General features: G+C 44.8%; 2 protein-coding genes across 2 annotated transcripts; one reads left to right on the forward strand and one right to left on the reverse strand.

Moving 5' to 3' along the window:
- Positions 1 to 4,265: 4,265 nt before the first annotated feature.
- Positions 4,266 to 12,721, reverse strand: LOC124652325 (ABC transporter G family member 53-like). The gene is given in 25 exon segments (XM_047191348.1): positions 4,266 to 4,772; positions 4,907 to 5,161; positions 5,410 to 5,581; positions 5,696 to 5,923; positions 6,206 to 6,339; positions 6,435 to 6,518; positions 6,632 to 6,922; positions 7,066 to 7,398; positions 7,504 to 7,646; positions 7,801 to 7,926; positions 8,029 to 8,185; positions 8,270 to 8,373; positions 8,527 to 8,687; positions 8,765 to 9,081; positions 9,192 to 9,355; positions 9,358 to 9,472; positions 9,689 to 9,990; positions 10,079 to 10,169; positions 10,341 to 10,394; positions 10,504 to 10,580; positions 10,669 to 10,828; positions 10,945 to 11,029; positions 11,108 to 11,196; positions 12,044 to 12,164; positions 12,262 to 12,721. Coding segments are annotated over 25 exon segments (4,347 nt in total). The 5' UTR covers positions 12,585 to 12,721; the 3' UTR covers positions 4,266 to 4,511.
- Positions 12,722 to 70,278: 57,557 nt separating this feature from the next.
- LOC124653355 (transcription factor WRKY19-like) lies at positions 70,279 to 71,781 on the forward strand. The gene is made up of 3 exons (XM_047192419.1): positions 70,279 to 70,574; positions 70,789 to 70,908; positions 71,177 to 71,781. Exons 1-3 carry the CDS (start codon positions 70,285 to 70,287, stop codon positions 71,721 to 71,723), a joined length of 957 nt encoding a protein of 318 aa, XP_047048375.1. The 5' UTR covers positions 70,279 to 70,284; the 3' UTR covers positions 71,724 to 71,781.
- Positions 71,782 to 72,089: the final 308 nt, after the last annotated feature.

Raw genomic sequence — 72,089 nt, forward strand, 5'->3', positions numbered from 1 at the left:
CTTGACGTTCCTCAACCGGTGTGTCATCATCCTTCCCTTTTGTTGAAGTGCCGAGTATCCCCAAGCCCTTCCTTTTGTGGATCTTTTGTCGCTTCCGCGACAAAATCAACAAGAGGAAGGGTGTTAACTTTTGGTGGCGGATCCTCGGCACTTGCTTTTGGTGGAGGGTTTGGTTTTTGTACAACCAACTCCATCATCATCGCCTTCATTTGGGCAACGATGGATGACTCCAATTTCTTGAGGTCATCCAATGTAGCCGTCGTGGAATCGATGGGCGATGATGGAGCGGGTGGCACAAGGGAAGGTGACCCATTCTTATCCGCCTCTTGTTCGTCCATTTCTTAGGCGGTAAAGCCCGAGCAAGAAAACCTTGCTCTGATACCACTTGAATGGATCGTAGTGAACAAGAGGGGGGGGTGAATGGCGCTACGGCAAGTTTTAGTCTTTTTCAAGTTTTATGCAATGGAAGGTAAATGTGTGACTTTTAGCAATAGGGGTGATCCTACAATGAATATCGGACGAGTGCAACAAGTAAAGGAATCAACAAGATAATGAGAGTAAGGAGCGAGACAACTGGGGGGCGCGAGGCGAGTCGAGGTTTGTTTCCCGCAGTTCCTTCCACTAAAGGAAGTACGTCTGCGTTGAGAAGGTGCTAGTCTCACACAAGAGACTAGGCGGCCACACCACGAAGGAAGGCCTCACCCTCTTCCTCGAGAGAGCTCCACGGAGGTGCTCTCCCTCTTCCACTAAGGCACCGGTCGAGGCGGTGATTCCTTCACAAGGTTGGGGCGAGCTCCACACACAAGGATGCTCCCAACACCCTATGGATCTAGTACATCACCAAGCTAGACTCCATAGCTGCACATCTCCAATGCTCCACCATAGGAACCCATCACCAATGCTCCACCAAAGGAACTCTCCAATGCTCCACCAAAGGAACTCTTCTCCAAGATCCACTAAAGGAACCCTACCACCAAGATCCACTAAGGAATAGCTAGTATTGGTGAAATCTCTCTTGGTAGAACTATAGATCGGGGTCTCCTCCACCTATCCTCAAAGTTTGGGAAAGATTGGTTGGATGGGGAAGGAGATCCTCAAGGATTAAGCTCAGCAACAATGGAGGAGAGAGAGGGGGAAGAGATAAAATCGTGTTGGGGAAGAAGGGGCCCTTAAATAGGCTCCTCCAAATCCAACCGTTATGTCCAGATTTGGCCTAAGCGGTACTACCGCTTTGGGGTAAGCGGTACTACCGCTCTGAGTTCGAATTCCTTCCAGATCTGGTCAAAGGACGCAGAGCGGTACTACCGCACGAGGTACCGCTCGAGGTACCGCAACAGGGTCCAAACCTTACTGGACTCGAAGCGGTACCAGGGCGGTACCAGGGCGGTACGATCGTAACTCGGTTACGGTACCTAAGCGGTACCTTGAGCGGTACTACCGCTCGTGAGTGGTACTACCGCTCCAGGTACTGCAGGGGTACCGCAGCGTGTTTCTGGAGGACGAATCAGCGCAGACTCAGAGCGGTACCGACGGCGGTACCTATAGGGGTAGCGGTACTACCGCTACAGGTACCGGTAGTACCGGCCTGGCTAAATCTGGTTTTCTTCCCTTTTTCTCTCCAACCTTGTTACCTCACTAAACACACACAAAACCAGAAAACCTATCAACTACGCTTCAGTCTTCCGATCTTGACGCGTCCAGCGAGGTCACCGTGCTCTTGCAAATCTAACAATGATACTCAAGGCACACGGTGAGATTACTCAAGTGTTGTCATCAAACACACAAAACTTGGGGTGTGAATTTTGCTCTTACAAACACGTTATTCATGACCAACCACGAGCCATATGAGGTGAGTATCTAAGATGTCATGGTTCACCTTCATGTGTATTTTCTTACTTATTCCGGTGAAATATCAATTTCAGATACAAGTTGCAACTTTTTGTGGTGGCGCGGCACCAACAGCGACATCACAGGGCGCGAGTAGCATGTGGTGGTGCGGCGTGAGCAACGGCTACTCTACGAGCGACGGGATCTTCCTCCTGGCGACCGGATCAGTCTCATGTGACACGATCCACGATGTTATCTGCCTCCCATAATCCAGGTATTCAACCATACCAAAAGTGATTGATTCTCTGCAGTAAGATGTTAAGACAATTTGGACTGGGAGCATTGTGGTCTTCTCCAACTGAAGCATCAGCCACTCAGTTGGTAGATGCAATTCCCATGTGTTTTTTTCTAAATTATTGCATGGTTATGGGCTGAGGCTGAGTGAAAGCTTGCTGTCAACGGGGCTGCGTGGAGACCGCACCAGGGTGTACGTTCCTCGGAGTTGGAGGGTTGCGCCATGTCCTCGCGAGCCACATGATCAGTAATAGGGATGGTCAATTGGTAGCTCTGGGTTCCCATAGAAACTTCGATTGTTCTAGGGGAAAAATTGCACAAGACATTCATGAATGCAAAAATACACTTTCAAGGTGACTGAAAATATGCGCCAGGCCATTTCTATAAATTATAATTTGGATCAATAAATTTTTGCTGTTATTTTCTGGTATTGACAAAACTTTAGAGCTCACAAGGACTGTGAGCATGCATCCTAAATTCTCCTATGTGGCAGAGTTAAGTATATTTTGACATCATAGTTTTTCTGTCTTTGCCTTACAATTTCCCCGCATGGAATCAGATATTTACAACAACTCATCTTCGGGGGTAAAACTAATTCGAATGTCGAAATGATCCTGATGTGAGCAAACAATCCAATAGGGTAAATAGAAATAAATGAATAATAAACTTCTGGGCTAATATAGCAAGCTCTAAACAATCCATCAAAATAGTGGATACATATATATTATGGTCTTCTACTGAAATACTTTGGTCAGTCACACATGCTATTTGATCCTGATGGCATGAATCTCCTTTATGGGATTGTCAAGATATATAAGTTTTTTTTTACATTCTTATATTCTATAAAAAATAAACTTCTTCCCTAAACATAAATGTTTTTATGCACTCCTATTTTTATCACTACATGTATCATATGTGTCTCAACTTTTGGTAGAACAGCTTTTGGAATTACATGATTCTTTGCTTTGAAGAATAATTAATTTATGTTTTCTATGAAAATATTTGAATTTACATTTTCTATGACAAATATTTGAATTTACGTTTTCTATGACAAATATTTGAAAAGAAGCAGTGATTTTTGGAAACTTATTTGAAGAAGGATGTAGAAAAACAATCAAAGATTGTACTGACATTCCACTTCTTTTTTCTCTAAGCGAATTTATTATCAGCGTTGTAACAATAGAATTTGGGACTTACTTGTTGTTACGGCGGAATTTGTCAATACGCAAGCTCTCTTTTGTCAAAGCTCATTTTGCTGATGCCAAGATTACAGTTTGGTGTGTTGGTGCAAAATCAGAGAAACTCCGATACCTGAAGTGGTACTAATAACTGATTAACATAAGCTGAGATGGAAGTAGTCAAGCTGAGAAATGATGTTAGGAACTATGACAAAAGTTTTATAGGTGATGTAGTATTTTTTGGTTCAATTTTTTTTTGTAATTCTTTATTATCTGAAAATGCTACTCATGTTACTCCATTAATAGTAAAGATATGTGAAATGAGATTGATGTATGTTATATGTTATTGAAAATTTGATTTTTTTTTTTTTGCTTCAGTGATTCCAAAGGAACCTTTTGTAAGTCTAAGTTTCTTAAAAATTTATGTTCTGTAGCAACGTAAGGGCATTCAATTAGTAGTACTTGTATGTGGCCCTAATTCTACCCGTCCGGTCGGTCATTATATGGCCCAAACACCGGTCTCTGGGAGTATTCGCGAAATGTCCTTTTCCTTTTCTCCTGGGCATTTCATCGAGCACCACTGGGGCACCAATCTCGTCACCGCCGGGGCTCCATGGCGTCCGCCAATCGCCTCCTGATGCTGGTGAGTTGCCCGCTCTACTAATCCCCTGTTCTGTGCTGCCGCATACCTCTTCGCGACGTCCTGCCACGCTTATGTCCTTGATGCTTCCGTCGTATGAAATGGTGGGAGCGATTTTGCGCTTTGTAGATCGAGTTCTTGTCTACTCCGTTGATGGAGTAGTTAATCTGGTATCCACATTTTAGTTGAATCGGTTAAACAAAACTCATTAGTTTCGTATCGTATTCTTATATGGTTTTCCCGTGCAATTTGTGACATCTTGTGCAAAGTTCTGTATCTGTATCAGTTCAATTGGTTAAATTTCGAGTACATAGAGCGCTTCAAAGTTTGTTGAGAAAATTATCAGAGTGGAAAACTCACTTGATTTATATACAACTTACAAAACTGAACTTCAGAGGCATAGTGCACAATGTGCACTGTCACTGTACATTTAGTTTAGGCATTGTGTTCTCATAGATTAATGCTATGCTAGTATTCACATATATGCAATACAACTACAAGGACCTATCCCTCTATTGTAACGTCTCTGCTAGCAGGCTTTGACCAACCTTGGATATGTCTTCCTTGGTCACTTATCTCTTCTGGAAGTTGAATAGCTTTATCGATAGCCCGAAGAGGAAAGCAAAGAGAACTGCAAATGAGACGACCACCACAGCGACTACCCACAGGAAGTCATGGTGGAACCCAAAATAGCTCTCTACAAACTCGGACACCTGCACGCCGTTACTTTCGAACTTTGCTGTTACATCTCCAAACTGTGAAGTGACCAGACCGTTGAGTGTCCATGCAATAGGGCTGAGCCAGTAGTACCATCTCCACCATATCGGAATTCTCTGTTGAGAAAAGTAGCCAGTTTACAGAATATTAGGAAAAGATGGAAAAAAAGTTTGGTACTGGTTTTAGTTTTTTTTCTCTATAGAAGTAGAAGTATATGAAGTTAGACACTGAAAACAAATGGTATACTTACAGTTCTTGGTGTAATAAATCCCGAGAACAGGTTCCAAAGAGCATAGAATGCCGTGGAAACAACGGAGGCAACGTTGTAGTTCGGAGTCAGGCCCACCGACATCATTCCGTAAAATGTGAAGTAAGCTAGAGTGAAGTACATGAAGAACAGGTACCAAAAGAACTTGGCAGCTGTCCACTCGAAGCCAATCATAGCATATACTATCACGCCATATATCAATGATTGAACAAAGATGTATGGAAGTTCAATTGCAACCTGAAAGGGAAACTAGATGTTAGTGGTCATATAGTTTTACGATTGCTTTCCACTTACTTGGGTAATTGGTTTAACTATCAGTAGTGTCTGTAAAAGTTATCTTAAATCTTTTTATCAAGCCTCATATGTACATACTTGCACCTATTTAGGATGCTTTAGCTGAAAATGCCATGCCTTTTGATCGTTGGACTCGTTAGTCTTGTTTATAGTAATACCTAAAGATGAAAATTAATGCAATGAAAATCTACCTGTCCCAATGCATATGGCAGAGGTGAGTACATGTGGGCCGCTCTTTCCCTGTAAAAGACTGTGCGCTCAACAGCCACAACTGGCTGAACTGAGGCCGAGTTCTGCACCCCCATGAACAAAACTGAGGCATACATGGAACCCATGGCATTGAACAAGTCTTGTTGACTGTGCCTGCAAGAGTAAAATGTTTCTGGTGAATTAGAAAGGTGACAACCGTAGGTAGTCTCCTTAACAAATATCACATATACAATTTTGTATGCTTTCTTTTATTATATATTATATTACCTTTTTCTTCCAATGCCCCAGAACATTGTTCCAAACAATAGCGCAATTAGTGTAGTATAGAAGAATTTGACTGCAGTATATGGAGGATTTCTCCAGTATGACAGACTTTGCTTCCACAGGCAAGCAGAACATTGTGTGAGGAAGGTTTGTGAGTACTCCGTTGGGAAGGATAAGTCGTTTGAACCTTCAGGAGGTGTACTTAGCTCCTTTATTAAACTTTTATTCCTCCTGAAATGCAACAAAAACAACAATATTCGTGCACATTTTAGATATTTGAAACTTCAATTGCGGAAGAACAAATTGACATACTAGTATTATCACATGCTTTTACAATGGGCCACCTATAATGCATATTTGCTGTTCTTCTGTAGTTTAGAGATCTGCCCTCTTAATTAATAGTTTAAACATACTGAAGAAAATACTGATTGTGAAGTTGCATATGTTAATAGTTCTTCACCATTTCATTGGATTTTGTTATTAAACTATGAAGTAATGCAACCAGAAACCTACCGATATAGTTCAGAATTCCTGTATACTTGACTGAAGCTAATCCCAGTTATCTGTTCTTGCGCTGCACTAGTCACCTCCAGCATCCATGTTGAAGGATTATAGCCATCTTTAATCTTTCTGACATCTTCAATAGCCTGTTTAGAAACAACGCAAAGCAGTTCAGTAACATTTCAGAACATTACGAGACTACATATGGAAACATACAGTGATTTATGCTATCTTTCATCACCTCAAAATAACTGATCAATTCACATGAGTGCCGGCCTAGTGGACCCACATAAATCTCTTCACCTCCTCGTTTCATCAGGAAGAGCTGCATAGACACGCATGACCATCAGGTATTAGAAGGGTACATAAACAGTATGAACTGCCCATGTGTCACTGTACTTTTTTCTTCTTTAATATATGTAGGCGCTATATTAGTACCTCATCAAAAGATTCAAATATGTCAATGCTTGGTTGGTGAATGGTGCAAACAACTGTCCTTCCTGTATCTACGGTATTCCTTATTGCCCTCATGACAATGGCTGCTGCTCGTGCATCAAGTCCAGATGTCGGTTCATCCATGAAAATGATAGAAGGGTTAGCGACCAGCTCCACTGCTATTGTCAGTCTTTTCCTCTGCTCAGTTGACAATCCACTAACACCAGGTAATCCAACCAATGCATCTTTTAAGGGGAAAAGTTCTACTAGCTCCATGACCTCATCAATGAACATCTGCACGCCAGGTTTCATGTGTTAAAGTAGTCAGTAGATATGGTTTTTTCATTTAATCATGTTTAATATACTTTTATGATATATATGCTTGTATACTATGAAAATATATATCTAAAAAATAAATTTGTCTGTTCCTTGCAAACCTTTCTTGTTGAAGAATCAACGTTGGCAGGTAACCGGAGCCATGCAGAGAATGCAAGAGACTCGTACACGGTCACATTTGGTGAATGGATGTCATTCTGCTCGCAGTATCCTGACACACGAGCAAAAGTTTCGTGCTTCTTTGGATAGCCAGAGATTGTAATGTTGCCCTCTATGTATCCACTGGTCTTCCGTCCAGCCAACACATCCATCAGTGTTGTCTTACCAGCACCACTGACACCCATAAGAGCTGTAAGTACTCCTGGCCTAAATGAACCGCTGATACCCTTTAGTAGTTCCAGCCGGCTCTCTGCCACACCTTGTGCTTTGATTTCCTACAGTTTTTGTAGGATAAAGGAATTATGCATGATGTTTCCACTCATATATGCTCTACATATTGGGCATATCTGTATTTCTAATAATTTCCACAAAGAAAATACCTGTGGCATGTCTACACTGTATTTTATATCTTCGAATGTGATGGATAGAGGTACAAACGGGAGAATCATTCCTTTTTTGCCTGGACTAGAATTCACTGTTGCATTGTTGGAAGTTGATTCTTCATTGCTCCAGTCAGCAGTATCTGTTGAACATATGCAAGGGTTAATTTTAAATTATACCTTAACTATCAGGCTGGGAGGTCATACCATTGCTCTTTGCCACTTGGCATTATCTTATATCTTTCCCAGATATCAATATATCTTTCTCAGATTTATCAATATAGAATCAGCAAGTACCTGTAGATGCTATAGTATTGTTCTTAACCCGTCCTCTCGATGATGCTTCTAAGACTTCACCAGTGAGATTAGCTTGTTTTATCTTCATTGTTTCCTCAGATATTGTTGGCTGGTTGCTGTCAAATGCTGCGGATCGGAGAATATAAGATTATAATGTACAGCTTTCTTTACAAAATTGCAGGATTAGCTATCCATTGGCATATAAAATAAAAGTTATTTCCGACTCACGGTCGAGGAAGGTGAGGCACACGGTATAGAGGATATTGAATAGCAGCACATATCCAAGCAATGCACCAACGCCAATCCAGTACCACTTGGCTTCAGGAAAAATCGCACGAGATTCTAGAACTAGAGTTCCAAGTGGTTTATTGGTACCGGGGATTGTCTGTAGTATAGCAGTAAAAATATGCTTTAGCCACACATACTCAGAAAGATGATTGTTTATACTGTTTCATAAATGTCTCTTTACCTTATTCCAGCTGTTACTTAGGAACTCATTGACCGATAGAGCATTTTGTGCATACATAAGGGGAGATATCCAGTACCCCCATATCCACCATTTCTTCACATTCTCTGTTAAATCAAAAGAATGGTTAAAATTATGATGCATAAATACCACATCCAATGTGGAAAAAGCAACTGAACTTAGGCAATTTAGTCCAGGTGTTCTTAGCTGCAAACTTTAAACATAGTGTGTGGGACATCAGCTTAGCTACTTTTGCATACCTCTTGCCAGGATGAATCCACCCGTGAGCATAAAAATAAGTATGCTGAAGGAGCCGATGGTGCTTGCAACAACCTGATTCCTTGCAAGGCCAGCGATGAAGCGGAAGAGTCCAGATGATGCCTCATTCATTAATAAGAGCAGCAGGAACTGTCTAAAAAATCTGCAGCATTGCATTGTTTTCGTTAGCTTCCCCGATATGTTGAAAATATTAGTGTATGTTAAAATTTACCCCCTTACCTCTGTATGTTGGGATCAAATCCAATGACATAGTATGTTATGCCGACCCAAATCGTTACGTTGAGTAAGGACAGGGGGGTCTTAATGAGCCATGACGGCAAGCTGTATGTCCATGCTGGAAAGAAGAGAAGATCTCTTTGCTTGAAGAAAACAGGGAGCTTTACAATGGTTAGACCTACTTCTGCTAAACCATTGAACATGATCATCAAGATCCCAAAGAAGAGAGCACCCATGTATATCCCTCCATCTGTTACTGAGTCATGATGCATATTGATGCGCAGAAAGACGGTCATTGCTATGATTGCCATGATTGTCAACTGAAGAATAAAGAGAAATAATAAGATATCATATGGTAACTTTATACTTTTGAATAACAATGAAATAAATTAGAGTGGAACTTCTGTTGATTTTGTTTTAGAATCATCACCTGAGTTGCCTTGAATATGTACACAAAGGAGTTTCTTTTCATGAGCAGTATCTCTCTGTTGATGTTAGCTTTGAGTAGTTCCTTCATGCTGGCACCATATTTTGATGTTTTCAGGGCTGCAGGATGACTCCTGCTCTTGTCAAATGGGACTGCTAACTCACTTTTATAGCCTGACCAACGTGGAAAGATTGAAATGCCTCCGCAAACTCCTTAACCGGAACATATCGGTATGTCTCGTCACTGTTTATCCAGTATTGTCCCTGATCTTTCCTTGATGTAACCTATCAAAATTTCAATTATAGTCAGTTGCAATTCAACACTGTAGGAAATTATGATCCTGGTATTAAGAAAAAAGCAACTTAGTATGACAGAGTTTTCTACAACCATCAGTTTTGCAGCTTGCCATATTTTTGCTCAAGATGCAAACATTAATTAATGCATTTTTAAATAAATCTATAATTGGAGAAAGCTTGAGACAAAAATTTGATGAAACTCACTTCTTGCAAGAAGTCAGCTACGCCTTTTCGCTCAGGACATTTGAATCCCATTGATTCAAAGAACTCGAGCACATGTTCTCGAGGGCCATTGTAGACAACCTGACCATCTGAGAGGAGAATTATATCATCAAACAATTCATATGTCTCTGGTGCAGGTTGTAGCAACGCGATGACTGCTGTTCCACCAATAATGTGAATTGTTTGCCGGATGGAGTTCACAATCTGGAAGGTTGTCGAGCTGTCTAGTCCAGTTGATATCTCGTCCATGAAAAGGGCTCTTCCTGGTGTTACAAGCATCTCAGCTGCAAAACCATGTCGCATGAACAAAATGCAATTTAGTTCCATAAGACGTGGCATCTGGTATGTTTGTTACTCTCATACTATATTTACCTGTTGTTACTCTCTTCTTTTGCCCTCCGGATATACCTCTCAACATATTGTTGCCTACGATTGTGTCGGCACAGATATCCAACCCCAAGATCTTCAATAATTCAAATGGAAATTTAAAAAATCAGTAATGTATAACTTTTCATCTTTTAGAATTCTTGGCAAACTTAGGAAAGAAACTTGATACGAGTAGTATTCTTGTTATAACTGTATGATTCAATGTAATTAGAACAGAGCTATAAATAAGTGGCAGATTCGCATGCACCTTTAGTATGTGATTTGTGACCACCTCGGCTTTCTGCTCTCCTGTTGCAGCAGCCTACATAAGAAAAACGAGATATTAATGTGCGTCTGACTTTTTATTGAAACTTCCACTGAAACACTGAATAAAGAGAACTACTCTATGAAATGTAACAACTGCACTGCACCTTCAAGTAGATATCTATTTCTGGATCCGGTTTGATATTTTCTTCCTTTTCTCTCCTTGATAGCTCCATTAGCAGGTCTGATCATGTTGTAGAAAATTAAAGTTATGTAATGAAATATGATACTGTGATGAGTTTTGAACTCTCCATTTTTTTCCCAGTTCTTACCAAAGCGGTGACCAATTCCTTGACATTTCGCAGAGAAATTGACTGTCTCGCGGACAGTCAGTTCGCCCATATGCAGATCATGTTGGCTAACATAAGCTGCTGATCTCCGCGGCACAAACTCGTCCATGGTATGCCCGTTGTAAATTATTTCCCCTGACATCTTTTGTCATTGCAAGGTTTCCTCATGTTAGTTCTAGCAAGTTTTAATCACGGCGTACCGAAGAACAGAACAAGTACCTTCATGAAAAAGAGAACAACTGGGAAAAAAAGGTTTACCTTAAGACTCGAAGGCAGAGTTCCAGCCAAGGCCAAAAGCAGCGAGGTTTTTCCGGCACCAGGGGGACCCAAAAGCAAGGTCATCCTAATAAAAAGAATAGAATGGATAAGGTAGAATTCAAAGAATAGGATTTTGAGAGGTGACATTATGTGTAGAGCTTACCTGTGAGGCTTAATGATTCCACTGACATTGTGAAGGATTGATATTTTCTGCTTCCTGTTTGGTGTTAGGTGAAGAGTATTTGCCAGGCCCTGTTTGAAGACGATTACCACTATGTCAGTACTCATATTGTGCGGTGATAAAGAGTAAAGGTAAATTTGACTGCAATGGAACTCCGTGCAGATTATATATAAATCCTAATGCTTAAGCTGGATAGACCAGTTGGGCAGATTATTTCTTTGTTGTATGGTCTGCTGGATTTGCAGTGATCCTAATGTTTGAAGCTTCAATCAGGAAGCTTTATGTTCTCGTCGTACTCTGTTTGCACTTAGGAGCATTGTTTCTGATTAAGTATCTATAAGTTGTCGGTACCAGGTAGCACCGCAAAAGAGAATAAAATACCATCAAAGTGTGTCGATGACATGTTTGTGATGTTCGCCAGAGGGCTAAACTAAATAGAAGGAAAGAGCGACTTTGGGTAGTCAAATCAGCCAATCCTCTTTGGGAAGGAGTCAACTTCAATCAGTTATGTCAGCACCCATATTATGCAGACAGAAAGGAAAGCCGGATGACTGCAATTCGAAAGGATTAATGCTGAAGCTGCATATACCAGTGGGCAGATTATTTATTTTCTCATATGTTTTTGTTGGATTTGCAGTGGCCATAATATTCGAAGCTCTTCTCAAGCTTCCTACTAGTCTGGATTGTCAGTACTGAGTACCGTTGGAAAGATGAATAAACAAGTGTGTGGGTGACATGTTTATGATGTTGGCCAGAGTAGTAGTAGGAGTAATAACAATAACAAATATAGAAGAGAAGAACGACTTTGGGTGGTCAAATCGGCCAATCGTCGTTCGAAAGGAGTCAGCGTCAATCAGTTATGTCATCAGTCATCTCCAGCAACAGATAGGCAGGGTAGCAGCCAGCAGGGCGACATACCTCCAGTACGTTGGCGTAGGTGTTGAGGATGGTGGGCAGGCCCCTGCTGCCAACGTACGCCTCCGCCTCCACGTTCAGGTTCTGGTACCTCACCTCGATCGTCGGCAGCTCGACACCGACTCTGACGAACATCACAGGTGAAGGAATATCGATCAGTCGAGATCTCAGTACATGGTATCCTATCCTCTCAGGGTAAGGATTGAACTAAAGGTCCTTACCTGTCGACGCGGTCCTTGAACTTGGAGAGGAAGCGCTCGTGCTCGTCGCCGACCCAGGCGACACGCTGCATGAGCGCGTGCCTCTCCTGCGCGCCCAGCTTCTGCACGTTCACCTCCTTGAGCTCGCCCTCCGGCATGGCCAGCACCGCCGTCCTGGCGCGGTCGTAGGTGGGCAGCTTCTCCAGCGCCGCCCATCGCAGCGCCTCCTCGTCGTCCTCGTCCCGCGACGACCGCGAGAACATGTCGTCGCCGCCGCGCGACCATACCGTGCTCTCCTGCCGCAGGCTGCGCCCGAAGGCGTGTATCTCGCCGGCGTCGTCCATCTATCCAACTATCTGTCTAACGCGGCGCCACCGCCGGCAACTCGGAGAAAGAGGGTCGACCCCGACAAGGAGGAGTGGGACGCTGAGGCTGTTGCTATCCCCCTCGTGTGCGGGGCTGCTTTCTTGGCGCTACAGATGAGATGCCACGGGTTGGAGAAGGAGGAGAAAGAGATTGACACTTATATACAGTGGTGGAGCCGACGACGATGGAGGAGGAGGCCGCTAGCTGACGTACCCCGTGACGACGGCGGGTCGACGGAAGTTGTACACGAGGGTTTTGAAACGAAATTCGTTTCGGCGTTCCGACGCGGCGAACTCGCGCCTTGTATTAGACGGCTTGGGTCTAGCTGCGCGGGTTAAATATGGAGATAAGTTAAGTTAGATTCATGTGCTGTTACGATACATAAGCTGGTACAAACCCTTCTAGAAACAAATTAGTATACAGTATTAGACGGGATGTACATACATGGTCCGGATTGGAAATTCGATTAGATTCCAAATTAAACAGAGACTCTTGCTTCATATGAACATAAAAAAAAAGGTAAGCAGGCCGGATGAGCTGTATTGCCAACATAAAACCAGGCATCCCCTAAAAAAACATAAAACCAGGCATAAACCTGGAAAACCGGACAGAACAAAAAAAATCAGGCGGAATAACAGAAATAAACCTTACAGAAAAGTTAACCCGAAAATATACAGGCCTGGCACAAAAGGTAGAGAAGGTTGTGCGGCGCCATACCAGCACGTGGCCTATAGGAGCCCCCGGCACACGGATGCCGGTACGCGTGCCATGTTGAAACAGATGGACAGGCTCCACTTTTCAGCGACTCAAGTCGTTTCACCATCGCCCTCTCTCCTGCAACTTCGCCGCCACACCACCCTCGCTTCGGCGTCGTCCAGTCTGGCAACCGCTGCCTAGAAATACCACATAGCCACCGTCGATTTGCCTCACCCATCCCGCCGCAGTAGGAAGCCAGCCCATCTGCCACAGCCACCTCCACCGCCATTTGCATTCCGTGATGGCCCCTCGCACCTAGAACAGCCTATGTATCTCAGGGTCTTGGCAAGGTGAAGCTCTCTGACCAGTCGGCGTACAATGGTGCCTCGTCCCTACTCACGGCCTCTCGCCATGACTTGGTCGTCGAGTGTTTAGGTAAAGACGAAGGCAATGTTGGGACTATATTTCCTTTTTTCGATGGAGCGTTCGTTTATTTATTTGCTTCATTGTTTGATCTCAATAGACAATGAATCTGAACGATGAGAAGTTAATGTATCAGCCAATGCAAGATGAAGCCAATGCTATCGCCGATGAAGAAGAGAAGTTGGTGATCATAACATGTCTTCTTTGTTTACGAATGAAGATTAGTGCCCCACCTCGGCATTTGGTTGAATTGTTGTTTGAAAATATGAATTGTGTTGTGATCGGAATTGTTGATTTATTTTTTGCAAATAGCAAATGTTTTGCATTTGGACGGGCCATTTGGGCCATTTGGATGCTGTTCTGGGAAGCCTGCCCCAAAACTGCGGTCGCTTATGTTGGAGCCCTAGAAATGCAAGTGTTGGCGCTCTTAACGGATGGAGTTAGAGCATTCCCACCGGCGCGCCCCATAGCATCCCCAATAGCGATTTGGGGGCTTGGCGCTATTTTTGGGCCACATCAGCGCGCCCCAAAAGTAGCCGGACAGTTTTGGAGGCCAATACATTCGCTGGCAACCCCGTGGCGCCCCTACGCGGAAGGACAGAGTTGGGGTCACCGGAACTCCCGTCCACAAAGGATTTCACCCTCGCGGTATCCTCTTGGCAGCAAAACCCTCCCATTCTCCACACGCTCTGCCCCCACCCGGCCCACCTCCCACCCCTCTGAATCGACTTCGCCGCCATCGCCGCCTCGTCCCCCGTGCCTGACCTTTGCCTACCCACCCATCGTCCACAAGGTGTTTGGTGGATTGCCGCGATGGATAACAACGACGAGATGAAGACGCAGTTGTTCATGCAAGAGGAATCCAATGCCATTGTCGTGCCGTAACAACACCTCCTGATGTTAGCCAACTTTCTCAGCCTTTCCCAGCACCTACTCGCCATTAGCGTGCATCATCGTGGCGGTTCGAGGGTTGGGAAGGTTCCGAACAAGCACCGGCATCGGCAAGCCAGCGCACTGCTGCTTGACTCCGATTACTTCGCTGACAAAGCAACACATACGCCAAAGGATTTCCGGTGCCGATTTAGGATGAACAAGGAGTTGTTCATGAATATTGTGTTCGGCGTTAGGGAGTATGCCACATGCATCATGTGCAAGAAAGCCAGCACCGGCTTGTGGGTGTTCTCGTCAGTTCAGAAGTGCAAGGTTGCTATGTGTTGTCTTGCATACAGAGCTCCCCCAGATGCAGCCGGTTACTATCTGTACATGATCGAGTCAACATGCTTCCAGACTGTCTATAGGTTTTGCAGGGCAGTGGTTCCAGTGTTTGGGTCAGACTATTCTAGGGCACCAAATGAAGAAGATACAACTCATATCCTGAAACAAAATACAGAAAGAGATTTTCTTGGAATGCTGGGGAGTATGTACTGCATGGATTGGGTTGGAAGAATTGCACATTTGCTTAGAAAGGGTTGTACTAAGGGCACACCGGAGAGTACAGTGTCATGCTTGAGCCAGTGGCTGACTATCACCCCTTTATTTGGCACACTTTCTTTAGCATGGCATGAACTCACAACGATATCAACATGCTGCAGCACTCTCCGGTGTTTGCAAGTCTATCTGAGGGACATGCTCCGCCAGTCAACTTTGAGATCAAAGGTCACGCATACAACAAGGGGTACTATCTAGCTGATGGTATCTATCCACAGTATGCTACAACTGTGAAGACAATTCCAGATCCTACATCAGAGAAGGAATCTTATTTTGTGACATGACAGAAATCTTGTCACAAGGATGTAGAGCAGGCATTTCGCGTGCTCCGGCATCATTTTACCATTGTTGGGTATCCTGCTCTCGCCTGGTCGGAGTCTCAGATGTGGGAGCTGATAAACGCTTGTGTAATCATGCACAACATGGTTATTGAGAGTGAGCGTCATGCACCATCGGATGATGACCATCCTTTTGATTTCCAGGGACCTCTTGCTGAGGTTGAGCAAATACCGGCACAGTTTGCAGCTTCCTCCAGATGCATGAAGAAATCTAAGATGCTGGTGTCCATACTCAACTATAGAATGATCTAAATATCTAATTAAGCATTTGTAGGTGCGAGAGGAAACACCACGTGAATCATTGCAATTTATTTTTTGTTCTTGTATGAATAATTTTTTTTGAGAAGTCTTGTATGAATAATTTAATTTATTTTTTTAAACTATTTGTGTGAAATAATTTATGTGTGTTTAACAATGTAGAAGTATTTTTTGAATTATTAAAGCTATGCAAAATGTTGTAATTTGGTCCAAAAAAAATTGGGAACCGGCGTGTAGGTACGTTGGTGTGGAATGACCTTCCCTAGACTAAGAACCTCATGCCATCATGTTCTATACGATGTTTATTTAGGATAGGCCGGTGGAGATGCTCTTGAAGGGCCATGGCAGCCATGCTCTCGTACTTCTATGGCATCTGGGGTTGGTGGTGTTCCATAGCAGTACTTTTTTATTCTCATACTTGTATGGCATCTGCTATTAGGATCAATATTATTCTCACGTGTTTGCTTTTTAGGATCAAAATTAATAACCAGAATGGCGTTGCTGGTTATTCTCTTTGCTATAGTACTGCACAAAGAATAAGATGGAACAATTATTGGAGCCAGCGATTTGACGCATGCTCGCCATGTTGCAAGGAGCACTGTCGGCTGTCCAATGGCCCCGCAGCACCTTCCTCACTGGATAAGGCCAAAACAAGCAGATTTTTCCTGGTGCTGCTCTTTTGCTGGCATGGCTGCTATTTGGGCAGTGCCGAGAAGGCAGTTCGTTGGCCATGACCCATGAACATCACGTGAAGACGCCACGTAGTTTCCACTTTTTGCGCCTCCAAAGATACCACAGTGTGTTGCCAGTGGGACTCTAAAAAATTATATGTGGCCGTCGTTTTCACGCACCGCGGTTGCATGGTCCTATCATCTTTTTATTATCTCCTCTTTTTTCTTTGAGTATATATATACAATCCTGAGTGTTGGTTAGGAGGGGTGACAACCCTAATTCACCAGGGATCAGTTTCTAGATTTAACACTTTGGTATCTTATTAAAAGTTGAAATATTTATTCGGTAGGAGACTGAGTATCATGAAGATGCTCATAGGGTAGAGTTTATGTTTGTTCATAGAGAGAGTGTTCAGAAGATGAGGATTCAAAAGTTCCGGACAAGCGAGCTAGGACATGGAGCTATAGCCGAAGGGAAACATGTATGGTTTAGCTTGGACTAACCAATCAATCCAAACTTAAATGTGATAGTATTTCTTGTACAATACTTAAATGGCCTTTTCTCCAACGGAAAAGTTTTGTTGCATGTCACGCTCTTGGTGATCTTGCACTTCGATATGGCCCAAGAAAATAGGAGACTCTCCAACGAGGATATGATGCTTAGGCCCCGGCTAAAAAGAAAAGTGATTGCTTTCTCGGTGGTTGAAAGGGCTAGGAAGAAGCAAAGTGCCCGTATTGCAAATTTGAAGGAGGGTGATGCAAACACGAAAATTTTCCATCTTAGAGTTAACGCGAGACGGAGGAAGAATTACATCCATAGACTAAAGCACAATCATGGGTGGGTCACCGAACATGTGGTAAAAGAGGAGGTCATCCATAACCATTTCAAGTCGGCCATAGGGAGAGGGGAGCCAAGAATTCATGACTTCAATTGGGATACTTTACACTTCGAAGACCTGGACTTGCATAGTCTTGGGGAGCCTTTCACCGAGGAGGAGGTGCGGAACGCCATCAATCAAATGCCCGGGGATAAGGCGCCGGGACCGGACGGGTTCACGGGCCTCTTCTTTAAGAAGTGTTGAGAGATTATTAAGATCGACCTCGTGAATGGTATCCACCTTTTTGGGAGCCTCCACGCCGAGAATTTCCATTGGCTCAACTCCGCCAACATTGCCTTGTTGCCTAAGAAGGATGGGGCGGAGCAAATAACCGACTTTAGGCCAATAAGTTTGATTCATGTCGTTGCCAAGATTATCTCCAAGATGCTTGTGCTCCGGCTTGGGTCTCTTATGGATGAGCTAGTCTCCAATGCGCAAAGTGCGTTCATAAAGAGGAGGAGCATACATGATAATTTCCTCTATGTCAAGAACCTTGCTACAAGATTCCATAAAAACAAAACCCCGGCATTGCTCTTCAAGCTTAATATTAGGAAGGCCTTCGACTTCGTCCAGTGGGAATATCTTATTGACTTGCTTCAAAAAAGGGGCTTCCCTAGCCGTTTCCACAATTGGATTGTGGCGCTCCTCAAAACTTCTACTTCTAGGGTCCTTCTCAATGGGGTTGCCGGCACTCCCTTTGTTCATGGTCGTGGGTTGTGCCAAGGTGACCCGCTCTCACCGCTTCGTTATTGCCATTGACCCGCTCACGCAAATCTTGGAGCATGCCACCACACTCGGCCTCATTCACAAGCTCCGAGGTCGCGGGAACATCCTTAGGACATCGTTATATGCGGACGATGCGGCGGTTTTTGTGGCGCCCATCAAGGAGGACATCCAAAACTTAGCAAATATTCTTGATGGCTTTGGTAATGTGAACGGTTTATGCACCAACTTCCAAAAAAGCTCGTTGGTTCCTATTCGGTGCGTCCAAGTTGATCTCGATGAGGTCCTTTCGGGCATACCGGCGTCGCGTGCTTGCTTCCCTTTAAAGTATTTGGGGCTCCCACTATCGGTGTGGTCCCTCAAGAGGGTGGACTTCCAACACCTTGAAGACAAGTGTGTCGGGAAGCTCCCAACATGGTGTGGGAAGCTTGTTGCTACCGCCGGGTGCGCGACTTTGGTCAAATCCATCATTGCCTCACAAGCTACCTATTACATGACACCTCTTATGCTTCCCCCGGGCACTCTAAAGTTCATCAACAAAATTGAAATGGCTTATCTTTGGTCCGCCAAGGACACCACGATGGGGGCTAAATGCAAGGTCAATTGGGAGAAGGTGTGCCACCCCAAGAAGCTTGGAGGGCTTGGGATTCTACATATGGAAAAATTTGCAAGGGCCGTTAGGCTCCGATGGCCATGGCTCAAGTGGAAAGACCCCGACTAAATTTGGGTAGGCTCCGGGAACCCTTGCTCTATGGAGGACATGGAGGTGTTCTATGCATCAACTTCTATCACTATTGGCAATGGGCATAAGGCCCCGTTTTGGCACTCTCCATGGTTACACAATAGGAAACCAATTAATATTGCCCCTCTAATCTTCGAAATCTCAAAGCGGAAGAATTGGAAAGTCCACCTTGCCTTGAGTAACAATAATTGGGTGAAGAAGATTGATTTGGAGAAAATCAACAACATGGAGCAACTCAAGCAATTTGTGGAACTTTGGGTCCTTATTGACAACTTTCAACTTCGGGGAGGGGACGTGGAGGATGACATAATTTGGAGGCTTACGGTGAATGGCGAATACTTCTCCAAGTCCGCGCATGAGGTTCGATTCCTTGGCTCCATTGCCTCCAACATGAACAAGATGGTGTGGAAGGCTTGGGCGCCCCCGAAAGTCAAGTTCTTTGGACGGCGGACCGTTTGCAAGCTAGAGGTTGGCCAAATTGCGACTGTTACCCCCTTTGCAACCAAACTTTGAGACCATTGACCACCTCTTCATCAAGTGCCAGTACACCATTCGGATTTGGGTTGCCATCAAGGAATGGATTGGCATTCCATCCATTCATCCAACGCAATGGGTCGGCCTCTCCATCGAGCATTGGTGGAACATGATGGCGGGGGGCACCACTCCTAGTAGGAAGGCTATTTTCTCGCTCACGCTTCTTGTCACATGAGAAATTTGGAATGAGCGCAACGCGAGGGTCTTCCGCAACAAGCATACACCCTCTCAAGTTTCTATTGAGAAAATTAAAGCCGAGTCTCGTTTGTGGGTTAGGGCGGGTGCCAAGCATTTGGGCAACATCATGCCGGGAGAGTGATCCCTTGTAATATCTTTGGTTACTTTTGTAAAACTCTTCTTAATTAATAGATTAGGGCAAAGCTTTTGCCCTCGTTTAAAAAAATTACTTTTTGTACAATAAACTCATTTACAGAATCTCTGGGCATGAGATACACACAATCATTTATTCTTGAACTTACAGTAAAGTATTCTATGCCCTGGCTGCTAAGAGCCTATTATATACTAATTGTGTGGCCATGTAAGGTCAGCCCAGATATTTTCCGTTAGCTAATTGCACATCATATCGCTTAGCGAGCAACATACGCTAGTGGCGTTATGCTGCCATCATGGTGCTATGCATTATGGCATCTCTCTTTTTCAACAACCGTTGTGTGGGTACCGAACCCACAAAGCTTCCAATACATGTCGCCGTCTCACCACTGTCCCTGTCTTGGACGCATCCAAAACTCTAGGGAGCCACTGATGTGCAGGTGAGAAACAGTGTACATGTTGTACAGGTAAACAAAGTTATATGACATCTGGTTGCTTAACTTTGCGTGTTCTTGTGCCGGTATCGAATTTGCTTTTGTGGTTGACCAAATAGATGATGAAGCGTCATGCAAGAATGTTAGCATGTGCAACTGTGTTGAGCCCGGCAGTTCGCTCGGTTGCTGACTTGCTGTATCTATGCATACGTACGTGATAGGTCACCACTTACATAGATTGGGCTTTCAATGCCTCACCATCAATCAATACAAAGAAAAGGAATAAAGGATTTGTCCCCTTACCCGAAGGCATTTTCAGATCCAATTAGGAAAACAATTACTTCATCAGTCCCAGTGGCGGACGCAGAAAAAAATTAAAGGATGGGCGCACTTCAAAAAAAATTGCACTACATCATATGCAATAAAAAATGCCAAAACAAATATTCCCTTCATTTCAAAAATTTCACAAATAAAAATTTAGAACAGAGGAACTTGCAATAGTATTGAAAACAATTCCGCCTCATCTATTCTTTTTATAATTTAATGAACTTTTTTTTAATCTTGTGATAAATAATTTCTAGATGACAATCTACCAGAAATAAATTGAAAAGTATTGGTTGATTTTCTTTTTTGGAGAATTGGTTTAGCTAAGGAAGGATAACACCTTTATTTAATAAATATCAAAGAAACAGCATGTGTTTTGTCCGACAAACTTCGATCCCATGTGTTTATCCGGGAAAAACTCAATTCTAGAAACTAACACAAAGTCTAGAGGTGGTATTTTAACACAAAAACATCAACAATCATTTCTAGACACAAACTTTGTCTTGCTTTTCCTCATTGTGTCGAGAGAGTCGAAGCGAACGCTTGCCCCGTCGGCCGCCTCCTCACACATGTATGACTGAAAAATGCGAAGAACCTAGGAGAAAAATCCAAACAAGCCATACCTTGGTGAAGGTCTGGGCACTTTATCCGCGTGCCACACGCGGGGACGGTGGTTTTTCATTGAGTTGTAATTTGGTTTTTAGTGTACTCGGATTTATTTTTTTCTTTTGTAGTTCGATTACTTGCTAATTTGCTATACAGTTTTTTTTTAAAGAGCTACTTATCTACAGCTAACTCGATGCGTCGATGCGTCTTCTTAAACGCGCTAGCGACTGGCGCCGCTGCGTCACTTCGGCAGTCTGCGCCACATTAATGGCGATGCCTCGGTTGCGCGGAGCTGCCGCAGCCCACCTCCGCCAACCACGTTAATGGCGACGCCACGCGTCCCGCGGCCACCGCATGCCTCCGGCCTATATAAGGGGGGCGCGCGTTCTTCTTCCTCATCCACTCCTCCAAAGAAACCCTAGCCGCCACAAAGCTCGACTGTAGCGTCGCCTAGGCGTTCCTGCGACGCAACCAGGCCCGCGAGGAAGTCCATGTCCGGTCCTGGTGGCCGGCGAGGCGGTCGAGGCCGCGGCCCTGGGCGCCCGCGGGGCCGGGGAAGGGGCCGCCGTGGTGGAGCAGCTACGGCCCCACGCTCGCCGTCGCCTACGTCCTCCTCGTCTTCGCAGGTATGGGAGGCCAGCTGTTGCAACTTCTGCCGCTGGACCGTGGAGGTCATGTTCGACGGGCAGGGCAAGATGTACCTGCACACGGGGTGGGACAAGTTCTCCCGTGACCTCGCGCTCGAGCCCGGCTGCCAGCTCACCTTCCTCTACGAGGGGGACGGCGAGATGATCGTCAAGGTGTTCGATGACACAGCCTATCACAGGCACTACCACACCGGCGAATCCGGCTCGGACACCGATAGTTAGAACTTAGAGTGTTATTTCTTTGCAGCGAATCTGGCTATGGGTCAGACGAAGCCACTAGTGGAGGTCTCTGTCTGTTCTTCCTCGGTAGAACCAACAAGGGCACCATTTCCTCCCGCTGGATTTTCCAGTTTGGGTGATTGGGTGTGCACTCGAATGTTTTTTCTTGTCAGCGAACATACGGAAATCAACATAATCGGTTTCTTTTTAAAAAAATGTTATATTTGTGTCAACCATGGTTCAAACTATGTGTTAGTTTGTGTAAACCATGTTCCAAACTATGTTTTAGTTTGTGTAAAATCATGTTTCAATATGTAATATTTGGAACTATGTTTAAATGGAGAAGAGGAAAAAAACAAGAAAAAAAATGTGTCGCCCCGCTGGAGCCAACCCCACACGCAAACGGACGCGCGGACAAAAACGATCATTTTAGCGTCCGCGGCTCGACGCAAACGAACGGACGCGGACAATAAAATGTGTCGGGCCGCTCGAGATGCCCTAATGTTTGAAGCTGCTTCTTTTTCCAAATTTTACTGCTTCGAGAACGTTATGGAGAAAGTAGCAGTGCGAAATCAAAAAAGAACGAAAGTCAGTGTAGTATTAACTCTTAAGAACGAAACCTTCAAACTTTTGAAACAATCTGCTGATTGCTCTGAAGAAGCTGCCATTCAAACTTTCATTTCAGGAAAGTACCAATGCGAAAAAACGAAGTACGAAAGTCACAGTAATTTTCTTATGAAGAACATAGTTGGCCGAATGGGCCTGAAGAAAGACAGATTTTCATTTAAGCAAACTTTGCATAGTGAAAAATCAGAGTACTAGTGCCATAAGATTATCCATTTAATTCATTTGCTGCCTTGCACATAGATAAAACTTTGTTGATTTTGGAGTCTCATGGCAAAAAATATCACCACTCCATTTCCCTTGTATCTTTACCATGCATGCTGATTCACTATCAACTAGCATTGCATCCATGCTGAACGGATATCCATGCTGAACGAATATCAACTATGAAAATTCCTATTACATGAACGAATTTCACCTATGAACGGTTTCATCCATTAACAATTTTCATCTTTGAACAAAATAAAAAATGTACGAAGTCCCACGTTGAACATTTTTGAAAAAACGATAAGGATTACCAGCTCGAACAATTCCTAACTTAAACAAATTCTAAAAAAGAATGAACTTTTTCCCAATGTTGGTTATGAATGGATATCGATGATGAACAAAATTGCAAAAAACATGAACGGTTTCCTTCTTTAAAAAATTTCGAGGATGAACAGATTTTCGAGGAAGAAAGTACTTAAAATGTACGAAAGTCCCACATTGAACATTTTTCAACCTTGAGCATTCCTGTTACATGAACGAATTTCAACTACGAACGGTTTTCTCCTTGAACATTCCTATTTGCATGAACGAATTTCACCTATTAACGGTTTCCATTTTGGAACAATTTTGAAAATAAACGCACTACCACCTTGGATTTTTTTTTTGAAAAATGAACGGATTACCACGTTGAACATTTTCCAACTCAAACAATTTTGAAAAACATGAACCAATTTTCCAGAAAAGACATGAACAGATTTCCATGATGAACGGTTTTCTTCTTTAAACAATTTTCAACAATTGAACGGATTTCAAAGGTTTGGTTACATGAACGGATATATATTCTTCACCAAAAAATGCAAAAAGCATGAACGGTTTCCTTCTTTAAACAATTTTCGATGATGAACGGATTTGAAAATGTACGAAGTCTCATGTTGAACATTTTTGAACCTTGAACATTCCTATTACATGAACGAATTTCAACCACGAACGGTTTTCTCCTTGAACATTCCTATTACATGAACGAAATTCACCTATGAATGGTTTCCGTTTTGGAACAATTTTGAAAAATGAACGCACTCCCACCTTGATTTTTTTTTTTTTTGAAAAATGAACGGATTACCACGTTGAAATGGGCCGGCACAGAAATGACTGCCCCTGTGCGGAGCGTCGTATGCCTCCGGCTATAAGAAGAGAATAGGAATTTTCGCGCGAAAAAAGAACCTAACGTTGGGTCGCGGGGAGTCAGGGATTTCGGCCGCGCGGGTTGTGGACTGGGAGGAGGAAGCCGGCATGATTTGGCCCGCACCGCCGCATGGAATGGATGGCCGCACGACTCCAAAGCAGGCCGGATTGCGCGTGTTGTTTTGTTCCCCATTGGAAAGAAGCAGCGGGCTGCATGGTCAGGTACTTCTATTTCACGTCTTAAGCGCGAGATAATCGGTCTGGCATGATCTTTAAACTAGGCTAGGCCCATTTATCCGTCGCTGGCTTTTCCATGTGGTTGACTCGTGTGTGGTTGTCTGTAGCTTCGTTTTCCAAATATCTAAACAGAAATTAAATCGAACAAAAATCAAAACAGAACAAAGCATTCAAAACTGAAAAGTGTTCAAAAGTAAAAAATGTTCAAAATACGAAAAAGTTTACATTTGAAAAAGTTAAAAATTAAAAATGTTCGAAGTTTGAAAAAGTTCAACAAACATTAAATATAAGAAGTTCAAAATCTAGAAAATAAAAATGGACCTGGCCCAACACATATCGCTTCAGGTGGGAGCGATCCTAACGCCCGCATTAAGCGGTGAATAGGATTTGCCATGCTTCAGTCATCGTGAGTTTGCATTGACGCAGACAATAAAGTCGTTTTGGGCCACAACCCACTATCGACGCCATGCATCGGCTCTTCGTCGCTCCGTTACGTTGATTCCCTTTCAAGGTTTTTTTTCTTCGAACGCTAAAAAAGATCATTAAGATTTGAAACAATACATCCATATTTATAAAAAAATCAAAATAAAGAATGGTCACATTAAAAAATATTTAGATTTAAACTAAGTCTAGATTAAAAAATACATAAACTGTTCAGGTTTGAAAATCTTCCATATAAAATAGTTTGAATCTGAAAAATGTTCACATATAAAAAAAATCAGATTTGAAAAATAAAATTAAAATGTTCAAATTTGAAAAAAAAATTAGATTTAAATTTTTCATAATTTAAAAAATGTTCAGTATTTGAAAAAAATGTTGAAATTTTTTGAATGTTAGTTTGAAAACAATAACTGAAAGAACCAGAGAAACTCAATCGAAAACTAGAAAACTTGGAGAGACCAAACCGAAAATTTCTAGATGTTTTCCAAAAGTTGAAAAAAAAACACAACACTTAGGGATCTTTTTTTTTTTTTTTGAAATGAACACTTAGCCACTTAGGAATCTAGCTGGGAGGGTACGTGTCAACTCGATTCTCTTTGCGCGAAGCGTCAAGTAGAATCACCGGTGGATAGCGCAATCCCTATTCCCCGCTCAGTTTGGCCGCCGCACAGGGCGAGGTTCCTTGGCCGGCCCATTAGCGGATTTTTGGTTTATTGTGTATGTTGTTTTTTCTCTGTTTCCACCAGTTTCTTCAGGTTTCTTCCCATTTTCTCTGGTTTAGGCTGGTTTACACAAATTTCGAAATTAGTCAAACTTTGAGTTTTCTCAAAATTTATTTTTGTTCAAATTTCAAATTTGATCAGATTTCGAATTTGTTCAGTTAGATTTGACTTTTTTATAATTGTTCAAATTTTGAATTTGTTCAAAAAACAACAGATTTTGAAATTGTTCAAATTTGAAATTTGATCAGAATTCAAAAACATTCGGCTTAAAAAATGTTTCAGAGTTCGATTTTTTTAGTTGTTCAAATTTCAAATTTGTTCAAAAAATGTTGAGATTTTGAAATTGTTTGAATTTCAAAATTGTTCATATTTTAAATATGTTCAAATTTAGAATTTGTTCACTTAAAAAGGTTCAGATATCGACTTTGTTCAGACGAAATCGGAATAGAAACTCGAGTAGTGGCTCGCGAGTCACGTGGGAGTGAGACTTGGGACGTGTTTGGTAGGCTGCATGCCCCTTGGCTCGCATCGGGCCAGCAATTTTCTGCCCGTTTGGTTGCCTGGACCGACTCGTGTTGTTGCACGAACCGGTTCTCAAAGCACCATCGGGCCAGGCCCTGGAAGAACGCCCGGTTCGGCAGTTTCCACCGGTGCAAGAAAATCTTCACGGCGGCTGATGCAAAAGGGAATCATCGGCGCACGCGCGGAGACGAGAATGGAGATGGCGGGTGCTGTGGCGCGCATCGGGGAAAAGCGAAAAGGGGGGTGGGAAGGATTCCGTCACCTCCCGCCGCGCCCCATGGCCTATTTGTACCCCTCCTCCACTCTCCCCTCAAATTTCGAGCTTCTCCTCCCGTCGGCAAGCAGGTAAGAGGCGCACGCATCTCTGGTCGGCAACGGTTGCAGCGGTAGCGGCGGCGAGTACATCTGAGCTGCTTCATCTACTTCCTGGTGCATCGCATCTTCACCTCCGGCGATGACTGTAAGGCATCCCTTATCCCGGTACCGCAGCAATGTTTAGATCTAGGTTAGGAGTTGTCAGATCTTGTCTAGGGTTTGGACTTGTAACAGGCGTTAGTTCGGATTGTGGTGAGCTATCATGATCTTGCTAGGGTTTGACATTTCCGGTTGCTTGTTTGTCCCAAATGTGCTCACCTACCACAATCTTGCAAGGGTTTGTGCTATTAACAGTTTCAATGAACTGCTTTGTCTGATTTAGGATGATTGCTGATATGGTTTGTGCTATTCACATGTCTTTGCTTCCAAGTAGATTCACGTTATATGTACTACGATGTGTGTAGGACTCCTTGTGTGATGACTTTAGCAAGGCACTTGTCAGCGTTGGGGACTTTTAGATCCCTTCGCAAGTTCCCGATTCACAGCCTGCCTATGACACCAAGGTGGCGGTCACCCCTCTGCCTGTGTCTGACCTAGTGGCGCAGGTAGCGGGAGAGGTCACCGCTAGGTTGGCCACCACAAAGAAGAACAAGAACCGCAGGGAAGCGGACAGGGCCTTGAAGTCCGGGCAGAAAGGGACTGGCACCATGAAATGGCTTCCATTCATGTCCAGCTTCGTGTTGGAGAAGATGTGCGGCTTGATCAAGACCCAAGTGAGAACTGATAAAGGATTCAAGGAAGTCCATCTGACTGATGTGGCGAAGGGCCTGTTTGACCACCGTCGTATCTCCGTGTGCTCCACTCATGTGTACAACCACCTGAGGAAGTGGAGGCAGAGGTGGCTCACCATTAGCAGGCTCCGCGATCTAAGCGGGGCTCATTGGTGCGAGGATACCAAATGCATCATCCTTGAAGGTGAGCACTACTGCGGGCACGTCGCGGTGAGCACGCTCAGTCCACCTCACAAACTCTTTTGATCAGCCACTAGCAGAACTAATAGCATTGTCTCTTCGTATCGTAGGTTCACCCAAAGGACACGAAGTTCCTGAATGTGCCCATTGCCAAGTACGAGGAGATGCATACCATCTTCTGTTTCGGCCTTGCCACCGGCAAGTACGCCATGGGATCCAGTGAGCCCCTAGGCTCGGCTGCAGCAATTCCTTCACCTGAGGATGTTGAAAGCCAGGAATCTGACATGGTCAACCTCGATGGGCCACCTGAGAAGGCTGGCGACGCACCTGAGAAGGTGACCGCCGACAAGAGGAAGAGAGGCGCCTTCGGCGCCGACGAGTTGGTGGCCTTCACCAACATGATTGTTGTTGTGAAGTACATTGCACAGGCCATCAGGGAGAACAAGCCCACGGGCATGCACCCTGACCTGTACAATGCAGTCATGGACATGCTTGGCTTCGTTGAGGATGATATCATGGCCGTCCTGAGCCACCTCGTCGACCACAAGGCCAAGGGTTCCATCTTCGTGGGCATGATTGAGCCACACCGCGTCCTTTGGCTAAGGAACTACCATGACATGTACCACTCAAAGGTGTAGTGGTGCCCTTGAAGTGGTGGTTCAGGGGATGCATGCATGGAGCTGGTGATGATGATGTACATTTTGGCAGTAGCTGGGGTTGAAAAAAAATTGATGGTCCCCTTTTGTAACTATGATGAGGTGGTATATACTAACCCCTCAGGTGATGGTGAACTTGCGGTGTTAGGATGACACTCACCTTTGTTGTGGTGGTAGGATGACACCATGGTACTGTAGGTTGAACTTGTGATCCACTTTTGGAATGATCATGCATGCCCCTGTTAGTTTATCATTTGCTGTCAACACGTGTGTTGTTCTATTGTTGTGTTATGAATTGGTTGTGATCGGTTACCTATTGTTCTTATGCCGTGCTAGTGGTATGTGGTGTTCCGCGGATGGGTCCGAGGAATCTACACCTCATGGAGAGTCTGTCAAGACGAGGTCAATGGCTACTCCAACAACAGCTACCGAGGGTATGAAACATTGGAGGAGGCACAACAATAGTACCTCACCTTCCTGGAAGAGGACTTCCTAGAAGATCAGGCCATCGATGAGACAGTGCCATTAGCACAGCTGCCGCCGGAGGAAGTACATGCTCTACAAGGAGCACCGCCGATGGTACGTCCCAGTCGGGTAAAAGATTACATCATCGCCTTCCTCATCGTGGTGATCTTGTTCTTATGAGTGGTGTCTGATCGTATGTAACATGCTATGGCATGGTAATGATACCCTATTTGAATTGTGGTATGGATATGAAACTGTGATTTGAGCAACCAAACAGTTGTTTCCTGTTTTCCTGCGTGCAACTTAGGCTGGAAACGGGCAACCAAACGATGGGGATTGGCTTCCTTCTCCGGCGCACAAAAGGCCACCCAGGATTCCAAACGACCCGCGTTTCATGGCCCATGGCCCATTTACGACGCGCAGGGAGACTAATCTCGCTGGCGCAATGGTGCAAGAAATCCATACAGGCCACCAAACGAGCCACAATCCTCCGATTATGCATCCACCCATATTAGGTAATAAACTTCTTGGCCGTATTCTCCAACCGTGTAGATATCTTCGTAAAAAGGTCGCGGTCCTCCAAACGTTGAAGCGACGACCACAAACGGAGCCAAGTCGTACGCTGCTAGATGACGTGCATAAGAGAGAAAAAATCATTAAAAACCTTGTCTTTCCTACATAGCCAAAGGGACCATATAACGGCAATCGCTCACACTACACTCTGATATGAATCTTAAACCTAGCTTCCACCCCGTTTAGCCAATTGCCAAAAATATTTGCATTACTTCTCGGAGGGTATAAGGTACAACCTATCTAAATGATTGACCATATAGATCTAGCGAACCGGCACTCAAACAAAAGATGCTTTATTGTTTCCTCTTCGTAACAGAAAACATATTTCTTACAACCATATCAGTTGCGTTTTGCAAGGTTATCTTTAGTAAGAATAACACCACAACTAAAGTACCATGCCAAAAACCTTTATTTTCAACGGTATCTTCATCTTCCAAATTGATTTATTACTAAATACCGATTGAATGGGTTCGATTAACGCTTTATACATGGACTCTACCGAGAATTCTCCATTCTTGGTAAGCTCTCAGGGGAAAACATCAGCCCCATGTAACAACTGAACTGAAGTTAGCCTTTGTAGCAGTTCATTCCTCTTCTGGGAAAACCCTTGGATTTGTGGCCTCAACGTGGCCTCCATCGCCCCCCATGATCCTTGCCCTCGTCAGGCCCCGCTTCAGGAGCAACATGATGGTCCGAGAGGTCGTGGCCGATCATGCCTGGACGAGGGTCATTGTTGGGGCCTTGTATGTGGATGTTGTGGTACAATACCTCAAGCTGTGGGAGGCCATTGTTGCATCCCCGACTTGTCACGACCAGGACATGTTTCGGTGGAAGTGACCTCCGAATGGTCCTTCTCATCTCGATTGGCGTACCTGGCTTTCTTCGTAGGGTCAACGGCACTCCTTGGAGCCTCGAATGTATGGAACTCGTTCAACCCCATGGCGTACAAGTTTCACGCTTGGCTCGCCCTTCTCCGATGATCTTTGGACGGCTGACCACCATGTACTACCAACCCATGTCACTTGCCCGCTCTGCTCCGTGGCGGACGAGATGTTAGTACTAGATCTATACCGTTTGTGGTGGTTTATCGTCGTATCGGACTTTACCCCCCCCCCCCTCGAGCTGAATATACAAAACACGGTCGGAAAAAATCCTCCGTAGTAACAATTGGTTGTCATCGAGTTTTATCATGTAAAGTACCCGAAAGCACCAACTATTTACATTTATCCGGACCATGTATTAAGCCGAATATCACAAATTCCATTAATATGATGCAATCATGCATATTGTAGTGTTAGTGTACGCACACGCCTGTGCATCTTCTAACAGAGAAAGAAAATGCTACTCTTCCCGTTCATTAATGTAAGATATTTTAGATATTTTAAACTAGACTAGATATAGATCAAAGTGAGTGAATCTACAAAAAGTTAAAGGGTATTACATTAGTGAACGGAGGGATTAGTACATTTTTCGGTTAAACCTTTGGTTTACATGAAGAAATAGTGCAACCTCGTCTTTTTGTGTATTTTAAACTACATCGTCGAAATTAAAGCTTTGGTTTATTTCCATTGAGTATCTATGTGTGAGAGGAAGCGCAGTTTTCCTTCTTGTACATGAAGGTCAAGATAGTATTAGTACAACATGTAATCTGAAGCAAACATTTGCCAGCCTGATCCCCCTTTCTGCGCTGAGATCGTGATTTTTGTTCCGTTATTCTTTCGACGAATAGAAATGAATGGATCTTCAGTTTTTTTTGTGTTTGAAACGAAATTGCATGTTCGGTAGTGTACGTCTGAAAACCTATAGTCATTGATCATGACGATGATGGTGCTTGTGAGTTGTTCCCTTCTTGAAACATTGTTTTTAGAGTTAATGGATTTCTGGAGCTGTTTTGGTGGTGGTTGGCCTGCTGTTACAAGAAACTGGTCACCGTAGCGGAACTTTTTTATGTAATTTTCTCTCATTTTTAGCTATATGAATCCATTTTTCCATTAGGGTACTATATTATTAGGCTAGGTGTAATTAATACATCCCGATATTAATATATATTTTTCATAAAAAAATGTTCGGTAGCGTCCAGCCAAATCTTTAGTGGGAAACTTCAGACCCGACAAGGAGATAGCTTGATGTGACCACCACTGTTTCATAGGCATCCTGTCCTCAAATTTCAGATTGCTCTTCAGATCTTCTTCAAGCAATTTTCTCCATATCTTCGGACAAATTCCACGAACATTCCTGGTAAAACAACATGCTCACATGCGTTGTCTGATGCAAGATTTGGCAGCCAAACAAGTCAGCCAACATTATTGGATTTCTGGGTTCAAGATGCTGGCCCATACATACAGTGTACGGACAGATGAGCAATTACCAGCAGCAGCGGTGGGGATACTGGGACATGCACATGCATGCCTCCATGAACTTTGGGAGCTACTTGCAAACGGAAGTAAATATCTGCACCTTCTCTCAGCTGAAAACATGTTACTGAGATAAGCCCGGAGCTTCACACTGCACTCACTAGTTAGCTCAGTAACTAGACATTACCGTTTCGAAAAAACAGAAACTGGTCATTTCAAATCAGTAGTACTATTTGTTTCTATTCCGCTAACGCCAGCCAGCAGTTTTGCATTTGTTGGAATATCTTTTGAAAGCCATCGACGTGAATAAAAAAAGGTGAAGAAAATCAAACACATTTTTGAAAAATGAGATGTTGATATTTGTGGCTTAAAAAACTTACCATTTGTCTAATTCGAAATGTAACTATTTGAGATGTTGTATGAAACTATGTTGGGTCAAATGTGGTTGCAGTTTCATCTAAAATATCATTAATTTTCAAAAATCTCCAAAAGGAAGCTCGACGACATCCTAAAGAAAGGTAAAAATATTCTCCAGATCTTCCTTTCTTCCTCCCCAAAAGTTCTTTTAAACCTGATATCCCAGGGATGAATAAGGATATCATGATTTTCAGCCACTGAATTATGAGGATGAAGAGGCGCTTACGAGGCACTTCAGCGAATTTCTCGGTGCCGCGGGGTTAGCGGTCACTCACTGTGAGAAGGAAGAGGCGCTTACGAGGCACTTCAGCGAATTTCTCGGTGCCGCACCGCCAAGATCGGCCGCTCTAAACTGGGAGGCTTTGGGCTATGCGCAGAGGGATCTTTCTCACCTCGAGGCACCCTTCAGTATGGAGGAGTTGAAGGCTGCGGTTTTCGCCTTGCCGGCGGAGAAGGCGCCTGGCCCCGACGGGTTCATTGGCCGTTTCTATCGCTCGTGCTGGGAGACTATCAGCGAAGACTTGTTTGACGCGATGGTGGCCCTCACGGAACATGGTGGGTCATGTTTTGGCCTTCTCAACAAGGCCAACATTGTTCTTCTCCCAAAGAAAGCGGAAGCGGGCTCTATAGCGGACTACGGACCAATCAGCCTCATCCACGAGCTTCTCCAAAATTTTCTCCAAAATGCTTGCATCACGCCTAGCACCAAACCTACCTGCACTTATCTCTCCGAGCCAGTCTGCATTCATCAAAAAGAGGTGCATCCATGACAATTTTCTTCATGTGCAAGGCCTGATCAGGGAGATGTTTAAGGAGAATACTCCGGGGTTCTTTCTAAAGTTGGACATTGCCAAGGCTTTTGACACAGTCAACTGATCATACTTGCTTGAGCTGCTTCAGGCCATGGGATTTGGGCCGAGATGGAGGAGGTGGATCTGCATGTTGCTTTCTACGGCATCATCGAAGATCCTCCTCAATGGAAAGCCAGGCTCTCAGATTCCTCATGCTCGTGGTCTTCGACAAGGGGACCCGTTATCGCCGATGCTCTTCATTCTGGCGATCGACCCATTGCACCACCTTTTCCGGCTTGCTACGGAGGAAGGCATCCTTCGTCAGATCAGGCCGCGACCGGTTCGCTCCACCGTCTCTCTCTACGCCGATGACGCGGGAATTTTTGTTAGCCCAGACCCGCAGGATATGTGTGTGGTACGACAGATTTTGGCCACATTTGGGGATGCGAGTGGGCTGCGGACAAACCTGGCAAAATCAGAGGCTTTTCCAATACGGTGCACCGAGGAGCAAATATTGGCAGCCTTGCAGACTTTCCCGGCAAAGCGCGGGGAGTTCCCGTGTACCTACCTTGGCCTACCGCTCCATCACTCTAGGCTTAAGGCTATTCACTTCCAGCCCCTCATTGACAAGCTGGGTGCGAGACTCGCGGGATGGTGGGGAAAACACTTCACCAGGGCGGGAAGGGTGCTTCTTTGCCGCTCTGTTCGTCCGCCATGGTCATATACCACCTCGCTCGTCTTCAAGCTGCCCAAGTGGATCATACGAAGGATTGAGAAAATTAAGCGCGACTTCCTTTGGATGAAGCCTGGAGCGGCACCGGGATCGCGACCGCACTCACTGGTCAACTGGAGCACAGTTTGCAGACCTAAAGAGCTGGGCGGCCTTGGCATTTCGACATTGAGAAGTTTGGACGGGCTTTGCGGCTTCACTGGCCTTGGTATGCTTGGGCCGACCAGGCAAGACCTTGGCAAGGAATGACTCTTCCTTGCGACGCCACAGATATGGAGCTGTTCAGGGCCTCAACGGATATCACTATTGGGGACGGCGCCAAGTGCCTGTTTTTGCATGACCGATGGATGCCCGGAGGCGCACTCAAGCTGCAGTACCCAGAGCTTTTCGCCATCGCATCACGCAAGTCTCGAACAGTTCTCAAGGAGTTGCAGGATAGGAACTGGTTGCGCTCCCTTTTTCGCCTTTCCACTGCGGCGGAGCTCGCCCAATTGGTCAAGCTTTGGACAGCGCTTCGAGAGGTGGGGCTGCAGCCACGTGCAGATGCGATCTCTTGGCGTTGGACCGCTTCAGGAGTCTACTCTACGGCTTCGGCTTATCGCTGTCAGTTCGTCGGGGCCTATCCTCCATTCAGGACGGCTGATACGTCTCCGACGTATCGATAATTTCTTATGTTTCATGCCACATTATTGATGTTATCTACATGTTTTATGCACACTTTATGTCATATTCGTGCATTTTCTGGAACTAACCTATTAACAAGATGCCGAAGTGCCGATTACTGTTTTCTGCTGTTTTTGGTTTCGAAATCCTAGTAACGAAATATTCTCGGAATTGGACGAAATCAACGCCCGGGGTCCTATTTTGCCACGAAGCTTCCGGAAGTCCGAAGGAGAGACGAAGAGGGGCCACGAGGGGGCCACACCCTAGGGCGGCGCGCCCCCCCCTTGGCCGCGCGGCCCTGTGGTGTGGGGCCCTCATGCCGCCTCTTGACCTGCCCTTCCGCCTACAAATAGCCTCCGTCGCGAAAACCCCAGTACCAAGAGCCACGATACGGAAAACCTTCCAGAGACGCCGCCGCCGCCGATCCCATCTCGGGGGATCCAGGAGATCGCCTCCGGCACCCTGCCGGAGAGGGGAATCATCTCCCGGAGGACTCTACGCCGCCATGGTCGCCTCCGGAGTGATGTGTGAGTAGTCTACCCCTGGACTATGGGTCCATAGCGGTAGCTAGGTGGTTGTCTTCTCCCCATTGTGCTATCATTGTCGGATCTTGTGAGCTGCCTAACATGATCAAGATCATCTTTCTCGTAATTCTATATGTTGCGTTTGTTGGGATCCGATGAATAGAGAATACTTGTTATGTTGATTATCAAAGTTATATCTATGTGTTGTTTATGATCTTGCATGCTCTCCGTTACTAGTAGATGCTCTGGCCAAGTAGATGCTTGTAACTCCAAGAGGGAGTATTTATGCTCGATAGTGGGTTCATGCCTGCATTGACACCAGGACGAGTGACGAAAGTTCTAAGGTTGTGTTGTGCTTGTTGCCACTAGGGATAAAACATTGATGCTATGTCTAAGGATGTAGTTGTTGATTACATTACACACCATACTTAATGCAATTGTCTGTTGCTTTGCAACTTAATACTGGAGGGGGTTCGGATGATAACCTGAAGGTGGACTTTTTAGGCATAGATGCAGTTGGATGGCGGTCTATGTACTTTGTCGTAATGCCCAATTAAATCTCACTATACTCATCATGATATGTATGTGCATGGTCATGCCCTCTTTATTTGTCAATTGCCCAACTGTAATTTGTTCACCCAACATGCTGTTTATCTTATGGGAGAGATACCTCTAGTGAACTGTGGACCCCGGTCCAATTCTCTTTCTTGAAATACAATCTACTGCAATACTTGTTCTACTGTTTTCTGCAAACAATCATCTTCCACACAATACGGTTAATCCTTTGTTACAGCAAGCCGGTGAGATTGACAACCTCACTGTTTCGTTGGGGCAAAGTACTTTGGTTGTGTTGTGCAGGTTCCACATTGGCGCCGGAATCCCTGGTGTTGCGCCGCACTACATCCCGCCGCCATCAACCTTCAACGTGCTTCTTGGCTCCTACTGGTTCGATAACCTTGGTTTCATACTGAGGGAAACTTGCCGCTGTACGCATCACACCTTCCTCTTGGGGTTCCCAACGGGCGCGTGTTGAACGCGTATCAAGCAGCTTTTTCTGGCGCCGTTGCCGGGGAGATCAAGACACGCTGCAAGGGGAGTCTCCACTTCTCAATCTCTCTACTTTGTTTTTGTCTTGCTTAGTTTTATTTACTACTTTGTTTGCTGCACTAAATCAAAATACAAAAAAATTAGTTGCTAGTTTTACTTTATTTGTTATCTTGTTTGCTATATCAAAAACACAAAAAAATTAGTTTACTTGCATTTACTTTATCTAGTTTGCTTTATTTACTTGTTGCTAAAATGGCCAACCCTGAAAATACTAAGTTGTGTGACTTCACAACCACAAATAATAATGATTTCTTATGCACACCTATTGCTCCACCTGCTACTACAGCAGAATTCTTTGAAATTAAACACTGCTTTCTTGAATCTTGTTATGCGAGAGCAATTTTCCGGTGTTAGTTCCGATGATGCTGCTGCCCATCTCAATAATTTTGTTGAATTATGTGAAATGCAAAAGTATAAAGATGTAGATGGTGACATTATAAAATTAAAATTGTTCCCTTTCTCATTAAGAGGAAGAGCTAAAGATTGGTTGCTATCTCTGCCTAAGAATAGTATTGATTCATGGACTAAATGCAAGGATGCTTTTATTGGTAGATATTATCCCCCTGCTAAAATTATATCTTTGAGGAGTAGCATAATGAATTTTAAACAATTAGATACTGAACATGTTGCTCAAGCTTGGGAAAGAATGAAATCTCTGGTTAAAAATTGCCCAACCCATGGAGTCGACTACTTGGATGATCATCCAAACCTTCTATGCGGGACTAAATTTTTCTTCACGGAATTTATTGGATTCAGCTGCTGGAGGTACCTTTATGTCCATCACTCTTGGTGAAGCAACAAAGCTTCTTGATAATATGATGATCAACTACTCCGAATGGCACACGGAAAGAGCTCCACAAGGTAAGAAGGTAAATTACGTCGAAGAAACCTCTTCCTTGAGTGATAAGATTGATGCTATTATGTCTATGCTTGTAAATGATAGGACTAATATTGATCCTAATAATGTTCCATTAGCTTCATTGGTTGCACAAGAAGAACATGTTGATGTAAACTTCATTAAAAATAATAATTTCAACAACAATGCTTACCGGAACAATTCTAGTAACAACTATAGGCCATATCCTTATAATAATGGCAACGGCTATGCTAATTCTTATGGGAATTCTTACAACAATAATAGGAATTCACCCCTGGACTTGAAGCCATGCTTAAAGAATTTATTAGTACGCAAACTGCTTTTAACAAATCTGTTGAAGAAAAGCTTGGGAAAATTGATATACTTGCTTCTAAAGTCGATAGTCTTGCTGCTGATGTTGATCTTTTGAAATCAAAAGTTATGCCTAATGAGAATCATCATAATAAAATTGTTACTACAGCAAATGCCATCCAAGTTAGAATTAATGAGAATATAAGATTAATGGCTGAACTGCGTGCTAGGTGGGATAGAGAAGAAAATGAAAAACTAGCTAAAGAGAAGAATGTAGCTAAAGTTTGGACTATTACCACGACTAGTAATGCTAATGCTACACATGTTGCTGCACCTCCTACTAATAATAATAAAAGAATTGGTGTTAGCAATGTTTCCACTTCTAATGCAAAGCGCGAGAAACCGCTCGAAACTCGCTAAAGCTCGCTAAAACTGCTCGTGATAAAGGCTGCTGAAATTTTTTCCAACATTGGGGATGATGATCCCATTGCTTTAGATTATAATGGTTTGAATTTTGATGATTGCCACATCTCTGAAGTTATAAAGTTCTTGCAAAAACTTGCTAAAAGTCCTAATGCTAGTGCTATAAATTTGGCTTTCACGCAACATATTACAAATGCTCTCATAAAAGCTAGAGAAGAGAAACTAGAGCGCGAAGCCTCTATTCCTAAAAAGCTAGAGGATGGTTGGGAGCCCATCATTAAGATGAAGGTTAAAGATTTTGATTGTAATGCTTTATGTGATCTTGGTGCAAGTATTTCTGTTATGCCTAAGAAAATTTATAATATGCTTGACTTGCCACCGCTAAAAAATTGTTATTTGGATGTTAATCTTGCTGATCATTCTACAAAGAACGGATGAACCTCGTTACCCACGGGGGTAGCTGCGCACCCCTTGCGCGTACGACACCTGTCCACTTGGTCAAACCCCATTACCCCATCCCTCCTATTACTGTAGCAACTTAATTATTGGTTAAACCGGATAGGAAAATCCCCCACCTAACCGGATCTGAACAACCAGACGTCGTCTCCTACCTCTGCTTCCGACCACCAGCGGGGCGCCTCCCCTGGCGTCGTCCCTGCCCACTAGCTGCTTCGTGCCCCCATCACCTGCTGCTGTCGCGCCGGCCACGGCCTCTCCTACCTCGAGCTGCTCTGCGGCGCCCTCCGAAGGGACAACCATGGTGGCCGCCCCAGCCTCGCGGCGCTGATGCTCGACGATAATCGCTTGACCGTAGCGGTAGCTACGGCTCGCGGTTTCAGCGACGGCCCACTCTCGAGCTTGCGCTAACTGGAATTGGAGAGCCATGCCTCCCATCGAGTTCCCATGGCCATGAACTCCTGATTCGTGCTTCTCCAGAGAGAGAAATCGCGGCAGGGAACTCTCTCTACCTTGTAGCGCCCGCCCTGGCCCATCCGCCTCCCGCGCGCCTCCAAAGTCCACGCCCGCGACAGCAACCTACCCGCGCTTGGGTCGCTCCACATCGCCACCACCTACCCGTGCTGTCCCCGGCTTGGAGGTAGAGACGGAGAGAGTCGTCCCGAATGGCTGCCTCCACGCTGTCCATCCAGTGAGGACGGAAGGGGGCGGGCCAGCTTGAGGTCAGGGTGGGAGAGCCGCAGCTGTCACACGACGCGCGCGCTACTCCCTCTCCTGCTCGAGATCTAGAATCGAACCAGTCCCGCATATAGAGTCGCTCGATGGCGCTCGATTGGTGGACCGTGGAGCTGGAGGCGATGGTGAGCGCTGGTGGTGGACTTGCGCGCTGGAACGGCCTCCTCTGCCGCCGCCGGACCTATGCTGTAACGGCACGAACCAGTGATGTAGCGGCGTTTAGGGCCTAGGGAGGTGGCGCTCATATTCTTGGCCGGCAGCGGTTTGATCTCCGCTAGTTCTCCAATTGTTTGCTCAATATCTATCGTGAAGTGGATCTCTCCAATTCCGCTGGACGAAAGCATCCCGTTCTCTTGATTCTCCTTTGTTTGCTCCTTAGCTTGACCGCCAGATTCAATTATCTTGCAGATTGTAATTGCAATCTTTGTTTGGTACATGAACTCTAAGGGAATCGATATGCCTACATCCTCAATCGATTGGTTGGATTCGGAGGTGGCCACCATGACTGTGTCATACAACTCATGGCCTCCACATCTGCGTCGTTCAGCTCATGGCCGCCATGTCCGCGTCGATTTGGGAATGACGATCAGTGGCGTCGTGAATCGGCTTGATGGGGCTCCTCTAGTGATGCAGCGACGGCGTTCGGGGCCAGGGCGGCGCGTTTAGTGGCCAGGGACGACGTGCGGCGCCCCACTGGTGGTGGGAGGCAGAGGTAGGAGACGAGGTCTGGTCGGTTTGGTGGGCGATTTTCCTATTCGGTTTAACCACCAATGATTAGCTACCAGCCACATGACACGGTCAACGCGTGTGAAGTACCACAATGGAATCTCAAGGCAGATCGGACGGCAACCACTGCATGCGTAGCTACCCCCGTGGGTAGCAAATGCACTCTCCTACAAAGAAACCTATGGGGAAAGTTGATAATGTTCGCATTACCGTTAACAATAACCTTGTCCCCGTTGATTTTGTTGTCTTGGATATTGAATGCAATGCATCTTGTCCCATTATATTGGGAAGACCTTTTCTTCGAACCGTTGGTGCTATCATTGATATGAAGGAAGGTAATATTAAATATCAATTTCCTCTCAAGAAAGGTATGGAACACTTCCCTAGAAAGAGAATGAAGTTACCTTTTGATTCTATTATGAGAACAAATTATGATGTTGACACTTCGTCTCTTGATAATACTTGATACACACTTTCTGCGCCTAACTGAAAGGCGTTAAAGAAAAGCGGTTATGGGAGACAACCCATGTTTTTACCTACAGTACTTTGTTTTTATTTTGTGTCTTGGAAGTTGTTTACTACTGTAGCAACCTCTCCTTATCTTAGTTTAGTGTTTTGTTGTGCCAAGTAAAGTCTTTGATAGTAAAGTAAGTACTAGATTTGGATTACTTGCGCAGTTCCAGATTTCTTTGCTGTCACGAATCTGGGTCTACCTCCCTGTAGGTAGCTCAGAAAATTAAGCCAATTTACGTGCATGATTCTCAGATATGTACGCAACTTTCATTCAGTTTGAGCATTTTCATTTGAGCAAGTCTGGTGCCATTTTAAAATTCGTCAATACGAACTGTTCTGTTTTGACAGATTCTACCTTTTATTTCGCATTGCCTCTTTTGCTATGTTGGATGAATTTCTTTGATCCATTAATGTCCAGTAGCATTATGCAATGTCCAGAAGTGTTAAGAATGATTGTGTCACCTCTGAATATGTTAATTTTTATTGTGCACTAACCCTCTAATGAGTTGTTTCGAGTTTGGTGTGGAGGAAGTTTTCAAGGATCAAGAGAGGAGTATGATGCAACATGATCAAGGAGAGTGAAAGCTCTAAGCTTGGGGATGCCCCGATGGTTCACCCCTGCATATTCTAAGAAGACTCAAGCGTCTAAGCTTGGGGATGCCCAAGGTATCCCCTTCTTCATCGACAACATTATCGAGTTCCTCCCCGAAACTATATTTTTATTCCATCACATCTTATGTGCTTTTCTTGGAGCGTCGGTTTGTTTTTGTTTTTTGTTTTGTTTGAATAAAATGGATCCTAGCATTCACTTTATGGGAGAGAGACACGCTCTGTTGTAGCATATGGACAAGTATGTCCTTAGTTTCTACTCATAGTATTCATGGCGAAGTTTCTTCTTCGTTAAATTGTTATATGGTTGGAATTGGAAAATGATGCATGTAGTAATTGCTATAAATGTCTTGGGTAATGTGATACTTGGCAATTGTTGTGCTCATGATTAAGCTCTTGCATCATATGCTTTGCACCCATTAATGAAGAAATACATAGAGCATGCTATAATTTGGTTTGCATATTTGGTTTCTCTAAGGTCTAGATAATTTCTAGTATTGAGTTTGAACAACAAGGAAGACGGTGTAGAGTCTTATAATATTTTCAATATGTCTTTTATGTGAGTTTTGCTGCACCGGTTCATCCTTGTGTTTGTTTCAAATAAGCCTTGCTAGCCTAAACCTTGTATCGAGAGGGAATACTTCTCATGCATCCAAAATACTTGAGCCAACCACTATGCCATTTGTGTCCACCATACCTACCTACTACATGGTATTTTCCGCCATTCCAAAGTAAATTGCTTGAGTGCTACCTTTAAAATTCCATCATTCACCTTTGCAATATATAGCTCATGGGACAAATAGCTTAAAAACTATTGTGGTATTGAATATGTAATTATGCACTTTATCTCTTATTAAGTTGCTTGTTGTGCGATAACCATGTTCACCGGGGACGCCATCAACTACTCTTTGTTGAATTTCATGTGAGTTGCTATGCATGTCCGTCTTGTCCGAAGTAAGAGAGATCTACCACCTTATGGTTAAGCATGCATATTGTTAGAGAAGAACATTGGGCCGCTAACTAAAGCCATGATCCATGGTGGAAGTTTCAGTTTTGGACATATATCCTCAATCTCAAATGAGAAAATTATTAATTGTTGTTACATGCTTATGCATAAAAGAGGAGTCCATTATCTCGTTGTCTATGTTGTCCCGGTATGGATGTCTAAGTTGAAGAATAATCAATAGCGAGAAATCCAATGCGAGCTTTCTCCTTAGACCTTTGTACAGAGCGGCATAGAGGTACCCCATTGTGACACTTGGTTAAAACATGTGCATTGTGATGATCCGGTAGTCCAAGCTAATTAGGACAAGGTGCGGACACTATTAGTATACTATGCATGAGGCTTGCAACTTATAAGATATAATTTACATGATACATATGCTTTATTACTACCGTTGACAAAATTGTTTCATGTTTTCAAAATCAAAGCTCTAGCACAAATATAGCAATCGATGCTTTTCCTCTATGGAGGACCATTCTTTTACTTTCAATGTTGAGTCAGTTCACCTATTTCTCTCCACCTCAAGAAGCAAACACTTGTGTGAACTGTGCATTGATTCCTACATATTTGCATATTGCACTTATTATATTACTCTATGTTGACAATATCAATGAGATATACATGTTATAAGTTGAAAGCAACCGCTGAAACTTAATCTTCTTTTGTGTTGCTTCAATGCCTTTACTTTAAATTATTGCTTTATGAGTTAACTCTTATGCAAGACTTATTGACGCTTGTCTTGAAGTGCTATTCATGAAAAGTCTTTGCTTTATGATTCACTTGTTTACTCATGTCATATACATTGTTTTGATCGCTGCATTCACTACATATGCTTTACAAATAGTATGATCAAGATTATGATGGCATGTCACTCCGGAAATTATCTCGTGTTATCGTTTTACTCGCTCGGGACGAGCAGTAACTAAGCTTGGGGATGCCGATACGTCTCCGACGTATCGATAATTTCTTATGTTCCATGCCACATTATTGATGTTATCTACATGTTTTATGCACACTTTATGTCATATTCGTGCATTTTCTGGAACTAACCTATTAACAAGATGCCGAAGTGCCGCTGTCTGTTTTCTCGCTGTTTTTGGTTTCGGAAATCCTAGTAACGAAATATTCTCGGAATTAGACGAAATCAACGCCCAGGGTCCTATTTTGCCACGAAGCTTCCAGAAGTCCGAAGGAGAGACGAAGAGGGGCCACGAGGGGGCCACACCCTAGGGCGGCGCGGCCCCCCCCCTTGGCCGTGCGGCCCTGTGGTGTGGGGCCCTCGTGCCGCCTCTTGACCTGCCCTTCCGCCTACAAATAGCCTCCGTCGCGAAAACCCCAGTACCGAGAGCCACGATACGGAAAGCTGTAATGTCCCAGGTTTAGAGACGATCGAGGGGTAGATTTTAGAAAGGGATGTGCATTGCATAGTAAATTCTGGGGAAATTTCGCGTTTTTAAACAAAAACTGCATCGAAGGGGGACAAGTTTCTCTCTCGATACCTTACAGGGTTAGGGTTTCGAGAGTGCGACAAACTTGCATCTCATTTCACTAGTTTAGGGTTTTGAGAAGAGAGGGGAGAGTTTGCATGATTGAATTCTAAATGAAGTGACATGGTTGAATTCAAACCAATGTTGAATTTGAATTTCAAATTCAAACATTAAATAATTACCCTAAATAATTCAATTGAGGAAATTCATTAAGTAAATAATCAATAATAAACAAGATGAACAATTATAATAAAGTAAAGCTCATTAGAGAAAACTTTGAGCTTTATTGATCATCACACAATATACATTGTCATTACAATATTCATAAGAGAAAATAAAATGAATTACAACACATTACAAGAATTGGTGAAATTGAAAAATACAAGAAAATGAAAAGAAAAATACAAGTAATGACCTAGTCTAAATTCTACAAGATCATCTTCACTTGATCTTGGATTTGATGAACTCCCTGTCCAATGTGATCAATTGATAATTCCTGCACATAAACACAACAAATAGAAGTTATGCCAAGTGGCATAGGTTAGAAAGTAATGAAAAATTGTGGATATGGATCAGCTCTGCCGAGCTGATCATCTCCAAACCAAGTTCAGAGTATCAGGTGCACATACACACAACCAAACTGCTCACCAGGCAGTGTGCATGCTCAACAGCACACACATGCCAGTGAGTCATCACAAGCTGCAGACCTTGCTGTCGACCAGAGAGGAAGGAGAAGGCCACATAAAAGCCTCCACAGTAAACCCTAGTCCATATCCATCGACGGGCTTCACGGGGTAAGTCACCAAGAACACAAGAACACATGAACAGCCACAGACATGTTCAATCTGATAATTCACCACAGTACTGAATCAAGCCACACAAGGTTGCAAGGAGGAGCAGGGCAAGCACAAGCTCAATCCTGAAGCAATCCTCTACACCAACAAACAATCTAGGAGCTGGAGTGAGGTATACACCAAATCAACCTCGAGCAAAACCAAGTTTTGCTCATAAATAAGCATACAATGCATCACAGGAACACAGAAGGGTAGAATACCCTGTTTGTATCATCATTTGGCTATCAGCCATATGATGCAAGCAAAACCAGGGTAAAACTATTAGGAATGGATCCAAGGGAACACTGATCAAGCCAACAGTATTAAGAAAAGGACTTAACCAGGGAAATCCAGCAAGGAACTAATCCCTATTTAGCTACCCAGATTCACCTAGCAACACACAGCTAGCAAAGCCATCAGATTAATGGACAGATATATGTCCAGTATGATTTCAACATCAAATGATCCGCGGTCTATGAAGGACTACCAAGATTAGTGCACGAAGCATCCATGAGGTAGGAGCAACCATTTCTAAGCAGACAGAGCCTGCTAGGGTCACAACAGCTACCCAACCACATAGGAAATTCACCAAAGCATCACATCATTATCCAGAAGGATTCAGTATGAGCTAGGGTTCCCAACCAGTGGTTGGCATCCCTCTAGCTACATCAAATTCATCCATATGATCATTACTGATAAACAGTTCACATCATTTATCCATCTAGTAAAGTAAGGAATTACAGATAAATGAAACAGTAAAGTAACTAAAGCACCAACATCTTGCCAGTGAACCAATGGCTCACTGCAAGCATCAGATGATGCTTGGGTAAGCACTAGCACACACCAGCACAAATACAAGTGTCACACAGACACCAGGTGAAGCACCAGTAAGGCACGAGCAACAAGCAAGTGATGATCAATTGATCATCAAGGCACCGCTAAAGCATGCCAGGGCAGGCTAGAGTCAAACACTGGAATTCCACATGAATTCTATGAATTAAACAGCCACAGATAAGCAACACTAGTATTACAGACTAGCACATAACCATTTTTATGGTTATAACCAGAAGCAGATCATCAAGGAATTGATGTATATGAACAACAATTAAGCAAGGCCAAACCTACTATAAGCCAGGACTCAATAATCATCACATAAATAACACTGCCTCTTGCTAAACAGTAAGAACCACTCACAGTAATGAACCAGGGGAGCTAGAGCTTATTACAGCACAAGTAAGCAAGCAATAACAGTGGCTGGTGATGCTCAGATAAGCATCTAACCAAATAATAACATGTATAACCCAAGGATGAGCAGAGCCAAGAATCAAAGGAAGCACACGCCACAGCAAGGTTAGCACAAGCATCAGAGCAGCATAGCAGCATACGAACACATAGCAAGTTAGGCGCAGCAGTAGCACAGCTAGAATCATGGCAAGCAGCACACAGCAATAAGAGTAGCTGCAGTGGCAGCAAGGGCATGGCGGCATCTCCATCAGGAGGAGGGCCATGGCCAGAGATGCTGGAGGAAGAAGAGGAGAAGGCAAGAATGAGAGAGAGGAGAGGATTGAAGGAGGCGTACCTGGAGCAGCAGCGCAAGGCGTGCCATGGCGGCACGGCGGCACGGGCCACCCACGGCAACGTCAAGCCGCGCCTGGCCTGGCGACGCCGAGCGTGGACGCCCCACGGCAACACCACAGCAGCACCACGGCAACACCACAGTGGCACCACGGCGGCGCCATAGCACCTGGAGCGTCGGCGGCGACAAGAACGCCGAGGCACTCCACGCCAGGAGATCAGAGGCGAAGGGGGCGAGGCGAGCAAGCGGCGCAGCACGAATCACCGCGGAGGATCTGAATCGCCGTCGAGTGGCGGTTCAGATGCGCCACATCTCACCGGCGGCGATGGCCGGAGTCGGCCGGAACAATTCGGCGAAGGGGCGGCGACGCGTGCGTCGCCAGAGCTCTAGGGTTAGGGTTCGGACACGAGCGCGGGAGGGAGTGAGCGACCGACCGCTCGGGTCGGTTGGACCCGAGCTGGTCTAGCCCAACCCACTGGGCTCCACTGACAGGTGGGCCCAGAGGCAAATCAGTCTTTTCCAAATTTTATTAAAAACCGTAAACTTGGAAATTCAATAGAAAATTGATAAAAGCTCTAAAAAAATAATTAAAAATATTAAAATAGATCAGCATAAAATCCTCTATTTAAATAAAATATCAAAGTGAATTTTTGAAGACAATTAAGAATAAGTCCTATTTTGATCATTTAAATCACACACCTAATTTTTTATAATGAAAATAAGTCCATTAATGTATTTGGACTTTAAAAACACCTTGACAACATTTCAAGGTTGTACATTACTTTAAATCAAGTATCCTCAAATTATTCTTAGTATTAACCTCTTACATGAAAGAATGACAACATCGGAAGGGGGGAACAAACCCTAAAACTGGAATCATGCATAATCGCTTCTTTAACCATTGCCCTTATCGGACAATGATGCTATTTTTCGAGGCGAGAGGACAAGGGTCAGTCCACACCTTCCAACTGCAAAACTTTGCAGTGTTCAGGCAAGTTCATCACTTGCTCATGTCATTTGAGTATTTCTATCAAATTACTTACAAAATATTATGGTTATCACTATTGCATAAAAATCAAAACCACTACTTTCATAACTATGAATATGACTAAGTGGTGGGCAATGGAACCATGGATTGTGATGATATGGTGGAGGTTCCATTGCACGGGTTTATATCCATCTAGGATTAAACAACAAATGTCGCCGAGTGATTCTTGTGCCGTAATACCCGTGTTAACCATAAGATCCGGAGTGGGACGGAGTAGTCAAAAGTGTTTCCACCTCTCGTTCATCAACGGATGCGCTTACCGTAGACGGTTGTATCTTGCGGAGCAATTGGTGGGTGGGGAGCCCCTTCTAATTCCCCACGGTATAGCTGTTGCTTACCGTAGACGGTTGCTCGCTTGCGGAACAATTGGTGGGTGGGGATCCCCTTCTAATTCCCCACGGTAATGTGGTCTATGATGGGTTGCAGCTACCGGCGAAGGAGTTTGGTTCAATCCCGGATCGTCGTCGTGGTCGGGGTCCACCCCGAAATTACGGGAATAATGGGACCGGCGAGGACCCAGGGTCGGGGCATGCAACAAAGGGTGGGTGTTCGAGGTAGCGGAGGAACATGATTGGCTAGACCTTATACCGGGCCTCACACCAAAGGAAGTGTGGACGGGAAAGCTGCCCGGTTGGCACCAAGGTTAAGATCTCTTGTGGGTAAAGCAACACACCTCTGCAGAGTGTAAAGAACTGTGACCTGTCACTCCTCGTTCGGGATGAGGAACTACGAACGCGGCCGGAAAGGAGCTCCATGAAGTTCTAGTAAACCGGTGAAGGCCGACGGACATAGCTCTTTGAAATAAAAGCAATCTCTTGAAGAAATGTTTATCAAAACTTGCATTGGTATTAGACTTTCCGGTCTAATATCGTAGCTAGTGCATTAAACACCTCTTACCTATAATGAACTTGTTGAGTACGCTCGTACTCATACCACTCTTAAATCCCATGCTTAGATTGTCTGAATCGTCTGGAGGAGGACTACGACAGCAATGATGGAGCCGAGATCATCGGCTACGAGGAACCAGACCTCTCAGGAGGAGTTGAAGGCGTAGACTATCTCATAGTCTACGGATCCGGGGAGGCTTCCGGAGGAGAACAAGCCTAGAGATATCTGATGGGTAGTAGTAGCCGAGCAACACAAACTCTTACTATTTAGCTGCTCGATAAAATAAATGTTTAGTTTAATGAGACTCTGGTATTGTAAGTTAAGTTGGGTTCGCCTCGAACCCAGGAGTTATCCTCTTAGGACCCAAGAGGAGCTCCAAGACGACTTGTGTATGTTAATTGTAATAATATGTGAATGAGTTATGGACCTGCTATGTTCCGTTGTACTACTCGAGGGATGTAACATTTGCGGAATGGTACTTCGTGAATGTTATATCAACGACCGGCATACTACAACATGCGGTGGTATGCGGGGTCACCACGGTTGGTATCGAGCAAAAGCTTTGACCTTAGGTTGGAACCTAGTAAATGGGACCAAACGTTAGGAGTCAAATAGGACTAATAAAGAATTCTCTAAAAATATGGTGTATATTCAATTGAGAATACAACAATCATATGTTTTAGTGCGATAATTCTTTATTATCTCTATTATGATGCATTATTACTAATCTTATAATCTTTCTATTTCTACAGCCAACATGGCAAGTTCACGACCGGGAAGAAACGTGACAGTTATGAATTCCACACTGAACGAATACCAAGGAGGACTTGCTGATATCCTACGAGCCATGTTACTGGAATTTGGGTGCGATCCCCAGATTCCAGTAAAGAAGTACATGTTCTATGATGGACCGGTATTGGCCAAGTGCAGGGTAGGATTGCGACTTCCCGAATCTTTGGGAATGAGCATAGTCATGCCAGCTGGAGAAGCTAGGACAACCAACACAGCCTACCATATAGCTGTTATGAGAGCCATAACCGACATACGGGAACATAAGACGAAGGAGCTTATGGATTCCGAGTTCTCCCATATTCCTCATAATCAGGAGGAAGAAGATCCCATGCTCAACCACTACAAATATGCCAAACGCAAACCCATAGCAGCGGCAAAATATATGGATAATAGCCGTAACTTCATATCATTACTCTTTCAGTTGAACCATCATCTGATAGGAGCAATTGATACGATGCTTGAGGAATTTACTGAACCCAAGGAGGTGAGTAGGGGAAAAGAACCTATGGAAAATGTAGTGCACACACCAGTTTATTCAGCTGGTGACTACATCAGTATTGATCCACTCGCACGTGAACCTACACCTGTTACACCTGGGAACTACCTGGGTAGTTCCTATGGGGGATACGAAGGCGGAGAGGAATCCGGAAACAACCAGCGTTCCGAGACTCCTATCGAGAATTCCAGGGGTTGGCGTTGGGGATCGGATATCGGAACTCATAGTACTTCTGTGTATTATGATGGAGAGATGAATGATGACGCAACAAACCGGAACCGAGCTATCCTAGTAATGAAGGAGTGGATGGAGGATATCCGACTCAAGTTGAGTCGGGTATGAGTTTTGGTAACCCTTATGGTGGGGCTACAGGAGAGTACACCCGATGGGTGGACTATGATGCACTCAACGATCAGTTTGTGAACACTGATTTCTCCCTAGGATCATCATCGGATTCGGATTACCAGCCAACAGGGAGACCTTATGTTCCAGGGTCTATCAGGAGGACGACACGTTCGACCGGATGGAAGCCTGGGATGTACCGGGAGTGAAGATCGACTAGAGTCCACCAAGGGAGGCGAGGCTATAATACACAAGTACCACGTGTATTATAGTTTGTAATATTTGTATAAATTTGTACATATACTTTAATAAGTGAGTTTGCATACTCACATCGACTTGAGTATTGTAATAAGACCACTTAAGTATGTATATACAGGGTATATGTTTTGTATGATTTGGATTTGCTTCTTGATTTCCATTGCGTGACTAGTTCTGTGCACAAAGTTGAGCTCAGAAAACTTGCGCATGGAGTAATTATGAGTATCATCTTGTGTTGCAGAACTAGGGGGATTATGTCGGGAACGTTAGGAAACGAGACTGAAGCACAGCGCATGGAGCGCGAAGCAAAAGAAAAGGAAGAGGCTGAGGGTGCAGCCAGAGATCAGTTTCCACCACCACCACCACCCATGACGCAGCAAAACTTTATCCAGTACATGCAGCTGGTGGAGGAGCGACAGCGTGTAACGCTGGAGCAGCAGAATAAATTCTTTCAAGAGTTGCTGCAGCAGAACAGGGTGGAGAGACCTGAGAACCCGGGAGTCACATTAGCAGACTTCCAAAACACCAAGCCGATATCTTTCGCATACGCGCCCGAGCCAATGGACGCGGAAGATTGGCTGATGGATACAGAGCGCAAGCTCAACACCGTTGGATGTAACGACCAAGAGAAGGTTCGTTATGCTACCCATCTGCTATGTGGACCTACCGCATCATGGTGGGATAATATTGTAGCCGTTTACCCGGCTGGAAAGGTATTTACCTGGGAGGAATTCACGAGGAAGTTCAGGGAATCCAATGTCCCTGAAAGTATAGTGGAACTAAAGCGTCGAGAATTTGAAAGTCTCGAGCAGAAGGACAAGGCAATCCTGACTTATGTCAGGGAGTTCTCTAAACTGTCCCGGTACGCTGTTGAAGAAGTCAACACCGAGGACAAGAAGAAGAAGAGATTTCTGAGGGGGTTAAGTCCCCAGTTCAAGGTTCAGCTCCGTATGATGAGAGCGACGGAGTTTCAAGAGTTGGTGGATGCAGCCATCACTCTGGAGGATGATTTCAAGCAATTGCAGGAGGAGAAGAGGAAAAAGGCCAAGTTTGAGCCTAAGAGGTTTGTTAGTAACAAGCCTAATACCAGCTTGAGTTTCAAGCCCAGATACAACAACAACAACAACAACAGCTACAATAACAGGAGGAACCAAGGAAACCAAGCCGCGAACCAGATTGTTTGCCGCATTTGTGGGTTTAGAGGGCATCTTTCACAAGATTGCCGGAAACCCAAGATCATATGCTTTGGGTGTCGTCAGGAGGGGCACATGCTGAAGGATTGCCCCAAGAAGAATAGTGGAGGAGGTCAGTCAGGAGGAGGAGGAAACCGAGGAGGAAACACCGGAGGCAACTGGAAGAATAAGAAGCCCTTCGGCAAGCTGAACTGTACCGACCTGGAGGAGGTGGTCAACTCGACCGAGGCGGTGATAGGTACGCTCCGGATACTCACTCATCCCGGCAAAGTACTTTTTGATACCGGTGCAACTACATCATTCATTTCTCAACACTTCATCACCAAACATGGGATTAGTTGCACTAAGTTAGATACACCCATAACCATACTTTCGCGGGGGAACGATAGTAGTAACCCATGCCAAACAAAAACAAGTCATTATGATCAATAAGTGCGCGTTTGACGCGAACCTGTTCATTTTACCGATGAAGGACATTGATGTCATTCTTGGTATGAACTGGTTAGAAGCTAATGGAGCATTGATCGACTGTGTAAACAAGACGGTATCATTGAAAAGTTCCGATGGAAGTAGAATGATCTACCAAAGCGACAAACATACACAGATTGAAGTTGAGCTACAGCTGAACAGCATGAAGGAGGTGAAGTTAGAAGAAATACCTGTAGTAAATGAATTCCAGGATGTGTTTCCTGCGGAATTACCTGGTATGCCACCAGATAGGGAGATAGAATTCACTATCGACCTAATCCCAGGAACAGCTCCGATTGCCAAAGCACCATATAAGATGGGGCCTAAGGAGTTTAAAGAACTTAAGGAGCAACTGGATGACTTGGAACAAAAGGGATTCATTCAGGAGAGTGTTTCACCATGGGGATCACCTGTGATCTTCGTGGATAAAAGAGATGGAGGAAGAAGGATGTGCGGAGACTACAGGAATTTGAACAACGTCACAATCAAGAACAAGTATCCACTTCCCAGAATACAAGATCTATTTGATCAAGTGAGAGGTGCGGGAGTCTTTTCCAAGATTGATCTAAGATCGGGTTATCACCAGATAAAGATCAAGAAGGAGGACGTTCCGAAAACTGCCTTCGTCTCAAGGTATGGACACCATGAATACCTTGTAGTACCTTTTGGATTGACCAACGCCCCAGCAATATTCATGAATCTCATGAATAAGATCTTCATGCCATATTTAGACAAGTTTGTCATCGTATTTATCGATGATATTCTGATATATTCCAAGAACAAGACAGAACATGCCGAACATTTGAGGTTAGTGTTGCAAACACTAAGAGAACATCAACTCTATGCCAAACTTAGTAAGTGTGAATTTTGGCTAGATCAAGTGGAATTTCTTGGTCATGTCATTAGTAAAGATGGAATAGCTGTTAACCCGAGCAAGGTAGCAGCAGTTCTAGAATGGGAAGCACCCAAGACTGTCAAGGAAATCAGAGGATTCCTAGGAATGGCAGGATATTATCGGAGATTCATTGAAGGATTCTCTAAGATAGCAGGACCAATGACAAAGTTGCTAAGGAAGAACACACCATTCGTGTGGTCGGAGGAGTGTGAGAAGAGTTTTCAAACTCGAAGGAGAAACTCACCACGGCACCGGTGTTAGCAGTTCCGGAAGTTGGCAAGGATTACACCGTGTATCGTGACGCATCCAAACATGGATTGGGTTGCGTACTCATGCAAGATCGGAAAGTGATATCTTATGGATCGAGGCAACTCAGACCTCATGAAGTGAACTATCCAACACATGACTTGGAATTAGCAGTGGTCGTATTTGCACTCAAAACTTGGAGACATTTTCTCTATGGAGCTAAGTGTGAGCTCTATACAGATCATAAAAGCCTCAAATATTTCTTCACTCAAAAGGAACTCAACATGAGGCAGAAAAGATGGCTAGAATTGATCAAGGATTATGATCTGACAATCAATTACACACCAGGGAAGGCTAATGTTGTAGCAGACGCCCTGAGTAGGAAGAGTACCGGAGGAGTGGAACAAGAAATATCACCGGAGTTGAGGAAGGAAATAAGCCAAGCCCAAATACAACTTTGGGAGAAAGAAGCCCATGAAGGATTATCGGCGTTGCAAGTAGCCGATGAGCTTAATGTCAACTCTGAAGAATGAGATAATGATGGGTCAGTTGGACGATCCATTCATTGTAGAAGAGATGAGAAGAATAGATGAGGGAAGACCATCAGAATTTCATCGAGGAGAATCTGGATCTTTATGGTTCCAGAAAAGAATTTGCGTTCCGGATATTGCTGAAATTAAGGAAGTAATACTCCGGGAAGCTCATCAAATACCATATTCCATACATCCGGGAAGTACAAAGATGTATATGGACCTAAAGGAACTATTCTGGTGGAATAACATGAAGAGGGAGATAGCACAATATGTGGCGTAATGCCATACATGCCAGCGAGTGAAGGCTGAACACCGTAGTCCGGCAGGAAAGTTACAACCTTTACCTATTCCAGAGTGGAAATGGGAGGAAATAGGGATGGATTTCATCACCGGACTACCCATGACCAATAAAAAGAAGGACATGATATGGGTAATTGTGGACCGGTTGACGAAGAGCGCTCACTTCTTAGCGGTAAACCAGCAGGATAAAGGAGAGAAACTCATTGATCTTTACATCAAAGAGATCATGAGTAAGCATGGAGTGCCTAAGAAGATAGTATCGGATCGAGGATCCGTGTTCACATCAGCATTCTGGAAGCAACTTCACGAAGCTTTAGGTTCCAAGTTGGATTATAGTACCGCTTATCATCCCCAGACCGGTGGACAAACCGAGAGAACCAACCAGATCTTAGAAGATATGCTTAGGGCTTGTGCCCTAGACTTCGGAGGATCATGGGAAGAACACCTACCACTAGCAGAGTTTTCATATAACAATAGTTATCAAAGCAGCATCAAGATGTCACCATTTGAAGCTCTGTATGGAAGGAAGTGTAGATCACCGATATGTTGGTATGAAGCCGGAGCAAGCAAGGAGTTCAACCCTGATTATGTCAAGGAAAAACAACAAATCATTGACATTATCGGAGACAGAGCTCAAGATAGCCCAAAGTCGGCAAAAGAGTTATGCCGATCAGAAGAGAAGGACATGGGAACCACAAGTTGGAGACATGGTTTATCTTAAGGTAAGCCCGATGAAAGGACTCCAGAGGTTTGGAGTAAAAGGAAAGCTCAGTCCTAGATATATAGGACCTTTCAAGATACTGAGTCAGAATCGAGGTTTAGCCTTTGAATTGGATTTACCGGGAAGGTTAGCTCAAGTTCATAATGTTTTCCATGTGTCACAACTTCGGAAATGCTTAAAGACCCCAGATGAACCAATATCACATGATGAGCTTGAGTTACAGCCAGACTTGACATACATTGAGAAGCCAGCTAAGATTCTCGAGGAGAGCTGGAAACAACTCAGAAATAAAGCTATCAAGTATTGCAAGATACAATGGAAGCATCACCCCGAGAGGGAAGCCACCTGGGAAAAAGAGGAAGACCTGAGGAAAACATACCCCGAGCTGTTCAGGTATTACAACCACAACTTCGGGACGAAGTTTTCTTTAAGGGGGAAAGGCTGTAATGTCCCAGGTTTAGAGACGATCGAGGGGTAGATTTTAGAAAGGGATGTGCATTGCATAGTAAATTCTGGGGAAATTTCGCGTTTTTAAACAAAGTTTCTCTCTCGATACCTTACAGGGTTAGGGTTTCGAGAGTGCGACAAACTTGCATCTCATTTCACTAGTTTAGGGTTTTGAGAAGAGAGGGGAGAGTTTGCATGATTGAATTCTAAATGAAGTGACATGGTTGAATTCAAACCAATGTTGAATTTGAATTTCAAATTCAAACATTAAATAATTACCCTAAATAATTCAATTGAGGAAATTCATTAAGTAAATAATCAATAATAAACAAGATGAACAATTATAATAAAGTAAAGCTCATTAGAGAAAACTTTGAGCTTTATTGATCATCACACAATATACATTGTCATTACAATATTCATAAGAGAAAATAAAATGAATTACAACACATTACAAGAATTGGTGAAATTGAAAAATACAAGAAAATGAAAAGAAAAATACAAGTAATGACCTAGTCTAAATTCTACAAGATCATCTTCACTTGATCTTGGATTTGATGAACTCCCTGTCCAATGTGATCAATTGATAATTCCTGCACATAAACACAACAAATAGAAGTTATGCCAAGTGGCATAGCCACTTGGCAGGTTAGAAAGAAATGGAAAATTGTGGATATGGATCAGCTCTACCGAGCTGATCATCTCCAAACCAAGTTCAGAGTATCAGGTGCACATACACACAGCCAAACTGCTCACCAGGCAGTGTGCATGCTCAACAGCACACACAGGCCAGTGAGTCACCATAAGCTGCAGACCTTGCTGTCGACCAGAGAGGAAGGAGAAGGCCACATAAAAGCCTCCACAGTAAACCCTAGGCCATATCCATCGACAGGCTTCACAGGGTAAGTCACCAAGAACACAAGAACACATGAACAGCCACTGCTGTTCAATCTGATAATTCACCACAGTACTGAATCAAGCCACACAAGGTTGCAAGGAGGAGCAGGGCAAGCACAAGCTCAATCCTGAAGCAATCCTCTACACCAACAAACAATCTAGGAGCTGGAGTGAGGTATACACCAAATCAACTCTGAGCAAAACCAAGTTTTGCTCATAAATAAGCATACAATGCATCACAGGAACACGAAGGGTAGAATACCCTCGTTTGTATCATCATTTGGCTATCAGCCATATGATGCAAGCAAAACCAGGGTAAAACTATTAGGAATGGATCCAAGGGAACATTGATCAAGCCAACAGTATTAAGAAAAGGACTTAACCAGGGAAATCCAGCAAGGAACTAATCCCTATTTAGCTACCCAGATTCACCTAGCAACACACACACTAGCAAAGCCATCAGATTAATGGACAGATATATGTCCAGTATGATTTCAACATCAAATGATCTGGCAGTCTATGAAGGACTACCAAGATTAGTGCACAGAAGCATCCATGAGGTAGGAGCAACCATTTCTAAGCAGACAGAGCCTGCTAGGGTCACAACAGCTACCCAACCACATAGGAAATTCACCAAGGCATCACATCATTATCCGTAATGATTCAGGTATGAGCTAGGGTTCCCAACCAAGTGGTTGGCATCCCTCTAGCTACATCAAATTCATCCATATGATCATTACTGATAAACAGTTCACATCATTTATCCATCTAGTAAAGTAAGGAATTACAGATAAATGAAACAGTAAAGTAACTAAAGCACCAACATCTTGCCAGTGAACCAATGGCTCACTGCAAGCATCAGATGATGCTTGGGTAAGCACTAGCACACACCAGCACAAATACAAGTGTCACACAGACACCAGGTGAAGCACCAGTAAGGCACAGGCAACAAGCAAGTGATGATCAATTGATCATCAAGGCCTGCTAAAGCATGCCAGGGCAGGCTAGAGTCAAACACTGGAATTCCACATGAATTCTATGAATTAAACAGCCACAGATAAGCAACACTAGTATTACAGACTAGCACATAACCATTTTTATGGTTATAACCAGAAGCAGATCATCAAGGAATTGATGTATATGAACAACAATTAAGCAAGGCCAAACCTACTATAAGCCAGGACTCAATAATCATCACATAAATAACACTCGCTCTTGCTAAACAAGTAAGAACCACTCACGGTAATGAACCAGGGGAGCTAGAGCTTATTACAGCACAAGTAAGCAAGCAATAACAGTGGCTGGTGATGCTCAGATAAGCATCTAGCCAAATAATAACATGTATAACCCAAGGATGAGCAGAGCCAAGAATCAAAGGAAGCACACGCCACAGCAAGGTTAGCACAAGCATCAGAGCAGCATAGCAGTATACGCACACACGACAAGTTAGGCGCAGCGAGTAGCACGGCTAGAATCATGGCAAGCAAGACACACAGCAATAAGAGTAGCTGCGAAGTGGCAGCAAGGGCATGGCGGCATCTCCATCAGGAGGAGGGCCATGGCCAGAGATGCTGGAGGAAGAAGAGGAGAAGGCAAGAATGAGAGAGAGGAGAGGATTGAAGGAGGCGTACCTGGAGCAGCAGCGCAAGGCGTGCCATGGCGGCACGGCGGCACGGGCCACCCACGGCAGCGTCATGCCGCGCCTGGCCTGGCGACGCCGAGCGTGGACGCCCCACGGCAACACCACAGCAGCACCACGGCAACACCACAGTGGCACCACGGCGGTGCCATAGCACCTGGAGCGTCGGCGGCGACAAGAACGCCGAGGCACTCCACGCCAGGAGATCAGAGGCGAAGGGGGCGAGGCGAGCAAGCGGCGCAGCACGAATCGCCGCGGAGGATCTGAATCGCCGTCGAGTGGCGGTTCAGATGCGCCACATCTCGCCGGCGGCGATGGCCGGAGTCGGCCGGAACAATTCGGCGAAGGGGCGGCGACGCGTGCGTCGCCAGAGCTCTAGGGTTAGGGTTCGGACACGAGCGCGAGGTGAGGGAGTGAGCGACCGACCGCTCGGGTCGGTTGGACCCGAGCTGGTCTAGCCCAACCCACTGGGCTCCACTGACAGGTGGGCCCAGAGGCAAATCAGTCTTTTCCAAATTTTATTAAAAACCAGAAACTTGGAAATTCAATAGAAAATTGATAAAAGCTCTAAAAAACTAATTAAAAATATTAAAATAGATCAGCATAAAATCCTCTATTTAAATAAAATATCAAAGTGAATTTTTGAAGACAATTAAGAATAAGTCCTATTTTGATCATTTAAATCACACACCTAATTTTTTATAATGAAAATAAGTCCATTAATGTATTTGGACTTTAAAAACACCTTGACAACATTTCAAGGTTGTACATTACTTTAAATCAAGTATCCTCAAATTATTCTTAGTATTAACCTCTTACATGAAAGAATGACAACATCGGAAGGGGGGAACAAACCCTAAAACTGGAATCATGCATAACTGCTTCTTTAACCATTGCCCTTATCGGACAATGATGCTATTTTTCAGAGGCAGAGGACAAGGGTCAGTCCACACCTTCCAACTGCAAAACTTTGCAGTGTTCAGGCAAGTTCATCACTTGCTCATGTCATTTGAGTATTTCTATCAAATTACTTACAAAATATTATGGTTATCACTATTGCATAAAAATCAAAACCACTACTTTCATAACTATGAATATGACTAAGTGGTGGGCAATGGAACCATGGATTGTGATGATATGGTGGAGGTTCCATTGCATGGGTTTATATCCATCTAGGATTAAACAACAAATGTCGCCGAGTGATTCTTGTGCCGTAATACCCGTGTTAACCATAAGATCCGGAGTGGGACGGAGTAGTCAAAAGTGTTTCCACCTCTCGTTCATCAACGGATGCGCTTACCGTAGACGGTTGTATCTTGCGGAGCAATTGGTGGGTGGGGAGCCCCTTCTAATTCCCCACGGTATAGCTGTTGCTTACCGTAGACGGTTGTCGCTTGCGGAACAATTGGTGGGTGGGGATCCCCTTCTAATTCCCCACGGTAATGTGGTCTATGATGGGTTGCAGCTACCGGCGAAGGAGTTTGGTTCAATCCCGGATCGTCGTCGTGGTCGGGGTCCACCCTGAAATTACGGGAATAATGGGACCGGCGAGGACCCAGGGTCGGGGCATGCAACAAAGGGTGGGTGTTCGAGGTAGCGGAGGAACATGATTGGCTAGACCTTATACCGGGCCTCACACCAAAGGAAGTGTGGACGGGAAAGCTGCCCGGTTGGCACCAAGGTTAAGATCTCTTGTGGGTAAAGCAACACACCTCCGCGAGTGTAAAGAACCGTGACTCGTCACTCCTCGTTCGGGATGAGGAACTACGAACGCGGCCGGAAAGGAGCTCCATGAAGTTCTAGTAAACCGGTGAAGGTCGACGGACATAGCTCTTTGAAATAAAAGCAATCTCTTGAAGAAATGTTTATCAAAACTTGCATTGGTATTAGACTTTCTGGTCTAATATCGTAGCTAGTGCATTAAACACCTCTTACCTATAATGAACTTGCTGAGTACGCTCGTACTCATACCACTCTTAAATCCCATGCTTAGATTGTCTGAATCGTCTGGAGGAGGACTACGACAGCAATGATGGAGCCGAGATCATCGGCTACGAGGAACCAGACCTCTCAGGAGGAGTTGAAGGCGTAGACTATCTCATAGTCTACGGATCCGGGGAGGCTTCCGGAGGAGAACAAGCCTAGAGATATCTGATGGGTAGTAGTAGCCGAGCAACACAAACTCTTACTATTTAGCTGCTCGATAAAATAAATGTTTAGTTTAATGAGACTCTGGTATTGTAAGTTAAGTTGGGTTCGCCTCGAACCCAGGAGTTATCCTCTTAGGACCCAAGAGGAGCTCCAAGACGACTTGTGTATGTTAATTGTAATAATATGTGAATGAGTTATGGACCTGCTATGTTCTGTTGTACTACTCTGAGGGATGTAACATTTGCGGAATGGTACTTCGTGAATGTTATATCAACGACTGGCATACTACAACATGCAGTGGTATGCAGGGTCACCACAAAAACCTTCCAGAGACGCCGCCGCCGCCGATCCCATCTCGGGGGATCCAGGAGATCGCCTCCGGCACCCTGCCGGAGAGGGGAATCATCTCCCGGAGGACTCTACGCCGCCATGGTCGCCTCCGGAGTGATGTGTGAGTAGTCTACCCCTGGACTATGGGTCCATAGCAGTAGCTAGATGGTTGTCTTCTCCCCATTGTGCTATCATTGTCGGATCTTGTGAGCTGCCTAACATGATCAAGATCATCTTTCTGTAATTCTATATGTTGCGTTTGTTGGGATCCGATGAATAGAGAATACTTGTTATGTTGATTATCAAAGTTATATCTATGTGTTATTTATGATCTTGCATGCTCTCCGTTACTAGTAGATGCTCTGGCCAAGTAGATGCTTGTAACTCCAAGAGGGAGTATTTATGCTCGATAGTGGGTTCATGCACGCATTGACACCGGGACGAGTGACGAAAGTTCTAAGGTTGTGTTGTGCTGTTGCCACTAGGGATAAAACATTGATGCTATGTCTAAGGATGTAGTTGTTGATTACATTACGCACCATACTTAATGCAATTGTCCGTTGCTTTGCAACTTAATACCGGAGGGGGTTCGGATGATAACTTCGAAGGTGGACTTTTTAGGCATAGATGCGGCTTGGATGGCGGTCTATGTACTTTGTCGTAATGCCCAATTAAATCTCACTATACTCATCATGATATGTATGTGCATGGTCATGCCCTCTTTATTTGTCAATTGCCCAACTCTAATTTGTTCACCCAACATGCTGTTTATCTTATGGGAGAGACACCTCTAGTGAACTGTGGACCCCGGTCCAATTCTCTTTACTGAAATACAATCTACTGCAATACTTGTTCTACTTGTTTTCTGCAAACAATCATCTTCCACACAATACGGTTAATCCTTTGTTACAGCAAGCCGGTGAGATTGACAACCTCCCTGTTTCGTTGGGGCAAAGTACTTTGGTTGTGTTGTGCAGGTTCCACGTTGGCGCCGGAATCCCTGGTGTTGCGCCGCACTACATCCCGCCGCCATCAACCTTCAACGTGCTTCTTGGCTCCTACTGGTTCGATAACCTTGGTTTCATACTGAGGGAAACTTGCCACTGTACGCATCACACCTTCCTCTTGGGGTTCCCAACGGGCGCGTGTTGAACGCGTATCAACGGCCAAGGTGTGGAACGCGCATGCGGAGCCGAAGTGCCGATTTTTTGCTTGGCTGGCGCTCCACGGGAAGGTCTTGACGGCGGACAATCTGGCGATTCGGGGGTGGCCACATGACCCCATTTGCAAACTGTGCAGGATACACCCGGAGACGGTGCAACATCTACTCTTGGACTGCAGTTTCGCCAAGTCGGTTCGCGACAAGATTTTTGGGTGGAATGGCACCATCGGGGTGCCGCCGCCTGTGCTTGGGCAAGGCTTAAATTCATGGTGGGACGGGATGGTCACAACACTTCAAAGCGGGAAACGAAGGGAGGCTAATGGTGCCTTCATCTACACCATTTGGGGCATCTGGAAAGAGCGGAATAGAAGAGTTTTCCGCAACGAGTCGTTGATGCCAGACATTGTGGCTCACATTATTTGGGAGGATATAGCGCAGAGAGCTTTCGCTCACTCTCATGATCCTGGAGACCTGGAGGTTGTTTTTTAAAGGTTCCAGGATTTAGTACTTACGCTTGCTGCCCTCTCCTGGCTATGGGCTTGGAGAACTGATCTTTGCTCTCGCAAAGACTCTATATAATTAATCTTTCTATTCTATCTAATCGGATGGCAGGATCGACTGCTTTAAAACTCAAAATTATGAGGATGAGATGCAACCCAGAACAAAGGATCCGCGGAGGGACCTCCCCAATCCAAACATCATGCCAAAGACAAGTCTCCTTTCCATCTCCCACTATATGGATGCCTCCCCAAGACCAAGTAAACCATTGTTAATTGTTTCACCTCATGTAGACCATTCCAAAACTGTGATCATGTCATCACGTATCAACGTATGAGCCAAAGAGCACTTTTCCTTCATATGCATGAAGCTACCTGTCATCTGAAACAAACATTTGGCAGTCTCCTCTTTCTCGGTGGAGATTTTGATTTTGGTTCCCTGCTGTGTTTGCAGGAGTAGCGAGAAATGTTGCATCTTATATTTTTTTGGAATAATAACAAGACAGGAGGTTATCCTGGCTCCATTGCATGAGATGCTTTTTTGTTGTTGTTGAGATGTTGCATCTCTGTATAACAGACAGTGAAATTGCTTGATATGACCCTTAATGCTTCGTACCTCCTGTCCTCAAAGTTTAGGTCTTGGGGCTATGTTCCCTAGATCACTGGATAATTCCACGAACATTCCTGGCAAAACCATGCTTACATATGGTAGTCCCTCCTTTATTCGCCGAGAGCATGATTTTGGTTCCGTTCGGTATTTGGACCAGTACAAATGATTGCATCTTCACTAATGTGAAAGATGCCAAATTTTCAACGGAAATGTGTAGATGGGAGAAGGAGATTGCTTTGCAGGGTCAAAAAAAGGAGATTGCTTTGATGTGACCATCCGTGTTCAGTTCATACGTATACTGTCCTCAAATTTCAGATTGCTCTTCATATCTTCTTCGGGCAATGTTCTCAAGATCTATGGACAATTCCACGATCATTCCTGGTAAAGACAGGCTCACATATTTGTGTGCGATGCAAGAATTAGAAGCCAAACAAGTCAGCCGAAGTTATTGGATTTGCGGGGTCCAAGATGCTAGCCCAATACATTGCACGGACCAATTAACAGTACCAGTGGTGGGGATACTGCGATATGCACAATTGCACATGCATGCCTCCATGAACTTCGGGAGCAATTTGCATACGGAAATAAATACCTGCACCTTCTCAGAACTGAAAACATGTTATACTGAGATAGGCTGGAGCTTCACACTGTACTCACTAGCTCCCTCAGAAAATAGACATTACAGATGCGTGCTACTTTCTCCCGATGTCTCCAATTAGATGTTATAAATCGGTCTAGATTTTCATGTATCTCTTTAATAGGCGTATGTAAACAACAGTTTATGGTCTCCGTCAAGGGGACCTCCTGTCCCCATATCTGTTTATCATTGTGGCCGACGTCCTTCAACGCCTTATTCGCAAAGCTTGGGTCGACGGGCTGCTCGCCCACCCTCTTTCCCCTGACATTCCGTGTCCGGTCCTTCAGTACGCGGACGACACGCTGATCATTTGCAAAGCGGATGTGCGGGCGTCCAGCTGCCTCAAGAAGGTCCTGGAGGACTTCGCGTCTGCTACCGGTCTTGGCATCAACTTTCACAAATCTTGCTTTATTCCTATGCATGTGGGTGACGCCTCTGCGGTCGAGATGGCAACCACACTTGGCTGCCCCACCTCGTCCTTCCCCCAGCCCTACCTCGGGCTCTCCCTTTCCCCCACCAAGCTGCACGCCTCTGCTTATGCACCCCTTATTCTTTCTTTCGACCGTCGCCTTTCGGGGTGGCGGGCACACCTCCTTTCCTCTGGTGGCCGACTTGTCTTGTGTAATGCTGTGCTTAACAACCTCGCTACTTATTACATGTGTTCATACTTGCTACCTGTGGGTGTTTTGGAAAGCATAGATAAGAGACGTCGCGCTTTCTTCTGGACCGGGAAAGACTCCTGCTCCGGTGCTCGCTGCCTTATTGCTTGGGACAAAGTGGTGTTGTCTAAGCAGGAGGGTGGTTTCGGCGTTAAGGATCTCCACCGGCAGAACAGGTGTTTGCTGCTTAGCTTTGTTCATAGGTTACACTGCTCTGACTCCCTCCCTTGGAAGGAATGGTTTTTTGCTCACTCAGGTCCGGACCTTGGCGACTGCTCCTCCACTCCCTCGTTCCTTGAGAGGATCGTTTCCGAGTGCCTCCCCCTCTACCGTGCCATCACCAGGGTGACGGTGGTGGACGGGAGATCGACGTCCTTCTGGCAGGACAAGTGGCTTCCTGGGGGGGCATTGGCGACGCGCTTCCCAGCCCTGCTCTCCCACTGCACGCGCCCCCACGCGTCGGTGGCCTCGGTGGTGGAGGCAGGACTTTACCTCCAGCCTCGTCTCTCGGCGGTCGCGATGGACGAGCTCGTCACGGTGCGCAGCATCATCGACGACATTGCCCTCTCCCAGGGGGAAGATCAGCGCGTTATCGACTCCCCCTCCGGCCCTCCCTTCAGCACCAGGGAGGCGTACAGGGCGCTCTCCTCGGGGCGGCCCGTGGACGTCTCGGCCTCTACGACCTGGGCACTCCGGCTGCCCTCCAAACTGAAGATCTTCGCCTATCTTGCTGACATTGACAGGTTGAGTACTCGAGCGAATCTGTTCTACAAAAACTGCGCGCCTTCCGCTGTGTGTGCTGCCTGCCCTGCGATCGAGACTGGGCGGCACATCTTCTTCGACTGCCCACCGGCTGCGGCTTTCTGGCGCTGTCTGCGTGTGAATGTCCCGACGGACGAGTTCTCCATCTGGGATCTTCCACCCCCGATCAGGACTGCGATCGACGCCTGGCGCTCGGCAGTGGCTGCCCTCCTCTGGTCTCTCTGGAAAGCGCGGAATGATCGCGTGTTCAACGACACGGACACTCCATGTTCTGCCGTTATTCGAAGGGCGTGTGATGACCTTACCTTGTGGCGCTGGCGCTTCAATGAGGAGGACAGGCCTCCTCTTGATGCTCTCCGCTCCTTCTTCCTATCATGTATTGTATGACCCTGGTGGTTGTACCTCTCTCTCCCCCATCCCTTTCACTTCCTCCATGTAAAAGATGTTTTGACTGCTGAGTCACTTCGAGAAATAAAAGCAATAAGCGGTGGGGAGTTGTCCCCCCGTCATTCCTCGAAAAAAAAATAAACAACAGTTTATTTGTGTATGTAAACAAATCTGCAATAAGTAATTTGGGACAGAGAAAGTATTTGTTGCTATTATGCAAACGCCAACCTACGGTTTTGAAATATTTGATTCTATTATCCACACATGGTCAAACCGATACAAAGTGACGAAGAGACCCTCTCGCACAACAGATGAACGATTTTTTTTTTAAAAAAAAGTAGAAGACGAGCCAAAACCTGCTACCGGTAACACCGGAATGAGACCGAGGAGAATATAGCTCCACGATGTCGGTAGGGTTTGTTATATTGTGATCCAAATTCATATACTAAAGGGAGGCTAACTTCTGACGAGCGGAGCGAGGCCCATCACGCGGAGGCTTGGGCCAAAGCGTAGCGTAGTCAGAAGTTAGCCCATACGTCGTGCCCTACAGGGACGCCTGCGGGGGGCGGCAGCCCCCCGCGGTACGGATCGTTGCCACCGTCTATATATATTCCCTGTAAGCCGCCGCTAGGGTTTCATCGCATCATTGTACACCCACGGCGTTTGTAAACACCACCGAAATAGTGAAGTTTTGCTGGCTGGCGCCCGTGGTTTTTCCCTTGTGTGTTGCAAGGGTTTTCCACGTTAAAATCTTGTGTCCCCTGCAGTGTTTTACTTTTCGTTCTTCGTTTTATTGTGCATCTCGATTTTGACAAGTGGTATCAGAGCCCGTGTTCTTTGGATCTAGGGTTTACGAGATGTCGTCACTGAAGTTCGATCTACCGCAGCTGGACTACACCACGAGATTTGCTTTGTGGCAAGTGAAGATGAGGGCGATTCTCGCCCAATCTTCAGATCTGGACTATGCGATCGATGCTTTCGGCGAGAAAGCGAAGGACACCTGGACCGATGCGGAGAAGCGGAAAGACCGTAAGGCTTTATCATTGATTCAACTCCATCTGTCCAATAATATTCTGCAGGAAGTGCTTGCGAGAGAAAACCACCGCCGAGTTATGGGTCAAACTAAAGGAGATCTGTTTGTCCAAGGATCTCACGGGCAGATTGCACGTGAAGATGAAGCTGTTCTCGCATAAGTTGCAAGAGGGAGGTTCGGTAATGAATCACCTATCTTCCTTGAAAGAGATTGTTTCGATTTGCAGGTCTATAGAAGTTAAGTATGAGGATGAGGATTTAGGTCTTCTTCTTTTATGCTCGCTGCCTAATTCTTTCAGTAATTTTTGTGACACCATATTATTGAGCTGCGACAAACTAACTCTCGCGGAAGTTTATGATGCTCTCCAACAAAAGGAGAAAATGAAATCTATGGTGCAGGCTGAAAGTTCGTCCTCCAAGGCGGAGTCATTAGAGGTCTGTGGCAGGCCTGAGCAGCGTGATAACTACTACCACAACAACAGAGATAAGAGCAAGGGCGACAGAGGTCGCTCAAAGTCCAAAGGACGTGACAAGTTCTGCAGGTATTGTAAGAAATCTAACCACAATATTGATGATTGTTGGAAGTTGCAGAACAAGGAGAAAAGGAATGGAACTTACCAACCGAAAAATAATGATGGTAATGGTAAGGCTGCCGTTGTCACCGGTAAGGGTGAGGCTGCTGTTGTTGCTGGTAGTGATAGTTCTGATGGAGATTGCTTAGATGTCTTGGCTGCATGTGTTTCACGTGATGATGAATGGATTCTTGATACTGCATGTTCATTTCATATTGCTGTAACAAAGATTGGTTCAGTTCTTATGAGTCTGTGCAGAGTGGAGATTTTGTGCGTGTGGGGAATGACAACCAGTGCAGCATTGTTAGCATGGGTTCTGTTCAGATCAAGACCCATGATGGGATGACACACACGTTGACAGGAGTGAAACACATACCCTCCATGGCGAGGAATTTGATCTCTTTGAGTACCCTTGATTGTGACGGGTACAAGTACAAAGGTGGGAATAAACTTTTGAAGGTATCATCAGGTTCTCTCATTATTATGATTGGTGATATGAATTCTACAAAATTATATGTCCTTAGAGGTAGCACTTTGCCTGGTATTGCTGCTGCTGTTAGTTCTGATGAAACTAGTAAGACTAACCTTTGGCATAAGCGTCTTGGACATATGAGTGAGCTTGGCATGGCAGAATTGGCAAAGAGAGAGCTAATTGATGGCTGCGATTTAGGTAATCTTGAGTTCTGTGAGCACTGCATGTTTGGTAATCATAACAGAGTAAAATTTAATGCTTCCGTTCATACCACCAAAGGGATTTTAGATTATGTACACGCTGATGTTTGGGGTTCGTCCCGTAGAACTTCTAATGGTGGTGCTAATTACATGCTTACTATTATTGATGATTACTCAAGGAAAGTGTGGCCATATTTCCTGAAACATAAATCTGATGTTTTTAATGCTTTTAAGAAGTGGAAAGTTATGGTAGAAACCCAAAGTGAAAAGAAGGTTAAGATACTCCAGTATCGACAATGGTATGGAATTTTGTTCAAATGAATTTGATGAGTTTTGCGGTAATGATGGGATGGTAAGACATCATACCATTCCGTACACCCCTCAACGGAATGGCGTGGCTGAACGCATGAACGGGACCATTATTTCGAGGGCTCGCTGCATGTTGTCTAATGCAAAGATGCATAGAAGTTTTGGGCTGAAGCAGCCTCCACCGCATGTTATCTCATCAACAGGTCACCTTCTGTTCCACTTGATAAGAAAACTCCAATTGAGGTATGGTCTGGTTCGCCTGCTGATTATTCAGATTTGAGAGTTTTTGGTTGCACTGCTTACGCTCATGTTGATAATGGAAAGTTGGAGCCAAGGGCTGTTAAGTGCATCTTCCTTGGTTATGGTTCAGGAGTTAAGGCATATAGATTATGGAATCCTGAAACTAAGAAAATTATGTTGAGCAGGAATGTCGTTTTTAATGAGGCGGTTATATTTAATGATAGTCCGTCTACTGATATTTCTGATGCTATTGATTCTCTCGATGTTTACGATGATGAGCAACGACGAATTGGCGTGCGGGTGGAGCACGCAAAGGAGAATGAAAATGTGGTTCCTGAAACCAACAATGATGATAATGATGTTCCACCTTCACCACCTTTAGCGACAAGGACGGTCTATTGCTGTTGACCGCCCTAAGAGAAATATTACACCTCCTACCCGATTAATTCAAGAATGTGATATTGTTGATTATGCTTTGAGTTGTGCTGAACAGGTGGAGCATGATATTGAACCAGCTACATATCTTGAAGCCATTGCTTCGGTTGATAAAGAAAGTGGGTAGGTGCGATGCAAGAAGAGATGCAATCGCTTGAGAAGAATGGCACATGGGATGTTGTGCACTTGCCTAAACAAAAGAAGGTTGTCCGCTTGCAAGTGGATATTTAAAAGAAAGAAAGGTTTGTCTCCTAATGAGCCTCCACGGTTTAAGGCAAGGTTAGTAGCAAAAGGTTTCGATCAAATTCCAGGTGTTGATTATAATGATATATTCTCCCCGGTTGTGAAGCATAGTTCTATTCGTGCTTTCTTTGGTATTGTTGCTATGCATGATCTTGAGCTTGAGCAGCTAGATGTAAGAGCGCTTTCTCGCATGGTGAGTTGGAGGAGGAGATATATATGGACCAACTCTGAAGGTTATGTTGTGCCCGGTAAGGAGGATCTTGTTTGCAAATTAAAGAGGTCCCTTTATGGTGCGAAAGCAGTCACCGCGACAGTGGTATAAAAGGTTTGATTCATTTATGCTTACACATGGTTTTGAGAGATCTCAGTATGATAGTTGTGTGTATATCAAGTTTGTTAATGGATCACCTATTTATTTGCTACTATATGTTGATGATATGTTGATTGCTGCCAAGAGCATGAAAGAGATCACTATTTTAAAGAATCAATTAAGTAGTGAGTTTGAGATGAAGGATCTTGGTCCTGCTAAGAAAATACTAGGCATTGAAATTAAAAGGGACATGAAGTCTAGTTTGTTGTTTCTTAGTCAGGAAAAGTACATTGAGAAAGTTCTTCATCGTTTTAATATGCATGATGCAAAGTCAGTTACTACTCCTATTGCTTCTCATTTCAAGTTGTCGGCTTTGCAATGTCCTAGCTACGAAGATGATATTGAGTACATGTCTCGAGTTCCCTATTCTAGTGTTGTTGGTTCCTTGATGTATGCCATGGTTTGTTCACGTCACGATCTATCATATGCTATGAGTTTGGTCGGTCGATACATGGCTAATCCTGGTAAAGAACATTGGAAAGCTGTTCGGTGGATTTTCAGGTACCTTCGCGGCACATCAAAAGCTTGCTTGAGGTTTGGCGGGATTGGTGAGGGGCTCGCCGGATATGTGGATTCAGATTATCTCTGGCGATTTGGATAAGAGAAGGTCCCTCACGAGGTTATGTGTTTACTTGTTGGTGGATGTCTTTGTTAGCTGGAAGGCTACTTTGCAGGATCTTGTTGCACAATCTACTACGAGGCTGAGTACATGGCTATTGCTGAGGCGGGTAAAGAGGCTGTTTGGCTGAAAGGTCTATATGCTTGAGCTTTGTGGAGATAATTCTTTCATTAAGTTGTTCGGTGACGAGTCAAAGTGCTATTTATCTTACTAAAGATCAGATGTTCCATGAGAGGACAAAGCACATTGATATTAAGTACCACGCAATCGGAGATGTGGTTGCAAAAGGTAAAGTGAAGGTATGCAAGATTAGTACTCATGATAATTCCGCTGATATGATGACTAAGCTCTGTCCATCGTGTCCAAGTTTGAGCTTTGCTCAAGCTTGGTTGGTATAATTGTTTAGCCCAAGTGGCTATTGGCGCCGGCAAGTGTTTTCTTTGTTGATTCGGGTGATTGTTGAAGTTCATGCTACAAGGAATTTGTCTCAAGGTGGAGTTTGTTATATTGTGATCCAAATTCATATACTAAAGGGAGGCTAACTTCGACGAGCGGAGCGAGGCCCGTCGCGTGGAGGCTTGGGCCGAGCGTAGTCGGAGAAGTTAGCCCATACGTCGTGCCCTACGGGGACGCTGCGCGGGGGTGCGGGGGCGGCAGCCCCACGAGTACTGGATCGTTGCCACCGTCTATATATATTCCACGTAAGCCGCCGCTAGGGTTTCGTCGCATCATTGTACACCCACGGCGTTTGTAAACACCACCGAAATAGTGAAGTTTTGCTGGCTGGCGCCCGTGGTTTTTCCCTTGTGTGTTGCAAGGGTTTTCTACGTTAAAATCTCGTGTCCCCTGCAGTGTTTTACTTTTCGTTCTTCGTTTTATTGTGCATCTCGATTTTGACAGGGTTTTCACTTGGAACCCTAACAAAAAGAAGATACCACCCGACGGTGCCTCCAAGAGGGTACGACACCCGCAGGCATATCTGCCGTTGGCGTCAACACGCTGATTTTCACCCAAAAAACCTTCGCACACTCCTGCTGACATAGCCATCCCCAATGGGCCTGCCGAAGATGGTACCCGGGGTTTACTGAAGGCCCACGACCTGAAGGATAAGAATAATCGGAAGCCCAAATTACTATTAAGAAAAGCTAGAGTTGTATTAGGATACAATACTTGTAATCTTGCAGGATGAGTTGGAAACCTTTCCGAACTCTGTAACTTGTGTATCACGAAACCCTTGGCTCCGTCTCCTATATAATGGGGAGTCGAGGGACAAAGAAAGCATCGATCCATTGTCTCACAAACCCTAGTTTTCACATCGTCGAGTACTTTTCGGCTGAAACCTTCGAGACCTACTTGCCCTCTACTTCCGACTAAAACCCTAGTCTACAACCCGTAGGCATTGACAAGTTAATCCCTTGTCACCTGCTAAAACGGACCGTCAACGGTGGGCGATGGAGAAGGAGAAATGGATGCGAAATGCCACGTCCATACCCTCGAATCCATCATATATTCTGGCTTCGCGGGCCGCTAAAAGTTTCCCCACATCGAGTTTACCGATGTGGGCCGTGATGCCGCTTCTGTTCAACCGTTCTTTGGCCAAAAAAGGGGAAAACGCGATGCGGGATGGTTTCCCGTATCTGCTAGAGATGCTCTGAATGTGGTGGATCAAAAGTCAAAACTCGACTTTGGGGATGAAAATATAATACATTGTATTGGTCACTCGTTGTGGAGGCCGGATTCATGTGTGACGTTTCCTAGTGTTTCGATTGTTTCCGTCCTTTAGCATAGGGTTAGTAGTTGTCTGATGCAGTTGGGTTTTTTTCCGTGTCAGTGATGGATTTTGCGTCACAAATAGGATGCATTGTATGGGTCACTCGATGTAGAGGCCAGATTTCGTTCCCCTTTTCTATAAAAAAAAGGGGATTATAATAGAACCGAAGTTTATTAATTGATGGCAGGGAAACTTTTGCTTCATTCCTTTTGGTGATGAAAAGTGGCCCATAGTAAATAAAGATTATCAAGGATTCAAATTCTCCGAAATTAAAAATGAAAACATCGTTTTGTTTGGAGAGAGCGTAGTAAGGCAAAGGAAAATCATTTTGGCTGCGACGTTGAAGTTTGTCCAAACATCAAACTAAATCAGTGGCAGGCTGAAAGTTCCTGCATGCATGACCATCTGCTAACAATCAACGGATTCATTAGTTATAAGTATAACACATCACGGATCGGCCAATAAAATCAGTCACTACTAAGCTCACCGGTTAGGCGGTTAGAGTACTGTTCTTTCTGCTCACCTTAACCCACACGCGGTTCCTTGGGCTATTATATAAGTTCCTCCCTAGTCCCTTCCCTTTACTCGCCATCTCACCTCAACTTTGATTTCATTCTGCCTCTCACGCACGCACGCTACACGATTCGTTCTTGGCTTTCCTTGAAAACAAACAGAGAGGAAATTCTTTAGCCGCTTGAAACTAAAAGGACGGAGAGATGGAGAGCATGTTGGATGGCAATGGAGCAGGGAGCTGCCTGGTGATGACCGAGCTGAGCCGCATCAAAGAGCTTGTGAGGCAGCTTGACGGGCACCTGGGAGGCTGTCCCGACCTCTGCAAGCACCTGGCCGCGCAGATCGTCACCGTCACCGAGAAATCCATCGGCATGATTATGTCCGGGCACTTCCACGGCGCGAAGCGCTCAGCCACCGACGCCAGCATCGACTCGCCGGCTGTCCCCGCGACGCCTAGCCCCCTCGGTGGCGCCTGCGGCATGCCTAAGAAGAGGTGAATCCTTTCGGGGGAAAGAAAGATCGAGCTTACCACTGTTCACGAATCACTCTTATGTTGGATTTAAAAAAAAAAATGATGATATAGTAGAAGCGGGACTTGGCGTGACAATTCCAAAATCCGTAACCACTGGGCTAAGCCCACGTCGTCCTTATGTTGGATTTTCTTGTAGCTAAATTATTGAGTGGATGTCTTGTTCTCGGATTTGCAGGAAGACGATGGAGAAAGGGGAGCGTCGGGTCAGGGTAAGCTCGGCGGATGCCCGAGAGGACGACGGCTACAGCTGGAGGAAGTACGGGCAGAAGGAGATCCTTGGAGCCCAGCACCCAAGGTTTGTTTTTGCACATTTCAGCAGCTTAACTTTTTCAGAGCCTAATCCGCACATGTTCATTTTCGGAAGTGACAAGGATATCTTTTCCTTTTGGATCTGGACACTGGTTGTTCCTATGACATCCACTTGTTAGATAGGGTAGGGAGTGCACACGTCTGTAGCCTTTGAGTGGGCATTTGGGCATGATGTTCCAAAGGGGATTGTTCTTGGCATGATGCCAATTTGTGCAAACAGAACCGTCCCTGACCTGAACTGTGCACCATTGCAGGGGATACTACCGCTGCACCTATCGAGCATCTCAAGGATGCGCGGCGACGAAGCAGGTGCAGCGCGCCGACGGGGACCCAACGCTCTACGACGTGACCTACCACGGCACGCACACGTGCCTGCATAAGACGGCGGCGGCAGCCAAGATGCAGCCGGCGATGCCGAACACGGACGGTCTGACGGTGAACACCGAGGGGCTCACGTCCGGAGCTCAGCAATCCACGCCCTTCAGTTTCTCCTCGCCGGCGGTGAGTGGACTGACACCGCCGCCAGAGCACTACCCATTCTCGACGGCGTCGACGCCGGAGGACTGTTTCGGGCAAGGCGTGTCGCTCTTGCCGTTGTCCCAGCTTGAACTCTCACCGGCGACCTCGGACTGGAGCTACATCCCCATGAACCCGTTCGATGAGGATTTGAGGGCGCAGTCTGAGCTCCAAGAAATGGTGTCCGCGCTACTCGATGTAACGAGTATGCGGGAGACCGCCTTCTCCCTCGACGATTTGTTCGACCCGAACTTTGACGTTTCTTTCATCCTTGCAGAGATGTGATGGACAGGAGAGAACACTGGAAGAAAAACAAGAGAAAAAAAAAACGCAAAGTAGATAATTAGAGAAGAATCCACCTTCTGGTTCAGTGTAGCTTGTTGTCCAGCGACAGAGGAAGGAACAACATACGGTTCTTCTTCCTTGGTCATTGCAGCTGTACTGCTGAACAATGTAAGCAGTTAGGAGATGGGAAACTCAAAGTGTAGCCCGAGCTACACAACTCCTGTTCTTTTTACAAAATTTAAATTCAACATTTAAAGTTTCAAAAAAATCTGAAAAAAATCTAAATGTAGCTGATGATCCACTGTGCAAAATAACAGGGTGAATTATGTTGTATATTAGAGGCTACACAAAAATGACAAATTCTGA

The sequence above is a fragment of the Lolium rigidum genome, chromosome 5 (genome assembly GCF_022539505.1).
Source record: "Lolium rigidum isolate FL_2022 chromosome 5, APGP_CSIRO_Lrig_0.1, whole genome shotgun sequence".
Taxonomy (NCBI): domain Eukaryota; kingdom Viridiplantae; phylum Streptophyta; class Magnoliopsida; order Poales; family Poaceae; genus Lolium; species Lolium rigidum.

What these genes read in the sequence shown, in the direction of transcription:
- LOC124653355 (XM_047192419.1), top strand. Translation starts at nt 70,285, where the DNA reads ATGGAGAGCATGTTGGATGGCAATGGAGCAGGGAGCTGCCTGGTGATG. An exon ending in TGCGGCATGCCTAAGAAGAG is followed by an intron (nt 70,575 to 70,788) that starts GTGAATCCTTTC and finishes TCGGATTTGCAG; the next exon opens with GAAGACGATGGAGAAAGGGG. An exon ending in CTTGGAGCCCAGCACCCAAG is followed by an intron (nt 70,909 to 71,176) that starts GTTTGTTTTTGC and finishes GCACCATTGCAG; the next exon opens with GGGATACTACCGCTGCACCT.